Raw genomic sequence first — 71,071 nt, 5'->3', positions numbered from 1 at the left:
AGTGGTAACAGTAGTAATTGCTGTAATGATGGTCTCAAGTAGTAACTGTGGCAGTCTGCCACAAGTGGTGTCTGAACAGGGACTATCGGGGAAAAAAGAAACCTGAAGGGACCTGAAAAGGACTGCAGGGACAAATAGAGATAAGTAGAAATAAGTAAGTAGAGATAAGTAAGTTAAGTAAGTAGAGTTAAGAAAGTAAAGTAAGTAGAGTTAAGAAAGAGTTAAGTAAGTAGAGATAAGTAAGTAGAGAGATAGGTAGGGACAGACAGGGACAGATAGGGATAGATAAAGACCAGCAAAGACTTGCAATATAAAGTCAGTGCCCCAAAGAGGTACAAAAGTAGAGACTTGCAAAGACTAGCAGAGATTTGCAGGGACAGATAGGGACAGATAGGGTCTTATAGGGACTTGAACGAGTAAGGTCTGCTGGAACAGAAAAAATTAAAGAACAGAAAAAACTAAAACCAATCAGATAAACCAGAAATCCTATTACAAGTCTGCCAGCAGCAACGTAAGGTCATTGCTCTAAAAAGGTACTAGTCACTACCCTAGAGGTACAAAGAATGGGAAGTTTTTTAATCAGGGTAACATGAGGAAGAATTTGATTATTTCTTTTCTCTTTTTTGTTTGGAGTTTGGTACATACCATCTTCTTGCCATTATTTCAGGGTTTAAGATAATTGTTTTGCCCCACCTATAGCACCTATGGAAAGTAGTGAACGGGAGAGGGAGAATGAAAATTGGCTTGTACCATCTTTTATGGCTACAGAAAGGCTAACTTTAGCTTTGGCTTTCATGGATTGTAAACATGTGCTGGCACCTGTGAGGTGTGCAGAGGACTTGGGAGGTTTTCTCCGAGCTTGTCAAGAGGTGGGAACTGAGCTTCATTGCTCTGCAGTATTGACTCAGGAAATGGCTACTTTGGTAACTGACAGATCTAAAAGAAGCCAAGGGTCAAGCCCTAAAGTGGGAAAGTGTTATAAGTATAGAAAAATTGGACACTTCAGAAAGAAGGCTGCCAGACATCTGGGAAAAAGGGATTTTGTAACAGTCTCCATCTTAACAGAAAAAACGCCAGGACTTTGCCCTCCTTGTAATAATGGAAATCATTGGGCTAATCAATGCCACTCAAAATTTCATCAAAGTGTCATCCTCCTGTTGGGAAACGAGAAGGGGGCCTGGACCCAGGTACCTCAAACTATGAAGGCATTCCCTGTCCAGGCCACAACTCCATCTCAGGGTGGGTTTCCGGAGGCACATTGATTCCCTCTCCCCGGGAACACCTGGAAACACAGGATTAGCTCTCCTAGTTAGAGAACAAATTATGTTAATTAGAGGAAACAAACTCACAAAGATTCCCATTGGCATTTGGGGATCTTTTCCAACAAGATACATGGGATTGATTTTGGTAAAAGCTGTCTTAACTTACAGGCCCAGGAGTTGTTGATTTTGATTGTGAAGGAGAAATTCAGGTAGTGGTAATGTTACAAGATCTTTGGGTTTTTGAAACGGGAGAGTGTATTGCTCAGTTGTTGCTTATTCCCTGTAAATTGTATCCTTCTCTACCCAAGAAGAAGGGAGGAGGTCAGGGATTTGGAAGCACACCTAAGAGATTTATCTATCACAACCCACAGCATCTCATAGACCCACTTGTGCAGTGTAGATTGAAGAAAAGTTTTGTGGGGTTATGGATACGGGAGCAAGAGACTGGTCTCTCTTGGTAATAGATCTTGAGGATTGTTTACGAGAAGGATAAGTCTTCATTTGCTTTTTCTGTGTCTTCTGTTAATCAGAAAGATCCTGTCTCTTCTGTGGAAAGTTTTACCTCATGGTAATTAACCAAAGAGGCAGAAGCTGAATTACAGCTTGTAGAACAAATGCTCAGCAACGGCATGCCTCCTGGCTACAGCCACAGGAACCTTTGCCTTTGTTTCAGTGGATTTACTAAGTGGGGATGAGGGTATGCTTGTGTCTTTACAGAAGATGAACAAACCATGTGGGTGCCCTCAAGGTGTGTATGACCATGGAACGGGAGACTAGAAGGACCCATGGATCCCAACCATGGACCGGTTCCCACGGTATGAGCCATGAACCAGTTGAATTTGAATGTGAAGATGGAACGAGGACCAACCGGAGTCACACTGACTTCAACCCCCATAACATGGGGACAGATCAGGAAAACCACACAGGAAGCTGAGAAACTGCTGGAGCGCCACGGTTTCACCTTTTGCTGGAACTCAGAGGTACGATCGGTGCTTAATGGACCAATGCTTTGTGACTGAGCTCCTCTCTACCCTGAATACAAGAGACCCTAATAGGCAGGAATATAATCACCTCTATTCAGCATGAAGAAGTTGCAGAAGATGGACCTTCATCCTTCTGCAACCCTTAGGATTAAGGGTCCTCTTGTAAAAGGGAAGGGGGAGATATATAAGAAGCATTCAAACCAGAGCAACTCTATTTTGAATAAGGGCTAAGAAAAATGAAGCTGGATCACCAACTGGCAATTAAGGGTTACACAGCCTGCAATTGCCTTGCTCAATTAATTTAAAAACAAAAAGGAGATATTGGAGGCCGCACAAATGTTTCTTATGATTAGGCATAATTGAAGCCTGTCAGTAACAATATGAACCTGTGATCAGTTAAGCAGCCAACAAATCATTACCTCCTCCTCCTTGCTCTTGTTACCCAATCAATACAAAGGGCTGTAGAAACTCAGGGGCTGCCTTTGCGCACTAGAAGCAGGGAGCTCTCTTCTTCCCCGGTTCCCCTTTCTTTAAGATCGTTTCTTTTGTTTTTTATTATTTCTGTGTTTGTCCCTTTGTTCAGTTGTAATGATGGTCAAGTCGTAACTGTAGTAACTGCTGTAGCTTTGGTCTCAAGCAGTAACAGTAGTAACTCCTGTAGTGATGGTCTCAAGTAGTAACTGTGGCAGTCACAGGTTCATATTGTTACTGACAGGCTTCAATTATGCCTAATCATAAGAAACATTTGTGTGGCCTCCAATATCTTCTTTTTGTTTTAAATTAATTGAGCAAGGCAATTAACACAAACCTCTCTTCACCACAGTCACCCATACACCCTCTCCAGCCTCTGGTATCTATTATTCTGCCCTCTACATCGACAAGGTGAACTTTCCGAGCTCCCATATAGGAGTGAGAATATGCCCTTTCTTTCTGTGCCTGGCTCATTTGATGTTACACTGTGACCTCCAGTTCTATCCATGTTGCTGCAAATGAAAGGATTTTGTTCCTTTGTATGGCCAAATAGTATTCCATGGTGTATATATGCCACATTTTTTTGTTCATTTCCTGGCTGATGGACACTTAGGTTGATTTGATGTTTCTGCAATTGTGGATAGTGCTGCATTAAACATAGGGGTGCAGGTATCCCTCTGATATCTGGATTTCCTTTGCTTCGGATAAATACCCAGCTGTGGGATTGCTGGATTCAATGGTAGCTCTAACTTTAGTTATCAGAGTGGGCAGGGGTTTGTTTGTTTTGTTTTGAGAAATCTCCATGCTATTTTTCATGATGGCTGTACTTATTTACCTTCCCACCAATGGTGTCTAAGTCTTCCCTTTTGTCTATCTCGTTGCCAGGATTGGTTATTTTTTCTTCTGTTTAATGATAGTCATCCTAATTGGGGTAAGATGACAGCTTATCATGGTTTCAATTTGCATTTCCCTGATAATTGGTGATGTTGAGCATTTTTTTCATACACGTATTGGTTGGCCATTCCTATGTGTTCTTTGCCCACTTGTTTTCCAGTTTCATCCATGTCCCTACAAAGGACACGAACTCATCATTTTTTATGGCTGCATAGTATTCCATGGGGTATATGTGCCACATTTTCTTAATCCAGTCTATCGTTGTTGGACATTTGGGTTGGTTCCAACTCTTTGCTATTGTGAATAGTGCCGCAATAAACATACGTGTGCATGTGTCTTTATAGCAGCATGATTTATAGTCCTTTGGGTATAGACCCAGTAATGGGATGACTGGGTCAAATGGTATTTCTAGTTCGAGATCCCTGAGGAATCGCCACACTGACTTCCACAATGGTTGAACTAGTTTACAGTCCCACCAACAGTGTAAAAGTGTTCCTATTTCTCCACATCCTCTCCAGCACCTGTTGTTTCCTGATTTTTTAATGATGGCCATTCTAACTGGTGTGAGATGGTATCTCACTGTGGTTTTGATTTGCATTTCTCTGATGGCCAGTGATGATGAGCATTTCTTCATGTGTTTTCTGGCTGCATAAATGTCTTCTTTTGAGAAGTGTCTGTTCATGTCCTCTGCCCACTTTTTGATGGGGTTGTTTGTTTTTTTCTTGTAAATTTGTTTGAGTTCATTATAGATTCTGGATATTAGCCCTTTGTCAGATGAGTAGGTTGCAAAAATTTTCTCCCATTCTGTAGGTTGCCTGTTCATTCTGATGATAGTTTCTTTTGCTGTGCAGAAGCTCTTTAGTTTAATGAGATCCCATTTGTTGATTTTGGCTTTTGTTGCCATTGCTTTTGGTGTTTTAGACATGAAGTCCTTGCCCACGCCTATGTCCTGAATGGTATTGCCTAGGTTTTCTTGTAGGATTTTAATGGTTTTAGGTCTAACATATAAGTCTTTAATCCATCTTGAATTAATTTTTGTATAAGGTGTAAGGAAGGGATCCAGTTGCAGCTTTCTACATATGGCTAGCCAGTTTTCCCAGCACCATTTATTAAATAGGAATCCTTTCCCCATTTCTTGTTTTTGTCAGGTTTGTTAATGGGTTTAGATGGTATTTGTATGTGGTGGTGGTCAGCTGTGTGTGTGTGTGTGTGGTGTGTGTGTGTGTGGTGTGTGTGTGTGTGGTGTGTGTGTTCGTGTTCCTGGGCTTGCTCACTGTTGATATGTTTGAGTTTCTTGTGTATTCTGGATGTGAAAATGAATCTTGAGAGTTCTGGCTAGTTAGACCAACCTGGCAATGGAGGTTGAAGTGTGGAGAGAGAGGATCCATTGAGGAAAACTGCACAGTCAAACTGACCAGGAGTGTGTGTGATGGGGGGGTGGGCATTAGGATAGACTTCTAGCTGACATTTGTTTTTCACGCAAAGAACAACAAGAACAACACACACACTAACAATGGATGTATGTATGCAGACAGAGACACTTATAGAGAATTGGCCAGGACTTTGTCACAGCAATTCTTCTGCCAATGGAACCTTTGTGAATGAAAGGCTACTTTTCTCTCTGCTGAGGGCATCTTTGTCTACTGGTTTGGCCACCTGTCAGAGTCTGTGATTTCTGAGGATAACACTTATGCCATCAAGTGCTCTGGCTGTTTCACTGGGTCCAGATCCTGAGCTGTGTGTATAAAAAGTTGAGGTTGTGTACTCTCATTTATGTTTTGAAAATTTCATTTAATTTACATATATTTATAGTGAAATGGGAAATCTTACTCATTTTTGGCATGTTGATTTATTAGTCTTTAATCAGATATTTCTGCAAATGAGAAATCTTACATACTCATTTTGGGGTCATTGATGATGTATTAGTCTTTAATCAGATATTTCTGCAAGCATTCAGTGTGTCTTATCATTTGAAGCTTGGTGGACAGCCTGTGGATAAAGTGAAGGTAAATGCTGTCTAAAATGAGGAGAGGACACACAGAAACAAACTGAAAAGAAGTTCATCTGAAGGTGTAGACAGAGACTCAAGTCATGTTGCCAAAGACCAAGGAATGTCAAGGATATCTGGGAGTCAGCAGAAGGTAGGAGGAGGCAAAGAAAGATTCTTCCCTAGTGGAAGCATGGGAAGCCTTTAGTGGGAGCATGGTCCTGCTGACATCTTGATTTCACACTTTTAATTTCCAGATCTGTGATAGAACAAATTTCTGTCATTTTATGCCACCCAGTTTGTGGTAATTTGTTGCAGCCATCCTGGGAAACTAATAATACTTGCAAACTCATCTAGATTGTGTCTTTAACATCCCATTATATATCCTTTATCACATGTCCATCCATCTATGCAAACTTCTAATTTGTGATATTTTTTAGCCTTTGGTATTATTTTAAATATTTGGTAGTGCAGCATTGCTGAAGGTCTGAGAAAATGGTCACTATTATCGTTTTTTGTTTTTTTTTTGAATGTGAAATTATAGTACTGTTACTGGCAAGTGCGGGAATCCTAGGTTCTTCTTAACTTGGAAGAAGGAATTCAGCCAAGAGACGCATAGCAAGGGTTAAGTAGCAGAGTTTATTGAAAAAAAGACAAAGTACATTCCTAGAGAGGAGTAGAAAACAGTTCCAAGCTGGCCTGGCTGAAAAAATAGTAGTAGTAGTGTCTATTTAAGTAGACATTACACTCTGAAAGATGAGTCAGAGTGAGTTGCTCAAAAGAATAAGCCAGCAGCCGGTAGTGCTGGGTGACTCTCTCTATGAGAATCTTATATGATTATTCATGGAAGGGCTTGAGGGGGTGTCACTTGCAAGTATGTTTTGGGAGGTCCCTTTGGGCATGCATGCTCTGTGGTTGTACATGCTGGTATACATGTTGCAGGTCTAATTAGCATTTAAAATCTCTAGGGGTGTGTTTTTACTGTTAAAATGAGCAAACGTATAGTCTAGGACAAGTTTTTGGAGGATTGTGTTTGCCAGTGGGGAAAATCCCTAGCATGGTTATCTCTAGCTAGGGCCTGTTAAGTCCCCTTCAGGGCTGGAGGAGCCTAACCACAAGGCCAGATGTAGCCAATTTAGCCATTTTCTTTTTGTTGACTGTCAGTGGGCAGCACTGACTACAGTGGGCAGCATCTCCAGGACTTCTTTTTCCAGGGGGCTCCCTTGCCTGCTCATTTCTGGCTGTCTACCTAATCTAACACTACAAAGTTTTGAAATAAAAATTTGGAAGAATGCGTCTACATCTTAAATGTTTATTCTTTTTTTTTTTTTTTTTTTGAGACGGAGTCTCACTCTGTCACCCGGGCTGGAGTGCAGTGGTGCAGTCTCGGCTCACTGCAAGCTCTGCCTCCCAGGGTCACGCCATTCTCCTGCCTCAGCCTCTCCAAGTAGCTGGGACTACAGGCGCCCGCCACCACGCCCAGCTAATTTTTTGTATTTTTAGTAGAGACGGGGTTTCACCGTGGTCTCGATCTCCTGACCTCGTGATCCACCCACCTCGGCCTCCCAAAGAAATGTTTATTCTTAACCCTAACAATTCCACTCTATATATTTATCTTACTCAAATATTTGCACCCATTGGCAAAGTTGTATCTTCATTGCTTCATTATCTCTAATACAGAAAATTAGAAAATATGCCACATATTTATAGTTAAGAGCCTGTTTATGAGCTACATAACACTATGTGGCAGTTTAAAAGTATAAGGGAGGAGTAGGTAAGTACATATGTCAGTTATACTTTTGTGGTGGTCAACCTCTAAAATAGCCTCTAATTATCCCACCTTCTTATATTCACACCCCCTGCGGATTGCTCCCACATCATATCACAATTTGTCTTCGTAAAAATAGAATATGGCAAAAATGAAGGTACATCCCTTCTAATATTAGGTTGTAAAAGCCTATGGCTTCATCTTAGGCTCCCTGTCCCTCTTTCTCTGTCTCTCTCAAAATCCACTTTTCACAGAAGCGAAATATCATTTTGTGAGGACACACAGGTATTTCGAAGAAGCCAGTAGACATTTTTTAGGACATACAGGCAGCCTATGGAGAGGCCCACATGTGGAAGAGCTAAGGCTACCTAAGTGGGCAACCACCAGAATGAGCTTGGAATGGCATGCTCCAGCCTCAGTTGAAACTTCAAATAATGGCAGCCCCAGCCAACAGCTTGACTGTAACCTCATGAGGACCCTGTGCCAGAACCATGAGGCTAAGCTGCTCCTGGATTCCTGACCCACAGAAACTGTTGACATAATAAATATTTGTTAGCTTAAATTGGTAAGTTTTGCAGCAAGTTATTATGCAGTCATAGATAACTAATATAAGTAGTTCATTAGAAAAGTAAATGGTATCAAAGTATAATCATATAGGTGATAATAAATCGTGTGTATGTATTTTTCACATAACCCCCTGAAATTCATGACATGATAATATGATGAGTAGGGATTTATGTCATTTGTCTTTCTGTATTAAATATTTTTACAATTAGCTTCATTTCACAGCTTTATTGACATGTAATCGACATACAATAAAATGTACATATGTTGATGTTCTATCTCCTAGTACCTGCAAGTGTGAGCTTATTTACAAATGAGACTTCTGCTTTCTACATAGTTAGTTAAGATTAGGTCATACTGGAGTAGAGTGGGCCCCTATCTAATATGACTTGTGTCCTAATTTAAAAAGTGAAATTTGGATAGAAAGACAGACATATAGACAAGGAGAACAGCATGAGAAGTTGGAGCTCTGCTGCCATATGCTAAGGAACTACCATAACATAGGAAAGTGGCCTGGAACAGATCTTTCCCTAGTGCCTTCACCCTACTGACACCTTGACCTTGGACTTTTGGCCTCCAGAACTGTAAGACAATAAATTTCTGTTTTTTAAGCCACCTAGTTTTTGGTACTTTGTTATGGCAGCTCTAGAAAACTAATACATTGGGTTAAATAAAATATGTTGTTAAAATTAATTTTAAAAATGTAAAATTGAATTTCTTATATTTCTATTGGTATATTTTAGAGGTGTATTCTAGAGGTATATTTAGCAACAAATTTATCCTGTCAGGTTTAACAGGAAGTGATTTCTTCTCCAAGTGCTTTATGTGGGGATGCCTATCTACTTCACATCCCCAGTTAATATAGAAGTCAATCTATAATCAGCAAACAGCAACTGGTATTGCTTTGGTGTTTACCTAGACACTCTTCCACTGATCTGTAATCCAAATCTCAAACTCTCAGGTCTCTTTTTTTTTGAGACGGAGTCTTGCTCTGTCGCCCAGGCTGGAGTGCAGTGGCGCGATCTCGGCTCACCACAAGCTCCGCCTCCCGGGTTCACGACTCTCTGGTATTCTTGATAATGTATTTGGAAAAATTATCAGATGTCTTTGACATCTGATACTCTCTCCTGAAGACAATTCTTTGTTTGAACTTAAAATCCATGCACCTTCAGCTATAGGAATTTAAAAAATATTTTTAGAAAGCTATGATTTTTAAAATTTATTTTAAATTTTTTTCATGGATATTTTTGCTATCAACATACCAATAACCATCCATCATCCATGACCCCATAGAACCATATCAATTGGGCTGACCTGCTTGATTTTGATACTAGGGGTGGAGAAATAAACACAAGCTATATTGTTCAAAAAGCAGTCAATTAATGGGAACGTAAACATTGTTCTATGAGCCATGGTGAGCATTTTAGTACCAGTTGCTTTGACAGTTTTCTAGGCAAATATCATGTTGACTGTATGCAATGGTATTAAACTTCAGGGACAAATTGTTGACTTATTTATAAGTTGATGAAGATTCTGTGTGCTCTTTGAAGTTCTGGCCCGCAAGAACTTTCTCATCCTATCTTCCAATGAAACAATATAGAAAACTAAACTTTGGGGGAATATTTACCCCCAAAAATCACTTTAGAGAAGCTGATATTAGATAGATAAGCTGATATTACATAGAAAAATCAGTAATTATAATAAAGTCAGATGCTCAACAAATGTGAGTATTCTTGTCTTCCTGTGCCCATTTACCCAATTCAGCAAAAATAAGTGTAATGAATCTATTAGAATTTCTGCCCTAGAGAAACTTTCATTCTGAAGATCTTACTCTTGAATTATGGAAAAACTAACAACAGAGACAATTAGATACATGGACATGATAAAATATGTCTTGAGTAGGCAGTGCAAATAACTGAATGGAGACAATGAGGTAGAGTGGCATGGGAGAGGTCTGCCTTGGGTCAACTCACAATTCTTGTTTGAGCTGTGGTTTCCTTATTTGTAAAATGAAGGGGTTGGATTTCAATGTTCTATTCCTGTGATTTATAAATAAACCTTCTGCCCTTAAATTCTGATGTCAGCAGCTGGAATTAGCTGTCATCAGATGTCCTCCTCCACATTTTTCTCTTTCTTTCCTTTTTTTTTTTGGCAATGCATAAATCTATTGTAAAATTTATCATAAATTCAAAATTTTGAGACAAGATGCAGCACTTCAGTACTCTTGCATCCAGGGAGAATAAACATTCCTATGCTTATTTAGGTAATGTTAACTTGAACCCCTAGGAGCCAAACTGTATCAGAAACAATTATGGTAAGGGATAACTATAGCTGTTAAGAGGGATTTTGGTAACATTAAGCTAACAATTGAGGTTATGCTAATGAAATAATAAAAAAATCGATTACAAAGAAAGTTGGGATGAAGAGATTTTAAGAGGGTGTTGAGCACCCCCTTGTACATGTGAAAGTTACCAGGTTACAGCAAAATAGAGGAATTTTGTTTGCAAACCTCTACTTACAAAAAACCTGGGGGCAGGGGCAAAGGCATTCAAGCTTAGAACTGTCAGAAGCCTGAGGGTTCTAGGATTTCTAACTCTCAAGAGAAATGATGAAACTCTGACCATATGGGGAAGGAGTGCAATGATTCTAAGAAGAAGGGTTCAGAGGGATCTCACACATGAGTTTCCAGATGTCTTCAGCCCCATCAAGGGTATAACAGCAGCTCTGTCCAATACATATATCACATAAATCACATATGTAGTTTAACATTTTCTAGTAGCCACATTAAAGAGTAAAAAGAACCAAGATAGTAATTTTATTAATATTTTATATAACCAACATATTCAAAATATCATTTAACATGTAATTAGTATGAAATATTAATGAGATATCTAATATTCATTTTTTCATACTGTTTTCAAAAGTCACTGTGTATTTTATGCTTATAGCACATTTCAGTTTGGACTAACAACATTTTAATATCCATATGTGGCTGATGACTCCCATCATATTGGACAGCAAAGGTCTGGAGGAAGACTGTATAAAATTACTAATTCCCCAAAGAGGTCAAGATTGGTCCCTGTTCCCTGGGACCAAGACCTTAGATTACCCAGGACTTCTACCCTAACCCACTTTATCAGGGTCAAGAAAGGCCATATATGTGGAGTAATGCGTGGCTTCTCTAGGCAATCTCAACTCCATCAGCTGGGGTCAGCACACTCAGAATGAACTCAGGACTTACAACCAGTCTTTTGTTAACAGGCGTCAAGAGAGAGCCCCAGATTACCACTGTCCTCTACATGCCAACACTCATAGCTTCACTGGCATTACTCATTTTGAATATATCATGATATCCTTTATCCATGTTTATGCCAGTCAACACAAGAAGCATTATTCTCCCAGGTCATCTCCTGCATTCAAATCTGCATAAAACTCTACCACTGACTGCAGTAGCATAAAAGACCCCAAACAAAAATGCCCATCTGAGCCCAGTCAACCCACAGAACAAGCATAAGAGATAAGAAATTGGTTGTTTTAAGCCATTAAGTTTTGGGGTGGTTTTTTATGGTGCAATAAACAACTGAGACATTTAGGTTAAAAATCTTGGACTCATCTCCTTCCCACGTCTAGTCTATCAGGAAATTCTGGTGGTTTTATCTTCATTTTATTTTTTTATTTTCATTTTATTTTTGAGACAGAGTCTTGCTCTGTTACTCAGGATGGAGTGCAGGGGTGTGATCACAGCTCACTGCAGGCTTGATACCCCGGGCTCAAGCGATCCTCCGACCTCAGCCTCCTGAGTAGCTGGGACTACAGGCGTAGTCCCACCATAGGTGGCTAATTCTTTTGATTTTTTATATTGATGAGGTCTTGCTATATTGCCCAGGCTGGTCTCAAACTCCTGGGCTCAAGTGATGCTCCTGCCTTGGCTTTCCAAAGTGCTGGGATTACAGGTGTGAGCCACTGTGTCTGGTTGTTCTGTCTTAAAATATGTATAGAATGTAGACTTCCTACTACCTGTATACTACTACCCTAGTACTAGCCTCCATCTTTTCATGCCTGGCTTGCTGCAACAGCGTCCTACTTGTCTCACTGCTTCTGCCTTTGCCCTGCTACAATCTTTTCTTAAGACAGCAATCAGAATGGTCTTTCAAAAACATTTCAGATCATACCACTCCTATGCTCAAAATCTCCCAAAAGTTCCCCATTTCATTTGTGTCAAAGTGAACAATCTCATGAGGTCTTGTGTGATCTGGTCTCTCATTTCCTCTCTGACCTCATTTCCTGCCGCTCGCTCCCTTCCTCAGTTCCATTCCAAACAACTCCTGGAACATTCCAGGCTTAAAGCAGTTTCAGTTCCTCTCCTGATTGTTTTGTCTGCCAGAAATGTTCTTTCACTAGATAGCCATGAGCTCAGTTCCTTCATCTTTCAAATCTTTGCTCAACTGTCACCTTCTCACTCTACTTAAAATTGCAATCCACTTCCACTTCTAATCCCCTTTTCCTGCTCTTTTTCCTCCCATACTTTGTATCATTTCATATAATATTATATACTTATTTAATATGTTTATTGTTTACTTTATGTCTCTCTCCAATAGAATGGAAGCTCTCTGAATGCAGGGATTTTTGTCTGCTTTATTTACAAATGTATCTGAGGCGTCTAGAACAGTCTAGTACCTGGTAAGCACCCAATAAATACTTGCCGAATGAATGAAAATCTGTTGTCTGGGTGCTCTGAGGCTGTTTCCCAGGCAATTCTCACAGTTATACCTGAGGACACCCCTCCGAGGCTCTGTTTGCACTTTGTTATTCTAATGGGTCAGAGGCATATCTAATCACAGGAAAAATAACAATGCCCGATATAATGATGAAAGAAGATATTATTTTCCAATGGCAGTTGTGCTCAGACACATTTTGACTCTCCTGCCTCAGGGAGAGTTTCCTATATATGAACCTCTTCCAGAGAAAGGGGAAGACTTTGTATCTTTGTTTTTGTGGGCCATACTGTTTCTATTCCTGATCTTGTTCACAGGTTATCATAATCCTTAAACTCTTGTAGGTCTTTTGCACTAAGTTTGAAATCCTCTTCAACACCACAGGAATGCTGCTCCTGAGATCTGGATGCTGAATAGAATTTCTATAAGTTCTGGAAAACGTGTTGGGGTAGGTGGTTAGGAAATCTTACAGCAGGATTGTTAAAAATCCAAGCCTGGTAGGATTTCCTCCTACAAAGGAACTGCTACAGTTTTGACCACTAACCTGAAATAACAGAACAAGTCACCAGGAGATATGTGTACACAAGGGCCCTGAATCTTCTTGGAGTGAACTCCTCTTCTCCTGCCTATCATACATTTAAATATTAAATCCAAGTACATATTTCTTCTCTCAAGAACTGTTCCTTTACAAAGCCTGTCTATAAAGCCTGCAAAAACAACTAATATTCTTAAGTTCTTTGTAAATTCTATTGCCTGCCTTTCTCAATATCAAAAACAGACAAAAAAACAAAAATAAAACCTTGGGCCCTCCTAGAATATGGGATGACTCATGGTACTCTGCTAGGTCACATTTACACACACACACACACACACACACACAGAGATACATACACACACAAACACATACAGATACATACACATACACACACACACATGCACACATATACACATAAACACACACACACATTTTTCTCTAGAAAAATATACCCTTTCCTAATTTTCCCTAGAAGGGGAAAAGTATCCATCTATTGGCTTTTGATATGTCATTTAAATCTTTAGTAGGTTCCCTTTTATGTTTCTTCCTCAAAAATGCCTTTTTCTTCTATTCTTGTAGTCTGAATTCCAATTTCTGTTTGGTCTCTACTTGCAGTGTGGTAAGACTATAGTGCACGCTCAGCACATTTTGAGTAGTAACAAGTCAAAAACCAGGGGTCATGTCCAGGTTCAGATGCTCATGTGGGAGAGGTAAAATATTCATATATAGAGGCAAAAGTGGAGTAAGGGGGAAGGCAAAGGCTGGAGCTGAAGTTTTGAAAGAAACATACCTTATTTAATGCTACTGACTGCTCAGAAGTCCTAGCATGTTTAATTTGCCAGAACTTCTTAATATCAAATTGCTCTTGTGTCTGAAATCCTGGTTCTCTTGAATTCTATTTTTTTTTTTTTTTTTTTTTTTTTTTTTGAGACAGTCTCACTCTGTTGTGTTGCTCAGGCTGGAGTGCAGTGGCACAATCTCTGCTCACTGCAAGCTCCGCCTCCTGGGTTCACGCCATTCTCCTGCCTCAGCCTCCCGAGTAGCTGGGACTACAGGCACCCGCCACCACGCCTGGCTAATGTTTTTGTATTTTTAGTAGTGGCGGGGTTTCACCATATTAGCCAGGATGGTCTCGATCTCCTGACCTCGTGATCCGCCGGCCTCGACCTCCCAAAGTGCTGGGATTACAGTCTTGAGCCACCGCGCCTGGCCAGTTCTCTTGAATTCTTTGTTGTGTAGTAATGAATAGTTTTCTATCTTCTTTAGTATTAAGAAATGGCTTTTCTGATCTTCTGAGAAACTAAAACGGTATTATTTCTAATTTTAGATTTCCCCTCACTTCTCAAGGCCTCAAACACAATATCCTCTAATGACATTGTCTTTGGGGTGACCCAAAATTATCAAATATTTCTTACTTATGAGCAGAGAGTTTGCAGCTTTTACTTGCCTTGTCTCTTTTAATACCTACAGCCACCCCCGGGGGCAGAGGAGGGAGTGTGTATAAAGTATCACATTTCCACAGTTTGCCATTTATTTCCACTTAAGCTGATTACAGGTTGTGTTTACTTTTCGTTATTCCACAGCATCTCTTTAGCTCTGTTTCAATGGTAAATCCCTCCACCGTGCCAGTCTTTCTCCCTCAACTGGATTCAATCTGAAAAGTAACTTACTAAAATCCTAATTGTAGACTCCCTCTCCCTTGGGGTCAAACTAGAACCCCACTGAGGAAGGAACTCCTACAAACAAAAAAGCAGGAGTAGCCCTTCTTGAGCTGGCTTGACATTATTGATTCTGTGTGGGTGCCGACATCCCAGTCATCTCAAAGAGGAGATTTTGTTAATGAAACAACATGAAGAGGTGAACAGTCTTTTGAGAACATAAGCCAGAGGTAGATGTCCTGGGAATGTGAGTGCTATGGCATTGGGTAGGTGAAAGGAGATGCCTACTTCCACACTCAAACAGAACACTGCACCTCATGCTTTGCTGTGCAGTGGGAGTGGGTGGTTGACCTAGAGGCTTTGACTCAGACCCACATCACAATTTCCCTCTAGAATCTTCTTATTTCATAACTGCTGACCCTGCCATAATAGGTCTCTAGGGGATACACCAATCCTCTTTCAGTGTTCTGGCCAAAGAGTGGACAAAAATCCCTTCCCTTGATTTCCCAAGACTTGGGACTCTCAAGAGATTTTACTAAATGACAATGAAAAACAAATAAATTTAAAAAATTATAAAAAATAAAATCCATTGCAGAGGGTACAATAGTTACTTAGGAATGAGGAACACAAATTATTATGAAAAGTCTGAAGAATTGACAAATCTTTGTGGCTGGTTTCTAGGAAATTTCTCCTTGCTGGGAATAGCTTTATCTGGCTACCCAGAAGGTTTAAGTCCCTTCCACACAGTTAGTTCCTAGGAGTCACTCAGGATGTGGTCTTGGTGATTGGGCAGAATATATTGCTATAAAGTCTCAGAAAAGGTTTAGGAAAAGTGCTGGGCTCAGTAACTCATGCCTGTAATCCCAGCTGTTAAGGAGGCAGAGGTGAGAGGATAGCTTGAGTCCAGGAGTTCAAGACCTGCCTGGGCAATATAGTGAGACCTCATTCTCAAAAAAAAAAAAATTTTTTTGGGGGGAAAAGTTTAAACATATTTGTGTTTTTTAAAGGCTACCTTAGATGCAAAATCATTGTCCTGAAATTTTACAGTTGGACTGGGGTGGGGTATAGTATATCTCATGGGTAAGCAGACTATAGATGGCCTGAGAACAATTTATTGCTCCTTCCTTTGCCACCTGCATATGTGAGGATAACATTCTTTTGCCTGTATAGAAATGAAGTGTGCATTTAATTTTCAGTGTATGGGTATTCCCCTAGGAATCTCTCTAGTCCTAGCCATGATCACAATGTCTGAATCTACCATAACCAGCCCCCTCTCAGACCCATATACTCTGTCACATTCTCTGTAAGATACTCTCCACAGAATATGTCTCTAGCTCTGCTGGCACCTCCCTGGGGGTCTTTACTAGCTTACTCCCAACTTGCCACTTCATGGAGCATACGTTGCTATACTTCCCACCCTGGACTGCATCCTGTATGCCTTGACTCTCAGGAGGTCCAGACTATGTGCATGATAACTAGCAACCACTATGGCGAGCAAGATTCCCACTGCACCAGCAGTGGCTCTCCACCTGCTCTGGGAAACATACTTCCTTAGGCACTGGGAATGAGCACCCTTTTCAGGTAAAATACCACCCACTAAATACAGGAGTGTCACTATCTTCTCACAGGCCCATCCATAAAAGAGTAGCATAAAGATAGTAATTAAATTATTTAACATTTTCTGATATTTTTGTTATTATTCTAAGTACTTTATACAATTAATTTACCTGACATTATTTAACCTTCAAAACAACTCTATAAGGCAGTTACTTTTATTTTATTAAATTTATAAAAATAAATTTTATTTATTTAATAAAATCCCCCATTTTATTTACTTTTTAATTAATTTTATAGAGATGAGATTTCACTCTGTTGCCCAGGATGGTCTTGAACTGTCACTATTATCTTCTAATCTTGACTTTTTTCCTTATATGCTACAATACTGCAATGAATATTCTTGTTGATTTTTTTTTCACACCTAAGTGTTTCTATTGGACGTATTTTTTGAAATGGAATTTTTAGGTGATAAGGCTTACAAATTTCAAATGTTTAATAGATAGTCCCTAAATCCTCTTCAAAAATGTTTGCAAATTTATAACCCCATTATTTGTGTTCCATTTTTGAAAGATATAAATATGTGTGTAAATCAACTGCTCCGCATGGGCAGTTCCTTACAATTTCTGTAATGGAAAACATAGAGGGAAAACTACTTGCAGTTTCAGTGGGAGAAAAGGTTCCCGTTTCAAGAAAAGAAAATTTCAGTAGGAGAAAATATTGTGAAAAACAAGGTAATTTTCTACTTTAAGTTTCTGTCCTGTGGGTATAAAAAATAGCTGGACATTATCTTCTTCCCAGGCTCTGTTCCCCTCTTCTCTGTCAGGCTGCATTGCTGGTCATTTTTGGCTCCTGTTGGAAGCAAACTACTCTAATGCCTTTGGATAAGATTTTGACCAGGAATCATCTTTTTTTTTTTTTTTTTTGAGACGGAGTCTCGCTCTTTCGCCCAGGCTGGAGTACAGTGGCGCCATCTGGGCTCACTGCAAGCTCCGCCTCCCGGGTTCACGCCATTCTCCTGCCTCAGCCTCCCGAGTAGCTGGGACTCCCTGCCACCGCGTCTGGCTAAATTTTTTTTGTATTATTAGTAGAGACGGGGTTTCACCGTGTTAGCCAGGATGGTCTCGATCTCCTGACCTCGTGATCCACCCGCCTTGGCCTCCCAAAGTGTTGGGATTACAGGCGTGAGCCACCGCACCCGGCCGACCAGGAATTATCTTCAACAGAAAAAGAATACTCTAAGGAGGGGTATACCGGCCAGCACAACGATAACCCCTCCCCCGGGTTTTCACAAGGACACAAGCTGGTGTGTAATAGACTTATCTGTAAAGCAGACTCAACTCCTAACTGGAATTGTTCCTGATTGGTTAGCAGAAACAGAATTGAGGACTGATGACAGCTGCACAAGAAGATGAAACCATTTCCTTCCTCTTTTCTAAGCTTGTCTCTTAAACCCCACTGGACGTTGGCACAGTGCTGGGATGACAATGGAGACCCTAATGTCTCAGAATGTACGTCCCTGCAACCTGTGGCTGCTTCAACCATTGACAGTTTTGCTGCTGCTGGGTGAGTGAGGGTCATTCTGAAATAGGGCAATTTCAGACATTCCTACTGCCTGGACTCCAGCCACTGGTGTGGTAAGGAGCAGGCCTGGGCCCTGGAAGCAGGGGATAGATTGAAAGAGGAGAGAGGACCCTGAATTCTTAAGTGTTCCAGTGGTTCCTAAGGTCAGAATTCAGAGGTAATTTCGTAGTCCCTGGAAAGTCTATTCTGCACCAAACATTCATGTGTACTTTGTAGTCATGAGGAGGAACAGGAAATGAGATAAAGGGGACATATGAAGTGAATACTCTTATAAAAGATCAACTGGAAACAGGATCTTGAGATGGGTCCTGGAGAAGGAAGAGCCCAAGCTCACCTCCCCTGCCCCTTTCACATACGCAGCTAAATTTGAAGCCGTCTTCTCCTGCTTGACGTTGATCCACTCTCTTCTCTTTTACAGCTTCTGCAGACAGTCAAGCTGGTGAGTAGGCCCTTTGCTTCCTTGTATTGACAGTGTTGTATCCTCATAATATGATGCTGTGTTTGCTGAGGGGGGGATATGTCTATTCCACTGAAAATCAAGCTTGGGTTCAGCATGGGCAGTTCCCCCATTTTAGTGGGGTCTGGGGTTTGCTTCTTGGATCCACTGAAGACCCAAGGGAATGAGGCTGCTGCAAGTACAGATCTTGAACTACATCTACAATAGGACTCTTTGGTGCCTGACCTCCCTTGGGAGCTCTTTTGGCATCCACAGTCCCTTCAGGGTTATTTATTCCACACCCCTTTCCACTCTCTGCCCCTCAGCAGCTCCCCCAAAGGCTGTGCTGAAACTCGAGCCCCCGTGGATCAACGTGCTCCGGGAGGACTCTGTGACTCTGACATGCCGGGGGGCTCACAGCCCTGAGAGCGACTCCACTCAGTGGTTCCACAATGGGAATCTCATCCCCACCTACACACAGCCCAGCTACAGGTTCAAGGCCAACAACAATGACAGCGGGGAGTACAGGTGCCAGACTGGCCAGACCAGCCTCAGCGATGCTGTGCATCTTACTGTGCTTTCCGGTCAGTGGAGGAAGGCCCCGGGGTGGACCTGGGAGGGCCAGGACGGATGAAATCTGTTTACAGGCAGAGGTTTGCAGGAAAGAGTGGGGGTGGACTGCTTACTGGGAAGCACTGTTGTGAATTGCTCATTCATTCTCCACTTCACCCGCCCCTTTTGCTTAGCATGCGTGGTGGGGGAAGGGGGAATTTCTAATAATTTTCTCAGCATGTGTTAGGTTGTTTTTGCCTCAGTCTTGATTGAGCAAGGGGGTTACGAGGCCACAAACAGCTGAGTGTGAGAGAAGCAGAAGGAAATCCCTACTTTAAAAAACTACCCTCCTCCTGTGGCAACGTGGTAAAGCAGAGAGGTTGGAGGAAATAGACCTCTAAAGGCTCTAAGGTGGGAGGCTGCCAGACAGGTGTGAGCAGGTGGGAGTGCAGAATCCAGTCTGGAAGATGAGGTCAGAGGTGAGGGGAGGGTGAAGGGTAGATCAGGCAGAGGCTGATAGGCTGTTGCAACTATTTTGACTTTTATTCCTGAGTGAGTTGAGATGGCTTTAATTAAAGGAGTCACATGATCTGATTTAGGTTTATGTAAACACCTGACAGTGTTCAGTTTAATAGAGTCTGTAGAGAAAATGCTTCTAGATAGTATTTCTTTTTTTCCCCCCAAGTAGCTGGGACTCCAGGTGCACACCACCATGCCAAGTGACTTATTTTTATTTCTTTTTATAGAGACAGGGTCTCAGTATGGTGCCCAGGCTGGTCTTCAGCTCCTGGCCTCAAGTGATCTTCCCTCCTCAGCCTCTCAAAGTGTTGGGATTATAGGCATGAGCCACCACGCCTGGCTTAGATACTGTTTCTACCTGCTTCCAATGTCTGAAAATATAAGCACATTTCTGTTGTTGTTTACTTGAGCTTCACTCTTGGTGCATAAACCCTGGAGATGGTCACAGGTAAACATTCAGTGTTTTAGATTCTCCTGTTCAACACTGAGAGGGTGATTTGTTTTTGTGGTCCTTTAAGGCTGCTGCTGTACCAGAGAGATCCTGGTGGTGGAGTCGCTTTCTGTTGATGGTGCTCTACTGAAGGGGAATAAATAAATATTGAGTTGACCTCAAAAGCTGCCTAATGACATCATAGCTCCTCTCTGTATTGGCTTCCCAGAGACAGCTGATAGTAATTCTGACTCTTCTTATGAAAATGTAAAAATATAGATAATAAAAATTGAGGGCTGGGTGTGGTGGCTCATACCTGTAATCCCAGCACTTTGGGAGGCTGAGGCAGGAGGATCACCTGAGGTTGGGAGTTCGAGACCAGCCTGACCAACATGGAGAAACCCTGTTTCTACTAAAAATACAAAATTAGCCGGGCATGGTGGTGCATGCCTGTAATCCCAGCTACTCGGGAGACTGAGGCAGGAGAATCGCTTGAACCTGGGAGGTGGAGGTTGCAGTGAGCCAAGATCACACCACTGCACTCCAGCCTGGGCAACAAGAGCGAAACTCCGTCTCAAAAAAAAAAAAAAAAAAAAAAATTGAGATCTGAAGGGTTATTAGAGAGAAACTACCTAGTCCCACCCATCCATTGTACAAAGAAATGCAACTGATTAGACCCAAGAGCTCAGCAGTTAATGGCACAGCCAAAATCCCAATCCTGACTTTAGTTTCTGTTTTATGCCATCTCAGTAATGGTACCTGGCCTTTCATATACAGAATACTTTTCTTTTGGCCAGGCACAGTGGCTCACGCCTGTAATCCCAGCACTTTGGGAGGCTGAGGTGGATGGATCACTTGAGGTCGGGAGTTTGAGACCAGCCTGGCCAACATGGAAAAACCCCATCTCTACTAAAAATACAAAATTAGCCGGGCGTGATGGCGCATGCCTGTAATCCAGCTACTCAGGAGGCTGAGGGAGGGGAATTGCTTGAACTTGGGAGGCAGAGTTTGCAGTGAGCCGAGATCGCGCCATTCCACTCCAGCCTGGGCAATAAGAGCGAAACTCCATCTCAAAAAAAAAAAAAGAAAAAGAAAACTGTTTTTTAAATGAATTTTTATTTAAATAAGATAGAATAAATTATATTTATTCCTATGATATAGCAATTTGATTTTCATCTTTATTAAATTTATTGAAACTTTGTTAATAGATTTGTCCTCCGAGGTAGCTGAATTTTGGAATCTGATTACTCTGCCATCAGTGAAGGGAAGGAATTGTTGGGAGGGAGGATGTTTGTAGGCAAAAAGGAAAAAGTGATTTTAAGTTTAAAATTTTTCTTGAATGCCCCTTTTATTCAGAGTCACAAATGAATACTGAATTCACCTGTGTGAATTCAAAAGTCATACCTTTTTATTTCTTATGTGGATGGAAGATTTCATGCAGGGTATAGTATGGTCTGAATGTTTCTGTGCCCCCAAAATTCATATGATATGAATTAATCAAATAGCAACCCCCAGGGTGATGGTATTAGGAGGTGGGGTCTTTGGGTAGGTGATTAGGTCATGAGGGCAGAGCCCTTACAAAAGAGGGCCAAGGGACCTCAAAGGCCTCTTCCGCCATGTGAGGACACAGCAAGAAGCCTCAGTTCTGTTCTGTGAACCAAGAAGTAGGCTCTTATCAAAGAAGCTGTAAGCACCTTGATCTTGGACTTTCCAGCCTCCAGAACAAGGAGAAATAAATTTCTGTTGTTTATAAACCACCCAGTTTATAGTATTTTGTTATAGCAGCCAGAACAGACTAAGACAGGGTGGATGAGGGTTGATTAAGGCTCTATTTTTTCTTTAAACCAGCAACAGCGTGTGGAAAAAAGGGGGGAAAAAGGCTCTACTTCTTTGCTAATACAGTTCGTGGCTGCCCACCCTCACTTCCCAAAGCTTGTACAAAATTTACCATTAAATTAGTAATCCCCAGACCACAAAAACTGATGGCTTCAGGCCCTGTCGAGTAGCCTCTACAGTTACTGAAATGCGCTCATTTCTCTACTCAAACATAGTATTTTAAATTCCTCAGCATTGTTTTAAATATCTGCTCTGCATCTTTGAAACTTCTGAAAACTTCTGTTTTTTAGAAGTCCCATAGATACAATACCATATATTGCCTATGAGAGAATGCTCACATCTGTCATGAAGCATCTTCATTTCTCTCTGCCAGACATTGTTTCAAGTTCTGTGAGTAATGTACCTCTGAGACTGAAAAACCCTTGGAATCTATCCTTACAACTTCTTCTTATCATATTTGTGCCTTTCAGAATGGCTGGTGCTCCAGACCCCTCACCTGGAGTTCCAGGAGGGAGAAACCATCATGCTGAGATGCCACAGCTGGAAGGACAGGCCTCTGGTCAAGGTCACATTCTTCCAGAATGGAAAATCCAAGAAATTTTCCCGTTTGGATCCCAACTTCTCCATCCCACAAGCAAACCATAGTCACAGTGGTGATTACCACTGCACAGGAAACATAGGCTACGTGCTGTACTCATCCAAGCCTGTGACCATCACTGTCCAAGGTATGGGGAGTCTGCCAAGATGTAGGGAGGGGAGAAGAGGGGATGGACAAGGGCTGAGGTCACATGGGCCTACATGGAGGTCTGAGAAAGGCCATAGCAGCAAAATTGGGCACTGGAGCAAAGAGGAGTGGTGTGGAGGCCTGGCTAAGTATGGACCAACAAGTAGGGGCCAGAGCTTAGAGCCCTCACCTCCCAGGTAATAGGTAGTCAGGCTGTTGTTTCACTTTGAAATGCAGGCCCCAGACCAAAGATGGCAGCAAAGCCGAGCTCCCTCATTGATGCAGAGGTTCCCTAAGCTCCTGGGCATTCCTAAGAGCTGAGGTCTGCCTCGTTTCCTCTCATGGCTTATGTTATAGCCATTCACTCCAGAAGGTCTGGCATGTCATGGACTGTTCAAGGCTGTGCTCCATAGAGTAATGATGCCTCCAGCTATGTGAGGCTTTGGGCCCACCCTCCGTACTGCCCCCAAGGGCTAAGGGGAGCCCTTCCCTCTGCTCCTGCATGCTCACCAGTGTGCTTTCATTCATTTGGTGGAGAAACCTGGGTAGGGAGGAGGCACAAGTCCAGCCACAGAAACCCTGTGCCGGTGAGGCTGGGGATGTGGTGAGTCTTGCACTGGTGAGTGACTCAGACACAGAAGAGCTTCAGGTGACAAGCACTGGGACATAGCATTGGAGGTGGGAGGTGGGACAGGGAGAATACAAACGTTGTCATTAAAATAGTAATCCCCATCCTGCCCTAACGTCTGTCTTCCCTAGCGCCCAGCGTGGGCAGCTCTTCACCGATGGGGATCATTGTGGCTGTGGTCACTGTGACTGCTGTAGTAGCCATTGTTGCTGCTGTAGTGGCCTTGATCTACTGCAGGAAAAAGCGGATTTCAGGTTTGTAGCTCCTCCCGGTCCCTTTTGTTATCAGTTTCCATTTGGCCCAGGCCCTAACCCCAGACATTGCCAGAATCTCGCTCTTAGGGCTAGATACGCATTCCGATCTAGGCCCACCTTTTATTTATTAGTTCATTTATTAGTTCATCCTCAACAAGAGCACTAATAGGACTCACCTCACAGGGTTGCCATGGGGATGAAAGAGGCTGATGCTCTTACACCAGTGCCTGGTAGGCAGTAACAGCACACAAACAGGGCTGTTGCCATCCTGGAGGAGGTGGTATGTGAGGGCAGCGCTTAGCTAGGGAAGGAGGACTCTCCAGGCACTGGGCCAAGGCAGGGACTGAGGCTGGGTGGGGCTCATATGAGGGGGGAGTAGAGAGGGCACTGCAAGCCACCGAGAAAGAGAAATAATCCCACTAACATCTCACAAAGCACTTTGCAATTGGTTCATACCCAGGACCTCAGTTACTGATGATAAGTAAATACAGAGAAAAAGAGAGAGAGAGACTGAGACACAGGGGTGTTTTTAAAAGGCAGAGCAAGCCTCAGACAGATGCCATGGAGTGGCCTTTCTGACACTCCTGGCATCCCCATGGGTGAGCTGAATTCTGCCCCTGGACCAGCCCTTTTCCAGGCAGGAGCAGCCCCTGAGCAGGGGAACTAGGGGTGGGAGGACAGGAAGCATCTGCCAGAGGGAAGGCCTGAGCTGGTCCCATCCAACCCTGGCCCTGGTCCTTGGTCCTGAGGACTCAGGCTCCACCGCCTAATCCTACTAACCTCTGTGTGCCCCTCCCAGCTCTCTCAGGATACCCTGAGTGCAGGGAAATGGGAGAGACCCTCCCTGAGAAACCAGGTGAGTACAGGGTTGTCTCAGGGATTCAGTGATGGCTCACCAGGGCTGCCGGTTGGCCTGGAGCCAGCGAGAAGGGGCTTGTGCGAGTTCAGCTGGGAGCCAGGGAGGGAGCAGCGATGGGGAGATGGCCAGCGCTCAAATCGCTTGGTCAGCTCTGAGTCTAATTTCTGGGCCTAAAGAGGACCTCGCTGGAGATGAGAAGAGAAACACCAGTCCCAGATACAGAGGAGAGGGCTGTGTTCAAATTTCTAGGACCAGGAATCTGGTGATATTTCCAGAGCAGGAAATCAGAGATACTTTGGTTTTTCTGTGGAGCTTTGGCAGAGCTGGCAAAGGATAGGGCTACGGGCTGTAAGACTGAGGCCAATCGGATGCGGGAGGCAGGAGTCTAAGGGGAAAGGAGGAGGAGGCCTGGAAACCCCTCGATTTGCTGAGGAATCTGCCTCTGTGGAGGGATGGGGTGGAGTGGCCAGGCTCAGCTGTCTGTGGAACACTAAGAGGAGGTTTGGGCTTGAGAAAATTCTGGGGGACTAGGGGCACTAGTGGGCTCTACTCTGTGGGCAAAGCTCGGTTCCGATGCCCAGGCACTCAAGGTTGACTGAATTTTGGCCTGGTTCTGCCCCCATCACACGGTATAGCCTTGAACATGTCAGTCTCCCTGATGGGGTTCAGTCTCCTCACTGAGGAAATGAGTGGGTGGCCGGGGTGACCTCTCAGGCCTTCTAGGTCTGACATTCAGGTGGGAGTATGTAAATGAACTTCCAGGAGGATGCCAGGCAACTTCCAGACTGTAGTTAAAGTCAGAGCACAAAGGAAACCAGGGCTTTCTCTGGGGGCTTCCATGACAGTACGAACAGGCAGGAAAAAGAGGCTGTCAAAGACCCCACCTCAGATGGCTGGAGTGTGATTCAGAGCAGAGCCAACAGATTTAAGAGCTTGAGCAAAACATCACTTGTTCAGCTGTGCTTGCAGCAAGGTTGCATGTCCGCTGGCCAGGCCCAGTGGTGATAGGGGCCTGTGTTCACACCAGGGCCAAAGCAGATCTGGAAAAAACAAAGTCCAAGCAACTGGATTATCCGTCTTGTTGTGTGGTTCTGTCTACACTGGCATAAGCACATTTCACAAGGCATTTTTGCAGCCAGGCTTTGGGGTTTTTAAAAAAAGGTTTTTTAAAAATCCTTTTCCAAAAGGCAAAGCTGGGTTGCTGGAATAGTTGGGGAATGTATTAGAATGGGAATTCAGAATGTGGTTTGCTGCAGAATTTGGAGCATGGCAGTAAAGACTCTCTTTGTTCAGGGGGTGAGAGAAGAGACTAGATGCGTTGTCTCAGACGCCTCCTAACTTCCTGAGAAATGCTGCTTTGCAGATACTGAGGCTGCTTTTCCCACTGGCAAAGTCAGTTTATGACAAAAACATGAGGCAATTACGTGTGTTTTGGACACTAACCAGAGAAAGTCCTTCCTTCCCTCCCTTCCTCACTCCCTCCCTCCCTTCCTTCCCCCCTCCCTCCTTCCCTCCCTTCCTTCCTTCCCCCCTCCCTCCCTGCCTCTCTTTTTCTCTCTCCTGTTACTTTCTCCCTCCCTGCCTCTCTTTTTCTCTCTCCTGTTACTTTCTTACTCTGTCTTCCTTTTTAATGCCATGGAGTACTATATTCTTCAAAGTTCCAACAAAGATGCACTACATTTGACAATGTGGAACTGGCCCTCAGCCTTCTCTCCCTGATGTGGTCAGCAAAAATCTGGACTTTACTTCACTCTGATGCTGAACACCCCGCCCCACCTCTTCCCCAGTATCTCAGATCCCCAAGCTGTCTGGTTCGCTTCTAGGAAAGCTCAGCAATTCCCTGAAAAGAGTGTGGCCCAGGTGACTGCTTCCCTCCACCAGTATGGCCCGTGGGGAAGGCTGTGGCTGGGTGACCCCAAGGGTGGGTACATGAGGCCATATTGACTTAGCCCTTGGCCTTACAGGACTGTGTCAAGGGGTCAGCAGTCCTTGCCTTGAGTCTGGTTATGGTTTTGCAGCCTCAGCATCAGCATGGGCAGGCCCTTTTCAACAGCAGTGCCCTGGCTAATCTTTTTCTTTTTCCCCACAGCCAATTCCACTGATTCTGTGAAGGCTGCCCAATTTGAGGTGAGTAATCCCAGCCATCTCCTTTTCCTCCTGCCTTGTCCCTTGTCTCCTGTTTCCTCTCTTTTTGCCTTTGTTAATGCAAAATTAAAATGGAGACTGGGCCTGAAAGCTCCTGAGCAAACAAAGCCACCCAGGCCTTAGAAATAGCCTTATCATTGCTTAAACTGCAAACATAAGTGAAACTCAAGTTGGATTGTAACTAAACATAGGTAATACTTAACCTGGATCATTTCTGGTAAATGTTTATATTAGACAGAAATAAGATTTAACCCTAGCCAATCGTAAGCAGCCAACTAACATAATTATGTGACTAAGAACACTTCAATAAGGTACCTCACCCAAAAGACAATTATGTAACTGCAAACCTATCAAATTTCTTTATTTTATTTCCACATTTTCCCAATTAATACTTGTCTCTGACTTTCTGTCATTAAAACATTAGACCTCTTTTGGTTGGGTGTCACCCAAATCATGAATTGCTTCTTACTCAAATGAACTCTTTAAAATTGAATTGTGCCTTAGATTTTTCTTTAACAGTTTGGTGTCAGAAGTAGGATATAAAGTAGAACCTCCCCCAAAGATCCCTAACAGCAATGGGTAACCAGGCATAGGACCCACTGAGCCCATTGTGTTCACCGGTTTCTTCCTACATTTGTGAGTCACTAGGTAAGTCCTTCTCAGGTATCAGGCTTGCAGCTTGTGTCCTGAGCTCTCTGAGTTTATTTGAGTAATTTTATTTCTCATTTGATTCAGCGGTTAATCTAGGTGTTTGACAAGTTCATCTGTTTCCAACAGGAACTATACTAGGTCCAGTATAGTGTATTAGTTTCCAGACAAGGTCTGATTTCTGGATTGGGATCCAGAGGTCAAATTGGGTATTTGACAGATTGAACTAGGTGTTCAACAGAAACTGAACTGGGGGTCCAGTTGGAGTCCTCAGGTAGGTAAATTTCAGAAGGGCAAGATATTATGGCTTTGTCAGAATGTACAGAGTCTGGGACTCCTCCATCTGAAACAGTGATTTTTATGTTCAGATAATATGGGCCCAGAACCTGTGACTTTCTAGAGAAATAGGTGTGCCTTACCAGAGATGACTTAAAGTTGCAATGGTCACAGTGAGGATGTTTAAATCTAGAAAAAATTGTTCATTTAAGGGATGCACTGGGAAAAAATGAGATCCCAAATGTCTCAGAGACAATGATAAATAATTTTGATTGGTATGTAAAGGTTTCTAAAAGAATGATTTAAAAAAATAGTCTCTCTAAGTAAATCTTTACAATGTGTTAATAAGAAAGTATTCTAAACCTATTAACCTCTTTGATTGCTTGCTTTTTCCATCTGAACCTACTCAATGCTCACCTCCTTAAAAAATTAGATTCTCAAATGAGCCAGGAGTATCTACAACAACTAAATTTAACTCTTGTTATTGCACACATGAACTATTATAAAAGCAACCACTAAGGCTAAAAATAATAAAAACTAATTGGAAATAGGCCAGATAAACTAGATGTCTCCTTAGTCACTCATTTAAAATGTAATCCACAGTCTCAATAAGATTGACTCCTAATAATAGGTGAAAATGCCCCAAAACTCCTTCTTGGAGAAAGCTTCCTACCCTTTCTCTGGGCCTTTGAGTTGTGTAAATGTTTTTAAAACACAAGCTTCAGCGAAATGACTCATCAAAAAGAAAAAAGGAGGAATTTTTTAGAAACAAACGGGCAAATGAAAAATCTTCATAGTCCTCTCCACAAATATCAATAAAAAGTGTCTGCCATCTGAACAGCTAACTTTAACCAGAGGCTGGATCCAACTAATTACTTTTATATTATTATACCTGGCACATGGCTAAAATTTCAGAACAAAAGCCATGAATTTCTGTTTGCATCTTTCTGTATGTTTACATATATCTACACATGTGTATGCTATTTGTACATAATATTATTCTACCTCCAGATGGTATTTATTAGAAACAGTATTAAAGGAGCTCAATTGGCCTAGAGGAAAATAAGCACATATATGAATTACGTATTTTCTCAGAAAAAAAGAACTTTGCCAAAATGCTTTTCAAGTTCATATGACCTGAGTAATCTTTAATAAATAAGAATATTGGCATTAATGAAAGTGAATATTCTACCTAGTTTTATCCAAATAAGCTCATGTTGTCCCCTATACAATTTGTCAAAAAAATACCTTGAGATGACAGGTAGTTGGTTTTGTTTAATATTATGTTTGCCACTTTAACTATGTTAAATGAAATGACAGGTATTCATTAAATATCTATACAAACTACTAAAACAAAAATTAAAAAGTGTTCCACTTATCTTTTTCTCTCTACCTGATTGTTTCAGAATTTGGAAACTCTTAAGTATTTTTCTTTTCTTTTTTTTTTTTTTTGAGACGGAGTCTCGCTCTGTCGCCCAGGCTGGAGTGCAGTGGCACAATCTCGGCTCACTGCAAGCTCCGCCTCCCGGGTTCACGCCATTCTCCTGCCTCAGCCTCTCCGAGTAGCTGGGACTACAGGCGCCCACCACTACGCCCGGCTAATTTTTTTGTATTTTTAGTAGAGACGGGGTTTTCACCGTGGTCTCGATCTCCTGACCTCGTGATCCGCCCGCCTCGGCCTTCCAAAGTGCTGGGATTACAAGCGTGAGCCACCGCGCCCGGCCAAGTATTTTTATTTTCAATCTGGGTATTTGCATAGGTTCAATAAGAATCTATTCTCCTTGTAACAGGACATAATTGGGTAAGTCCTTGGCTTGACTTCTTAGCCTAGAGAGGCTTTTAAAGGTCTAATCTGAGATTTCTCAATTACTAGATAGTTTTTAAAAACTAAAGTTGACTGATACAAAGTCAGTAAAGTCTCTTGGATATCACCAAAGCTCTGGCTAAAATATATTTTAGAATTACTGTTTTTATTATACCTATATAAATAATCAGGTCAAATTTAATGAAACTAGATTTACTTTTGCAAAAAAAGTTAACTTTGATTTTTGGTAAAAATGGAAAATAAAAATATTTTTCTCCAGAATAAAAAAGATTATATTTTCGTAGAAGACTATTGTGCATCCATTGTCAAATTCTAGGCCTGTTCATTTTCTCTGAAGTTTTATTATCTCCCTATAAACCAGATTGACTCCTGAATTTTTTTTTTTTTTTTAGTTCCACTAAAAACTAAACCTGCCCTTTTCCAAAGCTCTGCAAACTGAAACTGGTGACTTTAAGCTTCAGAAAAATCACTACAACAGAGCACGTATGCCTTAATGCCAATCTTAATGCCTGCTGCTATCTGGGTCACTCAGAGAGTTTACCAGAATATTTATTGAAATAACCAGAGACATTCAAATTGCAAACCAGTAAAGCACATCACATCGCAACTGCTATCTTCAGTCTACCATTTAAACTTGCCTCAAACTCACATCTAGAAATTGTTTCACCTAGCTGTCCTCTAAACTCAAAAACTAAGATCATAATTTGCTCCAAATATTAACTTTGTTTTTTTAATAGAAGAATACTCTGAATTCCTTTCAAGCAATACAATCTAAAATGAGCAAGTTAGCCTCAATACCACCCCAAAATAGAAGTTCTTGATATCTTAACAGCTTAACAAGGAGGAGCTTGTGTTCCTACTGATGTCAAAAGAAATGCTTAAAGATCTCAGTTGGCTTTATGGTGATTGTAGAACTGGGCAATACTTGCCTCCTTAAATTAGAATAAGGTTTCCAATGAGTTACAGCAGAGGAGATTGGCTTCATAGACAGAAAAAGGTCTGAAGAAAGCAGAAACAAAGAATTTAAGGTGGATTGGCTATTTTAAAGCTGGTTAAAGTTGCAAAAGACAGGAATAGGGAAACAGAATAATAAATAACTGGTTGGTTAACATCAGGTTACTCTTTTGTAAGGATGCCAATTGAAACTGGCCTGTTTGGGAAATTAGATTTTTAGGTTATTAGGTTATTATCTCTCTCTCCTGATTTTTCCAAAGGCCAGATAAGAATGCAGTTTCTGTTTGGTGACTTGAAACTTTATCATGGGTGATTCCATTTTGATTTTTAGTCTGTTCTGTTTGGGCCTAGTGCAGGAGCTTAGTGCAAAACAATAGCCTCCTAAAATTTAAAAGACTTTAAAGAACAAATATGAGTTTTTCATCAGATAATATTTATTTGTATTCATTAATTTATTTGATTGGTTAAGTCCCGGCTCCCGAGAATCTTTGCTCAGAGGAATTTTTCAATCCTTGGCTATTATTCTCCTTATAGTTATTGTATTTACCTCCCTGGTGTATTGAATTATCCTATGGGTTTTAAATGCTTTCCTGCAGCTACCTGGACGTCAAATGATTGCCATCAGAAAGAGACAACTTGAAGAAACCAACAATGACTATGAAATAGCTGACGGCGGCTACATGACTCTGAACCCCAGGGCACCTACTGACGATGATAAAAACATCTACCTGACTCTTCCTCCCAACGACCATGTCAACAGTAATAACTAAAGAGTAACGTTATGCCATGTGGTCACACTCTCAGCTTGCTGAGTGGATGACAAAAAGGGGGGAATTGTTAAAGGAAAATTTAAATGGAGACTGGAAAAATTCCTGAGCAAACAAAACCACCGGGCCCTTAGAAATAGCTTTAACTTTGCTTAAACTACAAACATAAGCAAAACTTCACTGGGGTCACACTACATACAAGCATAAGCAAAACTTAACTTGGATCATTTCTGGTAAATGCTTATGTTAGAAATAAGACAACCCCAGCCAATTATAGGCAGCCTACTAACATATAATTATGTGACTAGGGACTTTCTAACAAGATACCTACCCCCCAAAAACAATTATGTAATTGGAAACCAATCAATTGTCTTTATTTTGCTTCCACATTTTCCCAAAAAATACTTGCCTGTGACATTTTGCCACCGGAACACTAAACTTCCATGAATTGCGCCTCAGATTTTTCCTTTAACATCTTTTTTTTTTTGGAGACAGAGTCTCAATCTGTTACCCAGGCTGGAGTGCAGTGGTGCTATCTTGGCTCACTGCAAACCCACCTCCCGGGTTTAAGCGATTCTCATGCCTCAGCCTCCCAGTAGCTGGGATTACAGGCATGTGCCATCATGCCCAGCTAATTTTTGTATTTTTATTTTTTATTTAGTAGAGACGGGGTTTCGCAATGTTGGCCAGGCCGATCTTGAACTTCTGGCCTCAAGTGATCTGCCCACCTTGGCCTCCCAAAGTGCTGGGATGACCAGCATCAGCCCCCATGCCCGGCCTCTTTAACATCTTCTTTCCTATGCCCTCTCTGTGGATCCCTACTGCTGGTTTCTGCCTTCTCCATGCTGAGAACAAAATCACCTATTCACTGCTTATGCAGTCGGAAGCTCCAGAAGAACAAATAGCCCAATTATTAGAACCACATTAAGTCTCCATTGTTTTGCCTTGGGATTTGAGAAGAGAATTAGAGAGGTGAGGATCTGGTATTTCCTGAACTAAATTCCCCTTGAGGAAGACGAAGCGATGCTGCAGTTCCAAAAGAGAAGGACTCTTCCAGAGTCATCTACCTGAGTCCTGAAGCTCCCTGTCCTGAAAGCCACAGACAATATGGTCCCAAATGACTGACTGCACCTTCTGTGCCTCAGCCCTTCTTGACATCAAGAATCTTCTGTTCCACATCCACACAGCCAATACAATTAATCAAACCACTGTTATTAACAGATGTAGCAACATGAGAAATGCTTATGTTACAGGTTACATGAGAACAATCATGTAAGTCTGTATGACTTCAGAAATGTTAAAATAGACTAACCTCTAACAATAAATTAAAAGTGATTGTTTCAAGGTGATGCAATTATTGATGACCTATTTTCTTTCTTTATTTTTCTATAATGATCATATATTATCTTTGTAATAAAACATTATAACCAAAACATTCTGTTTACCTTTTCAGGGCTGTATTGATTGGGGTGTAGACTGAACTATCTGGGGTCTGTTTCTTTTCGGTGATAAAAGTCTTGAGAAGGTAGTAATGGATAAGATGTGAGGGAGAGGAGAGATGGAGACTTGGAGTGTAGGGTGAGTGCCCCTCTTCTTAAAATTGAATACTCTTCTTCTAATGAACTTGTATTCTTGTTTCCATGTCTTCTTCCCTTTTCCTCTATGGCAAATAAAACACTCACTTTGTTTTGGAACACAAGTTCTCAGAAAGGCAAACTTCAGGTGAGTCGTCAGTGGAGACTGCTGACTTCCTGCACTGCTATTTTCCCAGCGCAGTTACCAGAAGGATGTGACTTTCTCAGAGAAGTCATTCCAGGCAGATTAGAAACATGACCGACAGTCTCCTTGATGGTTTGGTGAGTGCCCTTAAAGAGGCTTCCATTTTCCTGGGACACAGCATCACTGTGCAAAATTCTTGCATTTGAAAAGTAGCAGCTTTCTCTGTTGGATAGTTTACATCGATTTTTAAGGAGGCTATGGAGCTTCCACCCACCCTTCCAGACTCTATGTATTAGTCTGTTCTCACGCTGCTATGAAGAAATACCTGAGACTGGGTTATTTATAAAGAAAAGAGGGTTAATTGACTCACAGTTCCTCAGCGCTGGGGAGGCCTCAGGAAAGTTACAATCACAGCAGAAGGCAAAAGAGAAGCAGGCACCTTCTTCACATGGTGGCAGGACAGAGTGAGTGCAAGCAGGGAAGGTGCCAGACACTTATAAAACCCTAAGCTCTTGTGAGACTCACTCACTATCATGAGAACAGCATGGGGAAACCGCCCCCATGACCCAGTTACCTCCTCCACCTGGTCCCACTTTCGACAGATGGGGATTATGGGGATGACAACTCAAGACGAGATTTTGGGTAGGACACAGCCAAACCATATCACCCTAGACAGAGGCTCCTCAAATATGTAAAACCTTGTTCAATCCTGCTTTTACATTAAAATCCACCCAGCAATCTGACTGCTTTTCAGTATTCTACTCCTACCGCCCTGGTCCAAGCCACCATTATTTCTCACTTGGATTACTGCAATAGCCTCCTGACTGGCCTCCCTGCACTCACCCTTGCCATCCTATAGTCTATTTTCACCACAACAGCTATTGTGATCTTTTAAAAATGTGTGTCATATTTGTCACTTCTTTCCCCCAAATCATATACTATCTTCCCCTTGTGCTTGAAGTAAAGGCTAGATCCTTTGCAACGTTCTACAAGATGCTACAGGATCTTGCTCTTCACTCTCTCTGACCTCATCTCCTACTGCTTTTCCTTGCTTGCTGTTGGTCACTCTTGCTCTTCCTTGAACGTGCCAATTATACTTCTGCTTAGAGCCTGTGTTATTTCCTGTTTCTGGAATGTTCTTTCTCATAAAGCCACATTATGCCTCATTATGTCCTTTAGGTCTTTACTCACAGGTCACCTTATCAGTGAGGTCTCCTTGATCATTCAGTATAACCCGTCTGCCCTCCCATACTCTTAATGTCCCTTTCCTTCTTCATTTTTCTCCATTGTGCTTATTACTACTGATGTACTATTAATATATGTTTACTGTTTTTGTGTTTGACTTCCCCACTCCTCTCATTAGAATGTGAGCTCCAGGAGAAGCCTTTGTCTGTTTTGTTCACTACCACATACTCAGAGCCCAGGTCAGTGTCTGGTGCATGGTAAAGTGCTTAATAAATATGTGCAGAATGAGTACATTCTTTGACGTTTGAAATCAGAGACTTTAAACTGGAAAGTCCTTAGAAACAATGTAGTCCAATCTCTTCATTTTAAAACGGAGGAAGCTGTGGCCCAGACAGGTGAAATTACTTGTTCAAGGACAAACAGGTAGTGGATGTCATTGACCTTTATATATATATATAGTTTGGATTATACTATAAATGTTGTTCTAACCTGTCAAAGGAGAAAATAGCCACCTATGGAGTAAGGGTTTTTAGTTTCTCTTTTTACAAATGGAAGTTTCCTTTGAATCAGGCAAGTAACGTTAAATAGAAGCCAACTTTTAAGTTTCTCTAACACACTGCTAAATTATAACACCAGAATATACCACATACTCTCCAGCTGCCAGCTATTGCAGTTGCCATCCTTGTTACTATAGTGGTGAGTATCTCTGCCTGTCATGCGTGAGAGAGGGGTTTGATTCCCCGACGGGGTGGTCACGGAAAATTGTGTGAGGATTTTGTCAACCTTCAGAAGTCTCAGAAATGTCCCGTTTTGGCTTTCAGTGGAAATCCGAACGCCAGAAGATCTGAATGGAATGTTCTGGATTGAAGAAAGTGGGAAATGGCCTCAATTCACAAAGTCACAGCCTGATAGAAACCAGTGTGACCTTACTGCCCAGTGAACCCATCTCGTCCTCCAGCCTTTAGGAGTTAGGTTGGACTGGAGCCTGCAGTAGTTTACTCTCCACCTGAGTCCTGGTCTCCGGCTCGGAGCCCACTTAGGCCATAGAGAAAAACGCACACTGTGCCACTCCACTGCGCCTCTGGAGACGAGGCTCCTCGGGGATACAAACACTGGGGAGAACATGAGGAACATCCTGACCGTACACTGCGTCCTCCTTTCCCGGGGGTTGCGTTCTCTCTTGGGCTGAGCGGCGAGGTCTCTCCCGAGTCCCAGGGCCACAGCGCGATGTCACATCTCCTTTGTGGAAACTGACTGGTAAAGGAGAGAGAACAAAACTGGAGGAACCTAAAGTCTTTGGCCACCTGGTTTAATTTATTCAAGAGTCATTAAACCTAGATGAGAGAAAGAACTGCAATGTAAGAGTCATTAAACCTAGATGAGAGAAAGAACTGCAATGTATAGGAAAAGAAACCAAACCTGCATTGGCCAGGAATCGAACCCGGGCCTCCCGCGTGGCAGGCGAGAATTCTACCACTGAACCACCAATGCTACTGCTGGCTAAAACGCTGCAGTATTATCCCTTAAAGCTCACTCTCTCCGGCCATTCATTAAGGAACCAGGCACCCTCTTAAATTGCGGTTTGGAAAATATTTTGTTCAAGATAAAATTGTTTTTATATATATCTTTATATCTGTATTCGCACGGTAACATATTTTCGGCCTTCCTGAGCCGCTGGGTTCGCAGCGGCCCTCCAAGGCAGCCCGCAGGCCCGTGTGCGCCTCAGGGATCCGACCTCCCACAGCCCCAGGAGACCTTGCCCCTGAAGTTGCTGCCTTTGCGTCCTCTGCCACAACCGCGCGTCCTCATAGCCAGCGGGGAGGAGCTAGAACCTTCCCCGCGTTTCTTTCAGCAGCCCTGAGTCAGAGGCGGGCTGGCCTGGCGTAGCCGCCCAGCCTCGCGGCCCATGGCCCCATCCGCCCGAACCTTCTCCCGGGGTCAGCGCCGGCCGCTCCGCCCGGCTGAGTCAGCCCGGGCGGGCGGTCGGAAGGCTCTCGACTGGGCGGGAAGGTGCGGGAAGGTTCGCCGCGGCGGGGGTCAGGGGAGGCGTAAAAGGATAAAAAGCCCGTGGAAGCGGAGCTGAGCAGATCCGAGCCGGGCTGGCTGGAGAGAAACCGCAGGGAGAGCCTCACTGCTGAGCGCCCCTCGACGGCGGAGCGGCAGCAGCCTCCGTGGCCTCCAGCATCCGACAAGAAGCTTCAGCCATGCAGGCCCCACGGGAGCTCGCGGTGGGCATCGACCTGGGCACCACCTACTCGTGCGTGGGCGTGTTTCAGCAGGGCCGCGTGGAGATCCTGGCCAACGACCAGGGCAACCGCACCACGCCCAGCTACGTGGCCTTCACCGACACCGAGCGGCTGGTCGGGGACGCGGCCAAGAGCCAGGCGGCCCTGAACCCGCACAACACCGTGTTCGATGCCAAGCGGCTGATCGGGCGCAAGTTCGCGGACACCACGGTGCAGTCGGACATGAAGCATTGGCCCTTCCAGGTGGTGAGCGAGGGCGGCAAGCCCAAGGTGCGCGTGTCCTACCGCGGGGAGGACAAGATGTTCTACCCCGAGGAGATCTCGTCCATGGTGCTGAGCAAGATGAAGGAGACGGCCGAGGCGTACCTGGGCCAGGCCGTGAAGCACGCAGTGATCACCGTGCCCGCCTATTTCAATGACTCGCAGCGCCAGGCCACCAAGGACGCGGGGGCCATCGCGGGGCTCAACGTGCTGCGGATCATCAATGAGCCCACGGCAGCAGCCATCGCCTATGGGCTGGACCGGCGGGGCGCGGGAGAACGCAACGTGCTCATTTTTGACCTGGGTGGGGGCACCTTCGATGTGTCGGTTCTCTCCATTGACGCCGGTGTCTTTGAGGTGAAAGCCACTGCTGGAGATACCCACCTGGGAGGAGAGGACTTCGACAACCGGCTGGTGAACCACTTCATGGAAGAATTCCGGCGGAAGCATGGGAAGGACCTGAGCGGGAACAAGCGTGCCCTGCGCAGGCTGCGCACAGCCTGTGAGCGCGCCAAGCGCACCCTGTCCTCCAGCACCCAGGCCACCCTGGAGATAGACTCCCTGTTCGAGGGCGTGGACTTCTACACGTCCATCACTCGTGCCCGCTTTGAGGAACTATGCTCAGACCTCTTCCGCAGCACCCTGGAGCCGGTGGAGAAGGCCCTGCGGGATGCCAAGCTGGACAAGGCCCAGATTCATGACGTCGTCCTGGTGGGGGGCTCCACTCGCATCCCCAAGGTGCAGAAATTGCTGCAGGACTTCTTCAACGGCAAGGAGCTGAACAAGAGCATCAACCCTGATGAGGCTGTGGCCTATGGGGCTGCTGTGCAGGCGGCCGTGTTGATGGGGGACAAGTGTGAGAAAGTGCAGGATCTCCTGCTGCTGGATGTGGCTCCCCTGTCTCTGGGGCTGGAGACAGCAGGTGGGGTGATGACCACGCTGATCCAGAGGAACGCCACTATCCCCACCAAGCAGACCCAGACTTTCACCACCTACTCGGACAACCAGCCTGGGGTCTTCATCCAGGTGTATGAGGGTGAAAGGGCCATGACCAAGGACAACAACCTGCTGGGGCGTTTTGAACTCAGTGGCATCCCTCCTGCCCGACGTGGAGTCCCCCAGATAGAGGTGACCTTTGACATTGATGCTAATGGCATCCTGAGCGTGACAGCCACTGACAGGAGCACAGGTAAGGCTAACAAGATCACCATCACCAATGACAAGGGCCGGCTGAGCAAGGAGGAGGTGGAGAGGATGGTTCGTGAAGCCGAGCAGTACAAGGCTGACGATGAGGCCCAGAGGGACAGAGTGGCTGCGAAAAACTCGCTGGAGGCCCATGTCTTTCATGTGAAAGGTTCTTTGCAAGAGGAAAGTCTTAGGGACAAGATTCCCGAAGAGGACAGGCGCAAAGTGCAAGACAAGTGTCAGGAAGTCCTTGCCTGGCTGGAGCACAACCAGCTGGCAGAGAAGGAGGAGTATGAGCATCAGAAGAGGGAGCTGGAGCAAATCTGTCGCCCCATCTTCTCCAGGCTCTATGGGGGGCCTGGTGTCCCTGGGGGCAGCAGTTGTGGCGCTCAAGCACGCCAAGGGGACCCCAGCACCGGCCCCATCATTGAGGAGGTTGATTGAATGACCCTTCGTGATAAGTCAGCTGTGACTGTCAGGGCTATGCTATGTGCCTTCTAGACTGTCTTCTATGATCCTGCCCTTCAGAGATGAAGGGCTGGGGGGTCTTCCCTCCAAAGCTGGAACTTTCTTCCCAGGATAACTGAAGTCTTTTGACTTTTTTGGGGGAGAGCGGTTCATCCTCTTCTGCTTCAAATAAAAAGTCATTAATTTATTAACACTTGTGTGGCACTTTAACATTGCTTTCACCTATATTTTGTGTATTTTGTTACTTGCATGTATGAATTTTGTTATGTAAAATATAGTTATAGACCTAAATAAACTTTTAAAACTCCTTCTTGCTTTTCAGTCCAACCAATCAAAGTACAAAAGTACACAAAGGCTTTCAGAAGCAGAAAATGTTGGGGTGGGTGCTGAGGGAGGAATGTGAAGAATATTCCTGAGACCGTGTGCGTGATTCCTATAGGGGAAGGCAGGATTTGGAAGAGAGTTTGAGGCCAACGCATTGGAACAGTACTGAAGAGTTAGGGCTGATAAAGAGGTGAGGATTGAGACTTACAATGCAGGAAGAGAGAGGGAGAGATGTGGAATTGGAAAAGCAGAGAATGAAGAGAAACTTAAGTACTGGCAAGGTTTCCATGTGTGATCCTATGATGCAAATTCTGTATTTTTGTCATAGGAACCTGGTTTAGTTTGTCAGTCTAGGTGTTTTAATAACACTAACAAATAGTTTACATGCTTATTAGCTGTTTCTAATCATGTCACTTTATCCATTGTTCTTTTAGAGAAAAGACTCTAAGTCCTGGACTCTGGATGATGGTATATGTCAGAGGAAGTAGGTCTGGTGGTATGATTAAAGTTACTATTGACTTTATCTATGTCAGAGAAATAGTATGATCCCATCTGGTTTCTGCCCATGGCATAATGAGAATGTTGGAACAAGACTGTATAGATTTTCAGCCCTGCCACTTTATATACTGTGCAAATTAAACTCTCAAAGCTTCAGTTCCCTCTTCCCTGCAGTGGGGATGATGATGATAACAGTACCAACCTCCAGATTGTTGTGAGGGTTCAATTAATTAATATATGTAAGAGGCAAAGAATAATGTCAGGCATATAATATACTATCAACAAACATTAGCAATTACTATTAATTGTTAGTTGGGTGTTAACTATGTACCAGGTACTTGACATACACAATTAAACTTAATCTTCACAGTAGCATTATGGAATACTGTCTTCTTTTTGAAGATGAGCATTATGAGGTTCAAAGAGGTTAAAGAATTTATTCAAAGACACAAAGCTATTAAGTGGGGACAGGAAGGCTGGAATGAAGAACCCTGTCCTGCCTGAGTCTAGAGTCTGAGCATGCCACCTTACAAATAGGCCATAACTCCACTTATTACCAGATCTTCTCCTAGATGTTTTGAAATTGGATATATTACTCCTTTGAAACGCAGCTGGATGCTGAGCCCCGTGAGAAAAAGTGTGCATTTTATTGTATATTTGCAGAGACAGAGTCTTGCTCTGTCGCCTAAGCTGGAGTGCAATGGTGCGATCTCAACTCACCGCAACCTCTGCCTCCCGGGTTCAACCAATTCTCCTGCCTCAGCCTCCAGAGTAGCTGGGATTACAGGTGCCCGCCATCACACCCAGCTAAGTTTTGTATTTTTAGTAGAGACTGGGTTTCACCATGTTGGTCAGGCTGGTCTCGAACTCCTGACCTCAGGTGATCCGCCTGCCTCAGCCTCCCAAAGTGCTGGGATTACAGGTGTGAGCCACCATGCCTAGCTAGTTGTGTGTTTTTTATAGCAAGTGACGGAATCTGCAAAATATCCTTAGGCAAAACTTTACTGCCAGTTGAGTCAATGACAATATAAAAGCAAGGATATTTGCCTTTGCTTTGTTGGTGTAAACAAAATAATCAAAAGGATAAACTTGTGTTAGTTCCCAATCAATCCAATCCAGAGTATATTTGCCCTATGCACATTGGGAGATTTATTTTTATCTCAGAAATTATGGGAGAGCTTGGCTAGAACAATGCTACATTATACATTATATTTCTTAGGTTGATTTTTTAAAGACAGAGAGAAGGTTACACTAACAACGCACTTGTCCCTGGCTGTCATTTCACATTTTTAACTGCCCTCTTTTCCTGGCCATGGCCTAAGTCTTACGCAACCTGGCTTCACATGGAAGGAAACTGAAAAAAAAAAAAAGAGAGAGAGAGAGAGAGAGATGGAGTAACACGTACATCCTGCATTACATTCTTCCTTTCCTGAATCTCATCTCAATTCTCAACATTGACCCCCCTCAACCTGTTTGAACTTCTCAAGAGGATTGATGGTACTCACTTTTATATAGTTTCTTAGTATTTTGATAGCATGCCTTTTCTCCTTTTAAAAAACCCAACACACGCAGAATATAAGAAGAAAGATTTTTGTCGTGTTTAGTTGTGACATCTCAGATCCTCCCATTTGAGTGCAGTCTATTTTTCCATAGAGAGATGTAAACAAACTTTATTTACTTTTAAATGTCTGTTGATCATTTTGCTTTAGTTTCTTTGGGGACTGTTTCTTGTATACTAGGTATCTAAAAATCCTTATATTGTATGTAGTCTTAGTTTGATTATTGTAATCACAACTATGTCACCCAGTTCCAAAGGGGGGGAAAAAGTTTGAACAAATTAAATCAGAACACATGCCCATTATTAAAAAAATCAATTCTTGGTACAAGCAGTTTCTTGCCCCCTTCCCAGGTCCTACTCCTCACAGGCAACCACTTTCAAGTTGTTGGTTTTTTAAAAGAATTTTTGATTTTGCAATAATTTTAGATGAACAGATGAGTTGCAAAGATACTACATAAAGTTATTACTCTATATCCTTTCTACTTCCCCTAATGTCAAAATCTTACATAACCATGTTATATTTATCAAACCTAAGAAATTGGCATTGGTATAACATTAATGACTAACTGTAGACTTTACTCAGATTTTACTTTTTTTTTTTTTTTTTTTGGACACAGGGTCTCACTCTGTACCCCAGGCTGGAGTGCAGTGGCACGATCTCGGCTCACTGCAACCTCTGCCCCCTGGGCTCAAGAGATTCGCCTCAGGCTCCCGGAGTAGCTGGGACTACAGGCGCGAACCCCGGGTACTTGGGAGGCTGAGGCACGAGAACCGCGTGAACCCGGAAGACCGAGGCTGCAGTGAGCCGAGATCGCGCCACTGTACTCCAGCCTGGGGTACAGAGTGAGACCCTGTCTCAAAAAAAAAAAAAAAAGAAAAAAGAAAAAAAAAAGCTGGGGAGCGGGGCAAGGCGGTGGAGAATCCGATCCTTACCAAAGTTTGACACTACTGCGTTAGCGTTAAAAACAAAACAAACAAACAAAAAAAACCCAGTTAAGACTGTACAGCAAATTAAAGGATCCTGAGTTGAGGGCGTTCTCTTGTTTAGTCAAAGGAGTTTGGTATCTGCCTGCCTTAGTGTGCTTGACGCACAGAAAGGGCTCAACACATTGTTGTCGAATAAAAGAATGGATAAATTGACACTGGGAAGTTGGAATAATAGTCTCAACTGCTCCCTGATTTCATAGAACAGACTCCAGCCTACAATACAGAAAAAATAGATTTAGTTCTATATGTGCAGGGAAGCACAAATAATTTTCATAAATGTAGATACCCAGGATAAAACGCAGTGTTGACCGATCGAAAAGTCTTTCTCTAGGAACTCAAACATGATTGCTGGTTGGTTCAAATCAGGAGGAAAATTAAGGACGGAAAACATACTTTGTCAGAAGTGGGATTCGAACCCACGCCTCCAGGGGAGACTGCGACCTGAACGCAGCGCCTTAGACCGCTCGGCCATCCTGACTCGCGCTTTACGTGCTTTCCTAATTTCTCCTAATTTTATCATATACTGATGGTGCACGCTATCAGGTCACATTAATGTGTCTATTTACTGTTTCAAATAAAATTCTAACTCTCTCTAGACCTTGTCGCAAAGCGGAAAAAATGAAACAGCCTCCGACAGCTCTTTTCTCTTTCCTATTTCCTCACTACCCAAACTAAACCTTAAGGCTCCATTTTCCCTGGCGACTCTTCGAGCGCCCCTCTGCTTCTCTAGAGGGGTCGAGCCATGTCAAGGTGGACCCTGTGCCGGCCCGTCTCCCTCGGGTCCTCTGCACCAATCACTGTTGCTGAATTCGACACCCGGAGGATCCAGTGCAGAGTCTCGAACAGCTGCGGAGCTGGGAGCTACGGGACGTGAGGAGAGCAGGGGGAAGAGAAGACGGGGGAGGAAAATCCCCCGGCGGTGCTCAACTCCAGCTTTCTCTCTCGGCTGTGAGCCGGCCCCGCCCTCCGGCTTCCAGAGCCAGTGGCTTCTGCGTTCACCGTCCCCCGCCGTTTGCGGGGCGGGGCCGATTCATAAGAATCGGTTCTCATCAAGTGAGGGCTTAGCGTATTTAACCTCAGCATCATAAACAAAAGACACTGCTAGAACGGTCGGGAAAAAAATCATACGCTTTGCTTATCTTATATACAAATTTCTAAAAGCTTGAGTTCGGGCTGCGTTGGTGGTATAGTGGTGAGCATAGCTGCCTTCCAAGCAGTTGACCCGGGTTCGATTCCCGGCCAACGCAAGGTTTTTGTCTTCTATGAAAAACTTTTCTGAGTCGGATCCTACAGCGCGTTGAGTATCCGTTTTACGCCTCAACGAAACTGCAGCAGTACCTCGTTTTCCGTACTCGCTTCCTGTGTTTCCCCTGGCCCCTTTCTAGACCCAGGCTCTTTTTGAAGGGATTAAATTCTGATGGTTCTTTCCTCCCTTCCTTCCTTTGTAAACTTCCAACTCTTGAGGAATCTTTGGGATCATTTGAATCCTGGGATGAGTCTTAGCTTCAGAAAGGGGCTCTTGTGTCTTCACTTGCGAGATTCATTCGATAGCCACGCACTACTGAGCACTTGAACTTGGCTAGTTTCTCTAAGAAACTGCATTTTCAAATTTAGTCTTAGTAAATAAATCAATTGAAATAAAATTAATAAGTGGAAATTTTAAAATGGATACTTAATAACTCAACCATTGGAGAAGGTTTCAGTGCATTTGAAACAACTGGGCTATTGAATCTACTTTTTCAATTGTAAATTTTATGAAATCTAAATACGGATTGTTTTTTCGAAGAAAATTTCCCTTCCGAGTTGAAATGTGCTGTCTTTAAGTGTAAAATACATAGCGATTTTTGAAGACTAGCTAAGAAAAAAAATATAGCCAATTAATATTTTTATATTGATTACTTGTAATATTTTGCATATGTTGGGTTAAAGAATAGGATTTGTTATTAAAATTATCATCACCTCTTTCTTTTTACTTTTTAATGTGACTATTAAAAATGACATGTGGGACTCGAATTATATTTCTACTGCAGTGTGCCGGTCTAGAGAGCAGAAGCATAACTTTGCCAACAGTCAGCAATTTTCCCTGAAAGCATGCTGGTAGTTTAGGAGTATCTTTCTCTAAAAGACAATTTTCGAAAAAAAAAAACCACTCACGGTCGGCCTCGTTAGCGTAGTGGTGAGTGTCCCCGCCTATTACGGGGGAGTTTGGGGTTCGATTCCCCGACGGGGAGATTAGTGTTGGTTTTTATTTTTTCTCGTCTCTTCCAGTCAAGTAAAAAACAATTTACAAGTGCTTAAAAACCAAATTAAAATAATTAACAAATTAGAAAGAAACACAAACTCCAGTCCCAGTTAGCTACAATCCCTTTTTAATAAATTCCAGTCTTCATTTTAAACCTAGTTAGCTCCTAAAACCTGTTTTCCTTATATGCCTGTGTTAATGTTTAGGCCTTGTATACTCAATGCTGTAACCCAAATTGTTTCCTCTCGCCTAAAGGCTATCAAGCTCCAAAGGTCACCACGCATAAATACGCCTTTCTTCCAAAAACCCTTCAACCTGCCCCCCGCAAAAACCTTAGCTGCTGTTCCCCACACAACACCCTTTTCCAGCAAAAAATAGCCAAAAAATTCAACATCCAATCTCCCTAACAGCAGTTAGGGTCTCCACTCCTAAGGGGGAACTGAAAGGAGATAGTTAGCTTGGTAGATAGCAAGGGAAGTGTCTCTGGAGAGCCCCTGGCCCCATGGGTCAGTGCCTCATTCCCACATAAGAAAAAAGCAGCCTGGGAAAAAGTCAAGCTTCCGGCAAACTAGCACCGGAGGTTGCGCCTGAAACCATGCCGGTGGCTGCACAAATAGGAGTGCCTCCAACTTTCTGAGATAAAAACTTGCACAAACCTCCAGCTCACTCAAATAAGGGAACAAGGCCTGAAATAGAAATGCCTTTGTTCTTTGTATAGTCAGCGGGCTCCCAGGAAAAAGTTCCTTCTCTTTTTGTAGGCATAGGCACAGTAGGCTCCAGTGGGTTCCAGTAAGCACTTTCCTTTCCTTTTTTTAAACTGCAAGTCCAGCCTCTATAAATCACAAGTTCAGCCCCTAATTGGTCCTGGGGCAAGGTCCCGGGCCAAGCTTTCACTTCAGCTCCTTAATAGATCTAGGGCCAAGCAAAGCAGCCTCTACAAATCATCACTTAAGCCCCTAATTATTCCCGGCGGAGGTCCTAGGCTAAGGTCCCGGGCCAAGCTTTCTAATTAGTCCCGGGCCAAGGTCCCAGGCCAACCTAAATCACGCATTCTCCAAAACAGCCGGCAAACTAAGCACATTCCTTCCTGTTTCCAGTCCATAAAAACCCCCAAAGTGGCCTCATAGTAAGCAACCCATTCGGGCCCCCCTCTCTGCTGGCAAAAAGCTCAGATGTACTGGAGTGAGCATTTGATTTGGAACTGAGTTACATGGGAGAGAGGCAGGGATTCAATTTGGCTGGGAATCAAACTCTTTTGATAATTTCCTAATAAACTGATAGTCATTAGATGACTTGTAGTCTCGATAAGTTGAAACTTTTTCCTAACATGCTGTTTATGATACTGAGTTCTTTGTCACTGATTGAACTAACAGCAATTGTATTCACAAATTTTCTAGCCTTTAAAATACTGTCTGAGGGTTTTATGTATCTGTTATCTTTTATTATACAAAAGTCATTTATTGGAATGACATATATAATTAGATTGACCCTAACCATTCAGGCTGGATGACGCAACACAGTGTGAAGATTAAGTGCATGGGCTCTGTTGTGCTTCCTGTGTTTGAATCTTGGCTCTCTTTGTCTCCATTTCCTCTCTGTAAAAGAGGATAATGATGACAATTTTAATTCTTAAATGGGTTAGTATATAAACATATATTACAAATGTATAAACATTGCCAGGATGGTCCATTGTTAATGACTGCAGTGGGATGATGTTTGAGATTTTAAGTCTCATTCCATAAAATTGAGGTGAAATTCAACAGGGATGGGAAGAAAGGACATCTGCACCTCAGCCACCCTTTAGCTCCAAACCTCCCTTATGCTCTCATCTGCCCCACAGCCTCCATCCTGTAACAAGAGGACTAGCTGTGCCAGTGGAGGCCACAGCATCTAGCTTATGCCTCCAATGTAACCTGTTACTGCCCACCTGCTCTCCCTGATATTCTCTGACTCTTAGTACTAAGGTCCCACGGAGGCTGCAGTGCCCACAGGCAAGAAGAACCAAGGGTAGTACTGACTGGTAGTGGCTAGCCACAGCTGTGTGGGGCCAGATTGACACTGGGCAATCGCTAAGTGGATCAGGGTTCAGGCTGCCCTGTCTTGGGAGACATATAGGGACAGGGACCTATAACCAACACCTGCCATAGGCTGGCTTCAGTTGCCCTTCAGGTTGGGATTCACTGAGTGGTTTTTCTGGAAGTAGCCACCTAGAGTTCCCTGTGGCCAGCCGAGGTATGGGGGCTGGATTTTTGGAATGTCTAGGGAAAGCCAAAAGCAAAACCCAGAAGATACTTCTTTTTGTGGAGGAGTTAACAGATCTAGCACTGACCAATCAGAATAGCCACTGGCTATACATTTCCCCATTATAATAGGATTCGTTACATTCCACAAATTTTGTTTTTTTAAATTTCCAAATATATGAAGCCTTTTAAAAGTTATTTTTTGTCATTGATTTCTGAGTTAAATTCCTTATGTTCAGAAAATGTGCTTCATATAGTACTGATTCCATGACATATGTTGAAGCTTACTGGCCTTAGCCAGGTGCGGTGGCTCAAGCCTGTAATCCCAGCACTTTGAGAGGCCGAGATGTGGGATCACTTGAGGTCAGGAGTTCAAGACCAGCCTGACCAACATGGTGAACCTGTCTCTACTAAAAATAAAAAATAAATAAATAAAAAATATTAGCCAGGTGTGGTGGCACGCGCACCTGTAATTCCAGCTACTCAGGAGGCTGAGGCAGGAGAATCACTTGCACCCAGGAGGCAGAGGTTGAAGTGAGCTGAGATAGTGCCATCATACTCCAGCCTGGGTGACAGAGCAAGACTCCATCTTAAAAAAAAGAAAAAGAAAAAAAAGAAACTTATTAGCCTCATATAAAGTCAGTTTTCATAATATCCCATGTGTGTTTGAGAAGAATGTACAACTAATAATTATTGATTGCAGTTCTATATATATGTCGGTTAAATTGAGCTTGTTAATTGCATTCATATGCTTAATAAAAGTAAATAAGAAAAAAAGACACATGCTTAATTTTTTTCTGTTTGATCTAGTAAGGGTTGAAGTATGTGGAATTCTCTCACTGTGGTGATGGATTTGTTCATTTTCCCTTGTAGGCCTAATTCTTGCTTTCATATTTTAATGCCATTTTATCAGTTACATATTCATCAGTAGTTTAATCTTTTATTATATGATGACCATCTTCATCCCTAATGATGCATTGTTTGTTAAACTTTATTTTGTCTGATATTGTATAGCTATATGCCAACTTTCTTTTTGTTAGAATATTCCTGGCATTCCCTTTTCCATTTAATCTTTCTGTTTCTTTACGTTTTAATGTCATTCTTCTAAACAGAATAAAATTGATCTTAAAAATTCACTTTATCTTTTAACTGGAAGGTTTTGTTCAGTTGCATTATTATAATTACTGTTATATGCCGGGTCATGGTGGCTCACACCTGTAATCCCAGCACTTTGGGAGGCTGAGGCGGGTGGATCACTTGAGGTCAGGAGTTCAAGACCAGCCTGGCCAACATGGTGAAACCGCAACTCTACTAAAAATTAGGTGGGTGTGGTGGCATGCACCTGTAGTCCCCAGGAGGCTGAGGTGGGAGAATCGCTTGAACTGGGAAGGTGGAGATTGCAGTGAGTGAGCCAAGATGCCACCCCTGCACTCCAGCCTGGGTGACAGAGACTCTGTCCACCCACCCTCCAAAAAAAATCGCTGATATATTTGAATTTATTTCACTACCTCGTTTTGTACTTTTGATCTCAATTATTCTTTTATTCTTTAACAATTCTTCCTTTTTACTCTCCTGCTTTTGCATTGCTGTCACATACATGTAAAATGAAGCACAGGAAATGTATGTATATGCACAATCAACTGGAAACTAATAACTTTTTATTCTGCTGTCAATCCAGCAATGGAGGTAAAGCACAGAGTGGTAGTTCCAAACTGGAACGTCACAGATGAACAAAATTTTCCCATAATGTTGGTTACTGGCCGGGCAAGGTGGCTCAAGCCTGTAATCCCAACTACTTGGGAAGCTAAGGCAGGAGGATTGCTTGAGCTTGAGAGTTGCAGGCTGCAGTGAGCTAAGATTGTGCAGCTACACTCTGACCTAGGTGATAGAGCAAGACCCTGTCTCTAATGACATCAGAAAAGTTGGTCACTAGTATAGGGTGGCCAACTTTTCATTTTGCCAAGTTACGAAATTCATAATACAAATAGCCACAAAACCATCATCTATCCTAATTTTAATTTTAAAAAAGAAAGGACATTTAAAAACAACTTATTTTGGCAAATGAAAACTTATTACTATTGGGTTTTCACCATTAAAGCTGATGAGCTTGGTCTTTGCTCCTTGCTTTTGATAGGGCCAAAAGAGAGACATTGGCTACTTTAACAACTTTAAGGTGGACTCCAGGAATATCACCAACAGCATGACCTTTTCCACCAAATCCAGCAACCAGAACTGTTGTGGGAAGTCAGGGACCCCGAATGGAGGGACCAGCTGGAGCCGAGGCAGAAGAACATAAATTGTGAAGATTTCATGGACATTTATCACTTCCCCAATCAATACTCTTATAATTTCTTATGCCTGTCTTTAATCTCTTAATCCTGTCATGTTCGTAAGCTGAGGATGTATGTCACCTCAGGACCCTGTGATGGTTGTGTTAACTGTACAAATTGTAAAACACGTGTGTTTGAACAATATGAAATCAGTGCACCCTGAAAAAGAACAGAATAACAGCAATTTTCAGGGAACAAGGAAAGATAACCGTAAGGTCTGACTGCCTGCGGGGTCGGGCAGAATAGTGTCATATTTTTCTTCTTGCAGAGAGCCTATAGATGGACGTGTGAGTAGGAGAAATATTGCTGAATTCTTTTCCCCACAAGGAATATTAATAATTGATAGTCCCAGGGAAGGAATGCATTCCTGGGGGTAGGTCTATAGATGGCCACTCTGGGAGTCTCAGTATTATGTGGTTGAGATAAGGACTGAAATACGCCCTGGTCTCCTGCAGTACCCTCAGGCTTACTAGGATTGGGAAATTCCAGCCTGGTAAATTCTAGTCAGACCAGTTGTCTGCTCTCAAACCCTGTTTCCTGTTAAGATGTTTAACAAGACAATGCATGCACAGTGGGACAGAGGCCCTCATCAGTAATTCTAATTTTGCCTTGCCTTGTGATCTTTTATTGCCCTTTGAAGCAAGTGATCTTTGTGACTTACTCCCTGTTTGTACACCCCCTCCCCTTTTAGAATCCCTAATAAAAACTTGCTGGTTTTGTGGCTCAGGTGGGCATCATGGAACCTGCCAATATGTGATGTCACCCCTGGCAGCCCAGCAGTAAAATTCTTCTCTTTGTACTCTTTCTCTTCATTTCTCAGACCAGCTGACACTTAGGGAAAATAGAAAAGAACCTACATTGAAATATTGGGGGCTGGTTCCCCCGATACAGAACTTCATCATTTTTTTCAATAAAATTCAAGCAATCATCATCAGGTACAAAGGCTGTGATTTTCTTGCTGTTCTCTCATCTGCCTCACAGCCTCCATCCTGTAACAAGAGGACCAGCTGTGCCAGTGGAGACCACAGCATCTAGCTTATGCTGGATGATCAGCTTGGCCCTGGCATACTTCTCAGTGGCAGAGATGGGCTATTTGGATCCAATCCCTACTTTTTCCAGCCCAATTCCCTTTGCATGAGAAGCACCTCCAAAAGGGCTGGTCTTCAGGACTGTGCCCGAATGGGCTTTCTTGTACCATTTACCATGCCACTTCTGATCCTGTCGGTGACTATGGAGCTTCCTGGTGGTAGACAGTCCATGACACTTGCCCATATTGCCGGCTCCACAGGTCTGAGCAAAAGAACAAAAACAAAAATTTAAAGTATGAAAGAAATGACTCTAGGCCTGGCACGGTGGCTTATGCCTGTAATCCCAGCACTTTGGGAGGCTGAGGTGGGAGGATCACCTGAGGTCAGGAGTTTGAGACCAGCCTGGCCAACATGGCGAAAGCCCATCTCTACTAAAAATACAAAAAACTTAGCCAGGCGAGGTGGCGGGCGCCTGTAGTCCCAGCTACTCGGGAGGCTGAGGCAGGAGAATGGCGTGAACCCCGGGGGGCGGAGTCTGCAGTGAGCCGAGATCGCGCCACTGCACTCCAACCTGGGCGACAGCAAGACTCCATCTCAAAAAAAAAAAAAAAACCACAAAAATTAGCCAGGCATTGTGGGCCATGCCTGTAATCTCAGCTACTCAGGAGGCTGAGGCAGGAGAATTGCTTGAACATGGGTGGTGGAGGTTGCAGTGAGCCGAGATCGTGCCACTGCACTCCAGTCTGGGCAACAGAGCAAGACTCCATCTCAAAAAAAAAATTAATAAAAAAAAATAAATGACTCTAGTTTAAAGATCATTTGGCAAATTTATTTATTTACTTATTTATTATACATATACACATATATGTATTTTACATAAGATATAAGATATGTGTACACATAAACATATATGCATATATAATTTCTGCATATGCATATCTATGTTTGTGTGTCTTCTCATTTCACTGAACATCATTGAAAACTTCCACCTGTACCTAAACTGGAGCCCACTGATGACAGAGGATGGCAGGGCAGAAAGAAAGGAGATTCTGTGTGGAGGCTATGGAGAGGCCCAGGGTCTTGGGCAATATAGAAAATGGCTTTTGTCCAAGTGTTCTTATTGTTCAATTCCCACCTATGAGTGAGAACATGCCATGTTTGATTTTCTGTCCTTGTGATAGTTTGTTCAGAATGATGGTTTCCAGCTTCATCCATGTCCCTACAAAGGACATGAACTCATCCTTTTTTATGGCTGCATAGTATTCCATAGTGTATATGTGCCACATTTTCTTAATCCAGTCTATCATTGATGGACATTTGGGTTGGTTCCAAGTCTTTGCTATTGTGAATAGTGCTGCAATAAACATACATGTGCATGGGTGGGGAACATCACACACCGGGACCTGTCGTGGGTGGGGGGAGTGAGGAGGGATAACATTAGGAGAAACACCTAATGTAAATGACGAGTTAACGGGTGCAGCACACCAACATGGCGCATGTATACATATGTAACAAACCTGCACCTTGCGCACATGTAGCCTAGAACTTAAAGTGTGTGTGTATATATATATATATATATATGAATTAAAGAAAAAAAGCCTTTTTAGACCCAGCACTGACGAGGTTCCCTAGATCGATGGTGGTGAAATTAGGGGTCTCTGTCCTCAGATATTTGGATCTGGATATGTCAGCATGAAAGTCCTTAAGTTGCAGACATTTTTTAAAAAATATTTTTTTTTTTCCAAGCTGAATAACATTAATTGGAATGTAACAGGCTTTTTAAGCTCCGTGTTCTGTCTGCATGTCTAATACGCCGGTAGAAACCTTTCAAAACAGCGTGGGTTGAAGACTAATTTTGTAATACAAAACTCACTTAGATATCACATTTTGCTGGACGTGATTGGACCTGTAAGAAAATATTTTTAATGCTCACGATAATAAGCTTATTATGAGTCAGCACTCGACATGTGCACATGCATACATAAATTGTCTACATCAGCAAAAAAAGCTTATTGTCGTACTTCTCTGACCAAAATCAACGGAACCCCCGAACCCACAGAGAGCATCCATTTTGGATTCCCCGAAGACCCTTCGTTCCTGCATCCTCTTCTGCTCTCCTTTTCTCAGCCTCTTCTGGTGGAAGCTGAGTCCTGCTCCAGATCTACGTAAGTGCTAGCGCTGAAAAAAGACCTGCCCCGCTCAGGGCTATGAGCCGCGCCCTGAAGCACAAAAAGCTAATTGTGTCACAGGTTTCAAATCAACCTCAATTTTTTTGGAGACGTAGAGTACTGAGCATTTTTTCTTCAGTGAAGTGACTTGGCAGCCAATTTCGTTAACGCCCGTCTCTGTGGCGCAATCGGTTAGCGCGTTCGGCTGTTAACCGAAAGGTTGGTGGTTCGATCCCACCCAGGGACGGAAGTCGCATTTTGTGAACCTCGGGTTTTTGAAACTTCGACTGAAAAAACCACTGCAATTACGTTATGGAAACTGACACTTTAAGGAAATTTACTGACCAAAGGAAGTAAGTACTAATAATCCCAAAACGAATTGTTTGTCTTTCCACCAAACCTGTACCTGCCTTGCCTTTCTATTTCCTAACTCAGAAAACGGGCACTATGTGTGGAACCTGGTCCTTAGTCACGCCGTGTACTGCTGGCTGCCAATTCTTGGAGAGTTGGCCTCCTAAACACCTTGTTGATTAAGCACCTTCCTCTCCAGCCTCACCGCCAGTTACTTCCTCATTGCTCCCTTTGGGTTACTGCGTCCTGCCTTGCTGCCCTATCTGGCTTCTGGTCTTCAACTCTCCTGTCCCATCCATCCATCAAGTAGTTGCCAGAGAATCCTTCTAAAATACTATACGGTACAAACCTGGTCTGCTTAAACTCTCTGAATGTATTGCAGGGTCTGATACGATCTCCTTAGTTTGGAAGGTAATGCCCTTCATGATCTGGCCCTGAAACTCTTTCCTCTCCCTCACCGACACAGAACCAAACTGCTTTCTTGAACTCACACTCTGGGTTTTGAATCTTTGCCTATGAACCTCGGGCTTTTTTTCTCTTCTTTGCCTGGCAAACTCCTACTCATCCTTCATGACCACATCCCTCAAATCAAGCCTCTTTTCTGCAGCCCTTTCTTCATTCTCTTCCTATTTAACTGTTTTTCTCACTAGAATTAAAGCTTCTCCAGGGAATGACCCTGTGTTGTTCATTTGATATCTTCAGCACCTGAACTCAAGCTTGCACATTGTAGGTAGTAAATAAATGTGAATTGAATGTCCAAGGTTTCCAAATGCACTTGTGTCATGTCTGAATCTTATGTAATATTTATGTATGTAATCTAGCTTGAATCGTCTTGGTATATAGTTCATAATTCATACAATCAGGCTGACCCTCTACCTCTGCCCAGGCCCCTACCTCCTGCGTAGCTGTGCCTTCTCCTATCTGCCCCAATGCTCTAAAACTATCTCTAATGCTTATTCACCCTCCTATCCCATACTTCCCATAAGAATCCCTCTTAGCCCAATTGTCTCAGCAAGATTTGGAAAGCAAGCTGGCTAATTCATATGAGTTGTGGTGAGATGGTTGCTGGGAGGAGGGGTTGTTTCTCACCAATCCAAACCCATCTCTGTTACAGTGTTGGACAAAGGGAAGAAGAAAGAATTTTATCATTCATATTTTATTACCATGGTTTTCCCATCTTCTATCTAAGAGTAGCATGCAAGATCTTATAAAATGCTTTATTGGAACCAAGAAATGTTGCACTTAAAGCTTACAAAACAGAGACAGCTAAAGCTTTCTTTCATAAGCAACAGTTGTCTTCTCCATCCCCACCTCATTCATTGGAACTGACATGATGCAGGATTTGAAAGTTTCATAATTTAACTCAGCGAAGCTCGGTAGTACATTTAGTATTGGTTATACATCATTTGTTTAATAAATGCAATGAACAAAGCTACACAGGAATTAGATATTGAAGCAGAAAAGGTGGTTTTACAGTCCCTGCCCTTAACCTCTAATTCTTACTGCCCCGGCCAAGAAAGCATTTTCACCTCCTGCGCTTTCCTTCCTGTGTGCTTGTGGTTGGTTCTTTCTTCTCAGGCTTTCTCATTCTGAAGCTGAGATAGTTCTGTTCACTTAGCTTAACTTGGGACAGTGACACACGGTTTGTTCTATACTTTCTTTTCCACCCCACCCCCACCCCAATCCTCAGTCCCCTTCCTAGGACCATTTTCTACTCCTAGCATTAAGAGGGCTCATCGTTATATACTTGGAGATGGTCCAGTTCTGACAGACTCCCCTGGAAGACTCAATTCTACTTCACCCTCATGATTTCCTGTTAATTCCACTACGGCTAATGTTCTAGGAAGACAGCCTTATCTCTGGGCTCAGATGGGGACAACTTCCTTAGTCTATCCTGGACTACCCTGCTATTTCTCAGCCATGCTTTCATTGGTCCCACTGAATTCCCTAGATCCCCAGCAGTTCCCACACTCTGTATGGCCCTGCCTCAACCATTAATTCTACTTATCCATTTATTTAGGAATAATTATTTTCTTTTTTTCCCTCTAAACTTGGTAATTTATAATACGAGCAATTTTTGTATGTTTAAAGGATTACCATCCCTAGCCTGTATTGTTGCTTTGCTGTGAGGGAATGGTTGGGACAGAAAAAGTGTTTGTGTAGCTCTGAAACTTCAATTCCTAGGAATGCAGCTACTCACTGGGGCTTCCCTGCTTGAAGATTATGGGCTTTTCCCTTCCACTGGAGACCAAGGAAAAATCGAGAGTTGTGTAACGGATCTGGCTCTGAGTTCTATGTTTCCTGCTGCTTGTAGAGAGGCCTGAGGATGATGGGGTTGCAAATCCAGAGAAATGTTCAGAGATGCTGCTGCCACTGCTCTTATTACCTGCATGGGATGGGGGTCATTTGTCTTGAGGGTCCTTTCTCCATTTAAATTTATGGTCCTTCCAGTCTCTTGTTGAGCTTCGAATGTTTCTCTTCACAGAGAAATATAGTCCTGTGTCCACTGCAAAAAGGAATACCATCACCAAGCAGAAAGAGATTTGGTACCCAGGTGGAAAGAATGATGAGATGGTGGTCACTGCCAAACCTATTAGGAGAAGTGGAGAGATGAAAAAAAATGACAGTCACTAAGGCAGATATTTGGAACGAACAGTGAGGTCACCAGTAGAGAGTCTTTGACAACTGCCAACAGACAAGTGGTAGGAATGGTGGGGAAGTCTGGGGGAAAGTATTGCTTCCTCCCATTGGTTCCTGATCTTAGTGCTATCTGAGCAGAGGACAGCTCACCAAACACTTAGCAAAGGCACCTGCTTGTTTGACAGAGATGTGACAGGGAGCGTTAGCAAGTTAGGTTGTAAGCTGGATTTTGTGTGACAGTTAAGAAATTGTCAGACAATGCTATGGTCTAGAAACTGGGGCAAATTTGTTGATTTTGCATTTCAATTTTTTAAACTCTTGATTTTGATATATTTCCAAACTTAAAAAAAATGACCAGAATAGTATAAAGAAATCTCGTATACCCTTTACCCAGATCCACTCATTGTTTACATGTTACCCCATTTGCTTTATTTGCTCTCTTTCCCTAACCACTTGGGAGTATTTACTTTCAGTTTAAAGTGTCATGAAATTATTTTTGTACAAATTATGGCATTGTAGTGTCAAAATCTCAAAAGGTGTTTTGCTGCCTTTCTACATGCAAATTGTTTACAGTTTATGTCTTGGGCTAGTTACAGATAGAAGTTCTGTGAAACTGGAAAGTCCAGGCACACCACTCTAGAGCTCTGATTCTGGAGGCTGGTGCTATAGAACCTAGAGATGTTTTGTGGGTGACTTAATGGGATCATAGGATATTAGTGCTTGTTCAAATCTTTTACTTAATGGTTAAATATACAGGCTTTGAAGTCTTTGATGTGACCTTAGGGACAACTTATTTATTTATTTTTGCACCTCAGTTACTTCATCTGTAAAATGGAATATTACCTATCTCATGTTGTGAAGGTCTACTGTGATAGTCAAACCAGGTGCATGTAAAGAATTGTTTAGCACAGAGTCTAGCACACTGAAAGGTGCCCAATAAATGCCAGCTTATTTTTGTTATGGAAGAATAAATTGGGGTTCAGAGAGACTAAGTGGCTCACCTCTGGTCAGATGGTTAATTAGCTGCAGGGCCAGAACCCAGGTTCTGGGCTCTTTCTGTGAGGGGATGAGGGGCTCCTGCCAGTTTGGATCGTGGCTAAAAGGCTTGGATAAGAAGGAGGCCAGCATGATAGGAACATATGACATCGTGGGTGTGATTAGGGTAAGGAAAGACAGAGGTATTTATTGGGGAGGAGATGTGGCTTCTGCTCCTGCCATCATGCTGCAGAGTGAATGACACCTCTTAGCTACCCTAAAAGAATGGACTGAAACAGAGCTGCAAACCTACCCTGCAATCAGGGACTTTCGGGGACCTCCTGGTGATCACCAGGAGGGAACCACATATGAAGAAGTGGTGTAAGAATCAGGAATCTCCTCCCAACTCAACTTCCCAGTGTGAGTGCAGGCTCCACACACAGGCATCCCTGGACATTCCAGGGTGGCACATGTCTCACCTTGAGTGATGGTGATGTTCACAGTCTCTGAAGACACATTTTTACTCCCAATAAGCCCCCTGCAGAAGTAGGAGCCGCTGTCTTCGAGTTTGGCATTTGGAATGTAGAAGTCAGAATTATGATGAAAGTACTTCCTGCCTTTGCCATTCTGTAAATATGTGACCTTATGCAGAGCAGTGTTCTTCCAGCTGTGACACCTCAGGTGAATAGGGTCTTCCTCCTTGAACACCAACCGAGGGGCCTGGAGCAACAGCCAGCCTGAAAGACACAGAGACACCCCAGGCCCGGGAGGCCTCAGCTGTCAGTGCAGAGCTTTGTGAAGGGGCCACGTACCACCCAGATCCTGAGACATAAGGGAAAGCCAGATCAGGAGTCAACCCTGCATAGCTCCCTTTGGGGAAGAGCTGATGGGGCCCTGCGAGAGAACTGAAGTCATACCAAGACCTTTGTCTAATGGGGAAGAGGGACACACACACATGTGATCAACACACAGGGTTAGAGCAGAGGGACTAAGCAATGAGGTAAGTGAGAAGCAACGATGGGCATATCTGCAGGATCCTTAAGTGCTAGACTTAGATTTGCTGTGGCAGGTGACAAGGAGTCACAGTAAGTTCTAGATCAGAGTAAAAATTGTATTTGAAAATGATGATTTGCCCTATTAGAGGAAAAGGTAGATTTTAGAAGGAATAGGCAATCAAAGGAATATTGAAAGGCTCTTGTGGCATTCAGGAATAAGGTGACGATGGCCACGGAGTGGCTACAAAAATTGTGAAGGAGAACTCAATGTAAACATCAGGGAAGGGAAGGGCGTGACTGGTAGTGCTCAGTGTGGCAATTCGTGGTTTCTGAGGTGTCACAGGGCCTCGGTGAGACCAACTTTATTACTGAGCATGGCCTTCAAGAGAGGAAATTCTTATATCGCCAGAGCTGATTCTCACAATCGCGTCACCAAGTAATCAGACTTCACAAAGAGAGAACATGAAGTCATGGTCGGGAAAGGGCCTGAATAATTAAAAAATAATGATATTATAGATAAGTATTATAATGGCATAAGAAAATATTCATGAGACAATGTTAAGTTAAAAAAGCATAATACTTCAAATATTTTAAAAAGTATTATGCACAGAAAAAAGAAGGATATGCACTTACATATTAACAGGGGTTTTCTCTGAAGGAGTGGGACCGAAGGACATTTTAAATTTCTCCTGTTTACTTTTATATATTTTTTAAATTGACCCCAAATGACTTTTGTAATAAGAACAAAACAAAATTTACTATAATTTTATTTTTTAAATCTACATTCTCAGGTTGAATTACTATAATTTTAAAAATCTACTACCTGATGCTAAACAAAATTGGTAGGACGTGTGTTGGTCATGATTCTCTACCACAAAGATTTGCCAAACAGAAAGTAATCTTTATTACCTATTAAGATATATCATTTATCAAAAGAAGCCATGTGCCTATCTATCCACTTACTTTTTCAGCAGAGAGATGAATCATTATTAGCATAAAGTCATGGTTAGTATACAGTCTGGTGGCCTTTGGAGGAACATTCTTGTTCCAATCTGTCCTGTCATGGACTCACTGAATGTCCATATGTATATTCCTTCAAGTGATATTTCATCAAGCACTCACTACGCATGACACACTGTGGACTGGAGATACCCAGATGACTGGACATATAGTTCTCAGCCTCAAAGAATCTACAGTCTAGACATGGAGACATAAATATTCAGAAATAATCACAGTACAATATGACGAGTGCTACAACAGGCTAAGAATAAAGGACTGCCGGGCCGACTAGATTGGAATAAAGAAATTCTGCCTGAAAGAAGTAAAAAATGCAGGCTGGGCATGGTGGCTCACGTCTGTAATCCTAGTACTTTGGGAGGCTGAGGTAGGCAGATCATGAGGTCAGGAGATCAAGACCATCCTGGCTAATACCGTGAAACCCCGTCTCTACTAAAAATACAAAAAATTAGCTGGGCGTGGTGGCATGCACCTGTAGTCCCAGCTACTTGGGAGGCTGAGGCAGGAGAATTGCTTGAACTCGGGAGGTGGAGGTTGCAGTGAGCCGAGATTGCGCCACTGTACTCCAGCCTGGGTGACAGAGACAGACTTTGTCTCAAAAACAAAAACAAAAACAAAACAAAACAAAAAAGAAGTAAAAAATGCTTCTCAGAGGAGGACATAAGTGAAATGGGTCCTGAAGGATTAAAGGATGCTCAGAAGTTTACCTGGTGAAGCTAATTCTCATGGTCACAGTTTAATATAGCCTTGATTGGCTAGACTTCTAAAGCCAGTTTCTAGAGCCAAGTTCAAGGCAAACTAGTAACTCCTAGACTTGATTTTTCTATTGCTTTCTCTTGGTAATTCCCCATTTTATTTGGTTGTAGGTGGACATCTCTTACCTAGCTAGAAATGGACGTATCTTCTTGTAGCTCTGGAGAATGAAGACCATGGCAGTTGATTGGTACTGTCAGAGGCCAAAGAGCCACAAAAATCAGTTTCAGAGGCCCAATTCCATGGAGCTCTCTTGCAGATCCACCTCTTTATGCCCTTCTTCCCCCAAAGCTTGTTCCACCCATAAACATTGTATGAATGGAACAGCTGTGGAAGTAGAGTTAGGTTTGCAGGGTGACCCTGCAGGGACCAGGCTATGTGGTAAGATTGTAGGGACACCAGGAAAGACCCCTGCCTTCAAAATATTTCTCCTACCTGCGCCTGATGTCTATATTCTGTTAATAGTACACAAGGACTTTCATCTCATGATTAATGTGCAGGCTGAACATGTTTCTGCTTCTATTGGAAGAGATATCACATTACCAAATTTATGTTTAATTATAGTTTTGAGTACAGCATTGATGAGGAGAGAGAAAGATATGATGCTAGGCCACTAGGATTGCTTTGGGAGGTGGCTTAGGGCATTACACGTCTGAGAGTGAGAAGGAGATTGAGGTCCTAACACCAAATTCATTAATTTATTCAATAAATATTATTGGCCAGGTGTGGTGGCTCACGCCTGTAGTCCCAGCACTTTGGGAAGCCAAGGCAGGTGAATCACCTGAGGTCAGGAGTTTGAGACCAGACTGACCAACATGGTGAAACCCTGTCTCCACTAAAAATACAAAAATTAGCTGGGTGTGGTGGCGGGCACCTGTAATCTCAGCTACCCGGGAGGCTGAGGCAGGAGAATCATAGAACCCGGGAGGCAGAAGTTGCAGTGAGCTGAGATCGCCCCATTGCACTCCAGCCTGGGTGACAGAGTAATACTCTGTCTCAAAAAATAAAATTAAAAAAAAAAAAACTATTATTGAGCATCTATGCCATGGCCTAACCTTCACATGACACATTCACATTGTATGCATTCCATATGGGGATTCCTGGAATTGTGCAATGCAGCAGTTCTATATCTATTGTCTGACGGGCTTTGACTTTTTGCTCAAGACCTACTTAGAGCTAGGACTACAACTCTGATACCATTCAGTGGGACCACAGATCATCTCATCTTAGCTTTTATCTCTAAGAATATCATCTCTGGCTCTTCCCAAGTATTTCAGGACCCTTTGTTTCACCCTTTATTGGTGATTTTCCTCTTCCCCTTCAACTCACCGATATGGACTTCTAGCTGCACCGGGTCACTGGGTGCGGAGAGGTTTGTCCGGCACCTGTACTCTCCACTGTCATGGATTCTGGCAGTGGCAATGAAGTAGCTTGAGGCCTGGCTTGAGATGAGGCTCCCATTGTGAAACCACTGTGTGGAATTGTCCTCAGGGGAGTAGGCTCCCTGGCACTTCAGAGTCACATTGTCCTTCTCGAGCACCCTGTGCCATTGAGGCTCCAGGAACACCACAGCCTTTGGGGAATCTTCTGAGGAGCAAAGAGAATGTGGGGTGAGGACAGGGAGAGGAGCAGGCTGTACACTGCCATTCCCAGGGAGCCTCAAAGCCAGAATGAGCTCATTGCAAACCCATGCTTGGTGGCTCAGTCTTAGGGCATCTTAGCCCCATTTTTGGCCTGTTCAATATCTTGAGGAAAACTGGCCAGAGAAGCATAGGGCCAAGTTCTGCTGTGTTGGAGGAACTATCCCTGCTAACTCCACATCAGTATTTTCCCATTCAACAAGCATTTCCCAATATCTTATGGCCATTGTCCCCATATGTGCCCCACTGGGTCAATCCAAGACCATGAAGCTGACTCACCAGTCCGCGTGCCAGTTTCCGCTGAAACTGCAAGAAAAAAGAGTAAATTAAATATTGAGTAGGGACAGAGATCAGAGTGATTAGAACATAGAGTGAGTTTAAAACTCCCCTGCCCTCCTCTGCCCCAGGAGCCCAATTTTCCCAAGAATCAGGATGTTTCTGGTGGAAACCTTCTTGCTACCTGCTCTCTGGTCTCCAGTGTTCATGCCTCTTGTGCCACTGTCAACCCAAAACCCTATTTTCAACACTGGTCCCTTACCCCTTGCTCCCTGTGCAAACTCACAAATTAAGGGTACAGGTTGAATTTCCCTGAACCAAGCCACAGAAACAGCCTCTACCCATATCCCCATAAGAAAGGGTAGAAATTAAAAATCATAGAGGAGAACCCCAGAATGTCAAACTGAAAGAGACAGACCCTAGGGACCATCTAGTCGAAGCTCTTCGGTTCCACACAGTGATTCTGAGACCCAGAGGGGTGAAGTGACTGGCCTCACTCATGAGTATGCCCCAGTTGGAACCAGCATTCTCCTCATTTCTAGCCCCATCTTGGCTTGTCCTAGGAGCTCAATCCACAGCTATAGATGTGGTGAGGGGTCCCATCCCTTCATGGGAGTCTCATCCCTAGCCTGAAAATGGGTCTCTGCTGAACCCAAGGCATCTCAAACTTCTCCCTCAACCAGGGAGATCCTGACTTACCTAGAAGTAGCAGAGCAGTTGGGAGGAGCAGCTGCCACATGATGCCCCGCTGGAGTGGACAAGTCACCACAGATATCCAGAGCCCTAAAGGGACCAAGCCTACTAGACAGGAGGAAGTAAACAGCCTTTCCCCAGCCCATCCACCCATCTCTGTCACCCACCAGTTTCCTTTTCTTGAAACTTCATCTGACTTCTCAATCTGAAGTCTGGAAGGGAGCCCCACCATAGAACAGGAACAGGAAGGAAAGAGCCTGGAGGCAAGGTGGGTGGGTCTGCCCCCTTTATTCCCCCAAAGGTCTGCGGCTGAGCATCTGAGGGCACACACAGAATCTGCCGGAGTGTGCCCTCAGCCATCCCAGGATGCTTGCCCCCATCTGCTGGGTTTGGATCCACCCAGCACCAAGAATGGGACAGCAAGACCCTGGGGGGATGAGATTCAAGGTGGAAGGAGCATTCTCTGAGGGCTTCCTTCATTTCACCTCAGAACTTCTCACTATCCTGCCTTGCCCAGACCCATCTGTCTCCAGCCGAGGCCCTTCCTGCACACAGAAAGTGGTCCTTTCAAATCTTCAGACACTAGCAGTGTCTCTGCCTCAATATTACCTCCACTCAGAGTTTCTTTCAAAATTCAAAATTCAAAATCTATATGCTAATGGGATATGTAATCCACAGGAGCTACTGACTTTTTAGTGTGATTTGATCATTAGATTTCCAGGTTAGAAGAAACCCACATAGGGGAGAGAAATGGGCCCTGGAAGAACAAGTCACCAGTGAAAGGCTGAAAAGATCACAGAAAAGGTGGGGGTGGGGAGGGGCGAGGACAGGAACTCTTTACCTTCCTCGTGTTACCAGGGTCCTGCAGATTTAGCTCAGGGCCCTCCAGGCCACTGGATCTGAGCTGGTCTGTCAGCCTAGTAGCAGGGGCTCCAGGGCTCCTTACCAGAAAAGGTGGAGGGGGGTGGCCAGGAAGTGGGAGGGTTGTTAACCTCTTCTCTTCTCTCCAGATTCTCCCCCGTAACCCCACGTTGTTTACTCTCACAATGGTCCAGGTCCCAGACAGAAAATCGGATGACTCTGCTTGATAGTGCCACTCCCCCAGTGGATTCTTGGGCATCTGGGACAGGTCTCGCCTGGCTTAGAAAAGCCCAGGAGGCGAGCAGCAGGCCCGTGTGGGCACCTGATACTTGTTAGGGGTGGAGTGGAGGCAGGGGCTGACACAGGTGCCCGCCGACCTTTGCTATAAATGAATGCTCTTTCTACTCCAGAATGACATAAAAACCACTACTCAGGTTTTGTTTTTTATTTATGTGTTTCATTTGGCTCCTGGGTGGAGTTAATTGATCCTCCCATTGCCATCCACGTACCCACCCCTCCCCCCCCCCACACCGAGTCTTGCAGCAGCCCCTCCTCCACAGGCCCTTGGATTGGACAACGGAAATGAACCCAGGCAGCCATTCCAGTTCTCCTTCTCAAGTGACTCATCTACGCCTTGCAAAATCCAGACAAGTTTCTGGAAACTTAAAGTTCCTTTCTGTAGCACTTCAGATGCTTATCTGGGAAACCTAAATCAGAAACAAAACCTTCAGGGCTAAGGATGGTCTCTGAGGCAAAAAGCGGATATCCCTCAATTCTTTCTTCTCTTCAGATATCCAAGTAGCTTTCTGCCACGTGACTTCTGATGCAAGGTCTTCACTTTGTTTTCCTTCTTTGAGGTCTTATTTTCTTATTTGACTCCTCTTTGGTCTGTGGCTCTCCAATGGAGGGAGGAATTCTTAGCTGCCAAAAGGGTGGGCTAGATAGGAAGAAGAGGAGAGAGCACAGGAGGAGAGAAAGGGACCTTTCAGGGGGTTTTCATTAAGTGGTTGTTGAACAATTCTCAAATTGAGCGTTGTTGGATTTGTAAGGGTTAATTTTACGGTAGTGGATAAAATGCAAAATTTCAGCCTATGGTGGCTTATTGTAATCCTAGCACTTTGGAAGGCCAACGTGAGGTGGAAGAATTGCTTGAGGCCAGGAATTTGAGACCAGCCTAGGCAACATAGCAAGACCCCATCTCTACTAATATAGTAATAATAATAATAGCCAGATGTGGTGGTGCATGCCTGTAGTCCCAGCTACTCAGGAGGCTGAGGCAGGAGGATTGCTTGAGCCCCGGAGTTAGAGGCTACAGTGAGTTATGTATGGCACTGCACTCCAGCCTGGATGACAGAGTGAGACCCTGACTCTTGGGAAAAACAAAAAAAAAAAGCAAAATTTTTCCAAAAGGGCAGATGGTCTTGGGATATCATATACTAAAGTGTTTATCTTCATGTTTTCTTTTCTTTCTTCTCCTTCCCTTTTTCTTCCCTCCCCTCTTCTTCTCTCCTTTTCTCATTGGAAGGCCAGGCACAGCAGAAGTTTCTGACTACGGAGGTCAGTTGATTGTCACCCTCTAGGACTTACAGTTTCTTAGGGGGAGAACGTCAGATAAGTATTTGAAGTGCTAGAGGGACTGTGACAGTATTTATGAAACGCTGTGCATGCACAAAGAAGACAGTGGCTAATTTATCTGAGGGAGGAGTGTACATGGAAGAGAGGACACTTTAATTAGATCGCAAAAGATTCAGCAGGAAGATTTTTGAGGGAAATAGGCATTCCAGGCAAGAGGAGCAGCATGAGCAAAGACTTGGGGTGAAATAGACTGTCATGTTTGCAGAGCTGGTTGTAGTTCCACAAGTGTAGCTGGGTGTAGTTCCACAAGTGTAGTGAGTACTACAAAGGAGAAGCACAGGTTCCAAAAGGATTAAGATGTCTGGGTCTCACATGAGTCTGGGTGAAATCCCAACTCCACCACCTATTTAACCTTCTAGCCCTCAGTTTCCTTATCTGTAAAGTGAGGGTAACAATAATGGCACTCATGGCTTAAATGAGATAATGCAGATAAAATTGTTGGTTCCATATTTGGTACCACACCTGCTGATTACTATTGTAAGTGCAAGATGGGAGATTGACACCTTCCTTAATTTTCTAAATTAGGTTGTGAACCCCACCCCCACCGCCACCCCAACTCCTTTAGGAGCTTGTGCTTCTCCTTTGTAAACTCATTGCATTTGTGGACTGAAAGGTCTTGGAGAGCAGGGAACCTGTTCACCTTGTTTACCCTTGTACCCTCAAAATTTAGCACAAGGGCAGGCACATACTAGGCACTCAATTAGTATTTATCATGAAGAGTTTTGTGTGTCAGGATGAACAGTACATATTTCATTCTAAAAGCTAATGGGAACTAATAAAATGGTTTTAGACCGGGGAATCACAAGATCTGTTTTATATTTTATGAAAACTACTCTGATAGCAGTCCAAGGAATTAGTTAGAAGGGAGAGAGATGGAAGGTGGAAGGAAAAGTTGGAAGATTATTTCAACAATCTAGTTGAGACAAGAGCCACTCTGTTTAAAAAGTGGATATGAAATGGAAACATCTAGGAGAGAACTTAGGAAGGAAGGATGGACAAGATTTGGTGAGTGATTGGCTGAGGGGTGATGAAGAGGGAGAGGTCTGGGTGATGCTCGGATTTCTAATTTGGGTGATAAGGAGGATGGCAGTACCTTTCATGGACAAAAGAAAAATGAGAAGATGAGCAGGCTTTGGGAGGGAGAGACAATAATTTCGGCTTTTGATGTTACTGAGTTTGAGGTAGCTGTGAAGTTTTCAGGTGAAGATTTCCAGTAGGCAGTGAGACACATGGCCCTGGACCTCAAAAGACAGGTCTTGACAAAAGACACAATTTAGGAGGCACCAACACAGTTGAGGTTTCAAACCTCTGATAAAAACCTTTGGGGCCTCTCCCAAGAAAGGATGCAAATATAGACATTATGTTTCCTTTAATTTAAGAAGCTCTATTTGAATCCATCCAGAGATCCTAGGTTAAGATAAAGTAAGGATAAGATCTCTCAAACTGTAAGAGTATTGAGAGAGAATTAAAGGGAAACAGTGAGGGAAAGGAAGGAGGGATTGAGAGGGAGAGGAGAAGAGGAGAGAGTCAATGACAGAAACTTGACATGCAAACATTTTTGAAGCGTGCATAGGAAAAATAGCTGACAAAGTAGTTTGTATAGGAGGGGCTGAAGAGGAGGGAACAAGGAAGTTTAGTGGGAACAGATCTTCAAGGAGGGAGTAGTCAACAGTAACAGTATTAATGTTGTAGAAAAGAATTCAAACAAGAGTTTGATTGAAATATGGCAATCAAGGAACTATTAAAGACCTTTGCCTGAGCAATTTCAGGGGCTAGGGCTGAGAAATAGGAGTTTGACAGCTTTTGGTTGAAGATGGAGTAGGAATGAAAAAGTGTTTAGTGAAGTGCTTCTCCTCTTCAGAATCTCCATTATGAAGGAATACTGCACATATCATCTGGCTGTCCAGTATCACCTCTTCCTCCCCTTCTTATTAGCATATCATTCTCCCTGGAGAAGCCCTGCTGTGAGTACTTAATAGAAAGCAGTGATTGCTTTCTACTATGGAAACCCGAGGGTCCAGATCTTCCTTTTCCCCACTTTGGAGCACTATTAAGGTCTAAATTGTGTCTCTCCCAGTTCATATGTTGAAGTCCACATGTGGAACCCCCTATACCTCAGGTTGTGACTATATGTGGATATAGAGCCTTTAAAGAGGTATTTAAGTTAAAATAAAATCATTAGGTAGGCTCTAGTCCAATATGACTGGTGTCCTTATTAGTTGGGACACAGACACATACAGGGAGAAGATGGACACCTACAAGCCAAGGAGAGAGGCCTCAGAAGAAACCAACCCTATGGACTCAAAGGGGGAACAACAGACACACTGGGGCCTGCTTGAGGGTGGAGGGTAGGAAGAGGGAGAGGATCAGAAAAAATAACTATTGAGTAATTAGGCTTAGTACATGGGTGATGAAATAATGTGTACAACAAACCCCCGTGATAGGAGTTTACCTATGTAGCAAACCTGCACATTTACCCCTAAATCTAAAATAAAAGTTTTTTAAAAAAATTAAAAGAAACCAACCCTGTTAACACCTTGATCTTGGACTTCCAGCCTCAAGAACTGTAAGAAAATACATTTTTGTTGTTTAAGCCACCCAGTCTGTGGTACTTTGCTATAAAAGTGCTAACTAACTGATACAGGCAGATAGAGGACAGGCATATGACCGAGGTTTGGCCCATTAGAGTCTCTTCTGAGATGAATCCTGAATAAGTGACACTTGTTTACTTATAAGGGAGATTCACTTCTAGGAGAGGGAGATGGTTGGGTCCCAGTCATCACAGCAGTGGGATGGGCTGACCTCCTCTAGTTTCCATCCAATAAATTTCTTTCCTCTACTTAAAAGATCTGGATTCTGATAAAGTTGGTTATAACCCAGGGCCCTAAGTGACACAATAAGAAAGAAGTGGAGGATGGTAACTAGACAGAGCCAATTCATCAAGACAGGGGAATTGCAATAGAGAAAGAGTAATTCATGCAGAGCTGGCTGAGCCAGAGACTGGAGTTTTATTATTACTCAAATCAGTCTCCCAGAGCATTTGGGGAGCAGAGTTTTTAAGGACAACTTGGTTGGTGGAGGGGAAGCCAGTGATCCAGGAGTGTTGATTGGTCAGGGATGAAATCACAAGGAGCTGAAGCTGTCTTCTTGTTCTGAGTCAGTTCCTGGGTGGGGACCACAAGATCAGATGAGCCAGTTTATTGATCTGGGTGTTGCCAGGTGATCCATCAAGTGCAGGGTCTGCAAAATATCTCAAGCACTGATCTTGGATCAGTGCTTAGGGAGGGTCAGAATCTTGTAGCCTCCACCTGCATGATTCCTAAACCATAATTTCCAATCTTGTGGCTAATGTTAGTCCTACAAAGACAATCTAGTCTTCAGAAAAAAATGAGGTCTGCCCTGGGAAAGGGCTGTTATCATGTTTGCTTTAAACCACAAACTATAAACTAAGTTTCTCCCGAAGTTAGTTCAGCCTATGCCCAAGAATGAGGAAAGACAGCTTGGAGGTTAGAAGCAAGATGGAGTCAATTAAGTTAGATCTCTGTTACTGTTTCAGACACAATTCTGCAAAGGTAGTTTCAAGAGAATGGGAGTTTTTGTTTTTTTTAAATGAAAGATTTGAGCTTGGTTTTAGGTCTTTGGGAAGAAGTCAGCAGGGTGGGAGAAGTTGGATGCCTAATAGGGATGGAATACCTAGAGAAGCAAGTGTGGGTCCTGAGGAGATGAGAATGGGACATGGACAGGGAGTTGGCTGTAAACTGGATACTGATTACCTCTCGCTCTGAGCTGAAGGCAGGAGCTGAGGGGGTACATATGAAAATCCATTTTCAGATGTTGAGTGACCATCCACATCAGCCGGTCCTGATTTTCTTGGTTAAGGAGGAGTCAAAGACACCTGTGGAGAAAGAGTGGGTAACAGTTTTGGTGGGGGTTTGAGAACACCAGAGTTGAGAATGGCCATTGTGGTGCATGGGAGAAGGAGCCGACTGTTTGTATGTACAAGAATTACCAAGAATTCCAAACAATTATAAGGATTGCCAAGCAATGCCAAGGGTCCAGCTGAGGTGGGTTGCTATGGATTTGTAACTGGATCAGTCTTCAGTGCTGGTAACATTTCTCCAATTGTACTCAGTGCCAACTGCTGTCTGATTAGCCTGCTGAAAACAGTCCTGAGCAGGAGTGGAGGGAGGTCCTACAACCTGTATTACCTCCAAAGCAGCTCAACCAGATTGAGGAAATGCTAGAATGAAGGTATGTGGGCTTTCAGTGAGCTCATCCAAGACAGGTAGTCAGGAAGGCTGTGAGAAAGGTAGGCTGGCCTGGCAGTCTTTGGTATAGTCCAGCAATTGAATTCCAGTTACCTATTGCTGTAACTGTAGAAAAAACAAACTCAGTTCCTCCCGCTATGCTCTCACAACACATTTCTGACAAAGATATGTTGGGATTTCTCTCCACTGGCAAGCAAGGAAGCAAGCAAGCAATTCAGCAGTGGGCACCGACTGGGTGTCTTCTAATCCAGTGGTCCCCAGCATTTTTGGCACCAGGGATTGGCTTCATGGAAGACAATTTTTCCTCGGACAGGGGTAGGGGGGTGGGGGATGGTTTCAGGATGATTCAAGTGCATTACATTTATTGTGCACTTCATTTCTATTATTATTACAGTGTAATATTTAATGAAGTAATTATACAACTCACCATAATGTAGAATCAGGGGGAGCCCCGAGCTTGCTTTCTTGCAACTAGACAGTCCCATCTAGGGTGACGGGAGACAATGCCAGATCATCAGGCATTAGATTCTCATAAGTAGAACGCAACCTAGATCCCTTGCCTGCGTAGTTCACAATAGGGTTCATGCTCCTGTGATAATTTAATGCCACAGCTGATCTGACAGGAGGAGGAGCTCAGGCGGTGACGTGAGCCATGGGGATCTACTATAAATACAGATAAAGCTTTGCTCCTCAACTGCCACTCACCTCCTGCTGTGCAGCCCAGTTCCTAAGAGGTCACTGACAACTACAGGTCTGGGGATTGGGACTTCTGCTCGAATTCAATTGAATTCCAACACTATCTAACTGGAAATAGCATCAGATCACACAAGTGAAGGGCTCAGTCTCACAAGACACTTCTGATACTCCAGGGTGAAGCCCCAGGTTGTTTTACCTGTGCTTTTGACCAACCAGTTATAAATGGGGGTTCCCACCACCCGCATCTTGGGTTCAATTAATTTGCTAGAGTGGCTCTCCGTACTCAGGGAAACATTTACGTTTATCAGTTTGTGATAAAGAATATTACAAAGGACACAGGTAAAGAGTACATAGGGCAAGACCTGTGGGAAGGGGCTTGGAGCTTCCATGCCCTCTGGTGCACTACCCTTCAAGAACCTCCCTGTGTTCGGCTCTCCGGAAGATCTCCAAACCCTGTCCTTTTGGATTTTTATGGGAGCTTTATTACTTAGGAATTATTAATGAAATCATTGGCTACTGGTGATCAATTCAACCTTCAGCCCCTCTCCACTTCCCAGAGGGAGTTTGGAGGGTGGAGCTGAAAGCCCCAATCCTCTGACCTTGCCATGATCTTTCTTGTGCCCAGCCCCTGTTATGAAGCTACCTAAGAGCTGCCAGCCATCAGTTACCTCATTAGCACACCAAAAGACATCACTTTGGAGATTCTAAGGATTTTAGGAGTTGTATGCCAGGAAAAACGATGAAGATTGTATAAAGGACCCTTGACATAACTAACTCCATCTTAGAAAAAGACTCCATTTTATATTTCATAGGGCTTTTGGCCAACAAGATAAAATGTTCTAAGAAACAAATTAAAAATGATAAAAACTGCACGCGATCAAATAAGGCCACAAACAAGCACACTCTTCCAACTTTCAGTTCTTATCACCGGACTCAGTGACTAAAAGAGAAGGCCTTCAACAGCTTGAAATGGCTATCTTAGCTGACACTGTCTTGCAGTCACTCATGATAATAATTTGGCATCTGCCACTGAAGGCTCTGCCACCTCAGACTCTTCTTTGCAAGACCAATGGGTAGCCAGGCCCAGACCAGGACTCCTTTGGTCTTCTTAGATCCTCATCAACTGGTTTGTTAACCCTTTCTCCTGTCTCTTTTTCCTCTTGATATTAAATAGTACTTAGTTTGTTGTGGAATGTTTAACCTACAACATTTATGTAAATGTTATAGGTAAAGGAGAGTGCCATATTTGGGAGAGAGGGTCACTCTCTCTCTCTCCCACTGGACGTGAACAAGGGCTCATTTTATCCTAAGGTCTTGCTGGCAGCTATTGTTAAGACTTTATAACATTTAGGAAGCTATACAGCTTCTCTTTCTGCTGTATTCTAATCACCAGAAGTTATAAGCCCACCCAGATTCAAGGGTAGAGGATGTAGGCCTCATCTCTTGATGGAGAGAGTGTCAAAGAATTTGCAGCCATGTTTTAATGCTGCCACAACTAGCTACTCTAATACACTTCAAAGATTTCTTGATTCTTTGCTGGTGTGATTAGAGTAAAATCCTTAAAAATAGAAAGGACTGGGGGAAGGGGTGACTGTAAGATCTAGGGAAGGGAAGATTTTTTATCCTATTCTAAGAACAATCACAGGAAGAAGGGAGGTAGTTGGTACTAACTAGAAAGAAGCAAGCCAGACAGACATTATCCATTCATCCCCTCCCAGGTCCAAGAGTTTGCTTACGATTATAAACAGCAAGAAGACTGTATTTCGTGATGCTATCTTAGCTCAGGGCTGCAGAGCAATGCTGTTGTATGTAGGAAAGAATGATTTCTTGAACTTGAATCCATAGTAGGTTCTGAATTTTTTCCAACTCAACAATTGCTATGACTCAGTTAACTCAACAGATAGAATATGATGTACTAGCCTGATATCCATCCCTCTCCCTCCCTTCTAATATAACCTTGATTCTATTCAGGAATCTCCCTCATATGCAGAGGTGGATCTTGACTGATCTAAGCTACTCAGGGTGTAGCATTCCCCTGGCTTTTATTGGTTAAGTGGGAGAAGATGGTACTTTGTCCTAAATAGGGCCAATCTGGTAGAGGGGAGTGCCATGTTTGGGAGAGATGATCTCTCTCTCCCACTGGACATGAACAAGGGCTCATTTTGTCCTAGGTTCTGCTGGCAAAACCTAAGATTTTGAAGGCAGCCAGTCCGAGGTCAATGCCAAAAAGCCAAGGACAGAGTGGAGGGATAGAACATGGTCTTGGTGACATCAGTGAACTTCTAAGGCAACCAACCCAAATTTCTTACAATTTCAAGTAAATTTCCCTGCTGTTTAAGCCAATTTAAGTCAGGGCTTGTTACCTTCATCCAAAGGCATCCTAATGAATACCTTGGTATTTACTGAGTACCTACTAAAAGGATAAGAAACTCTCTTTCTGGAAAGAGCTAATAATGAACAGGGGAGGAAACTTGACATTTAATGAAGAAGAAAGAAATGCTGACCTGGAGGCCAGGAGCTCTAGACCTAGCTATCTCACCCAGGGTGACCACCGATTAAATTGTCTAGATCTCAGTCTCTACAATCATGAAATGAGAAAGTGCACTGTGGATTGTATGTTTGCTAAGATCTCCTCTGGCTAAACTACTGTATGTCTTAATGTTAGCTAGAGGAAATATGACGCCCCCACTTCTTTTTATTTTTTGGTAAGCATCAGTGGTCCACAAAGAAATTAACAATTGGTACCAACAGAGAGGCAAAAAATAACTTGTTTGTTTTTTTTGTTTTTTTTGTTTGTTTGTTTGTTTGTTTGTTTTTAGACAAAGCCTCACTGTGTCACCAAGGCTGGAGTGCAGTGGCATGATCTCGGCTCACTGCAATCTCTGCCTCCCGGGTACAAGCAATTCTCCTGTCTCAGCCTCCCAAGTAGCTGGGATTACAGGCATATGCCCCCATGCCCAGCTAATTTTTGTATTTTTAGTAGAGACGGGTTTTTGCCATGTTG

At 43.3% G+C, this 71,071-nt stretch overlaps 3 protein-coding genes, 1 long non-coding RNA gene and 4 other non-coding genes across 8 annotated transcripts; 4 read left to right on the top strand and 4 right to left on the bottom strand.

Moving 5' to 3' along the window:
- Positions 1-17,819: 17,819 nt before the first annotated feature.
- On the top strand, positions 17,820-32,261 carry FCGR2A (Fc fragment of IgG receptor IIa). Its single transcript, XM_012511332.1, has 7 exons — positions 17,820-17,957; positions 18,394-18,414; positions 18,741-18,995; positions 22,219-22,473; positions 23,232-23,354; positions 26,303-26,340; positions 30,658-32,261. Exons 1-7 carry the CDS (start codon positions 17,873-17,875, stop codon positions 30,829-30,831), a joined length of 951 nt encoding a protein of 316 aa, XP_012366786.1. The 5' UTR covers positions 17,820-17,872; the 3' UTR covers positions 30,832-32,261.
- A 2,769-nt stretch (positions 32,262-35,030) lies between these two features.
- LOC115837614 lies at positions 35,031-35,178 on the bottom strand. The gene is made up of 2 exons (XR_004032621.1): positions 35,107-35,178; positions 35,031-35,066 (listed from the first exon to the last, which is right to left on the bottom strand). It is a non-coding gene; the product is annotated as an uncharacterized LOC115837614 (long non-coding RNA).
- On the bottom strand, positions 35,153-35,223 carry TRNAG-GCC. The gene has a single exon. It is a non-coding gene; the product is annotated as a tRNA-Gly (tRNA).
- A 324-nt stretch (positions 35,224-35,547) lies between these two features.
- HSPA6 (heat shock protein family A (Hsp70) member 6) lies at positions 35,548-38,117 on the top strand. The gene has a single exon (XM_003258764.4). It carries the CDS (start codon positions 35,937-35,939, stop codon positions 37,866-37,868), a length of 1,932 nt encoding a protein of 643 aa, XP_003258812.1. The 5' UTR covers positions 35,548-35,936; the 3' UTR covers positions 37,869-38,117.
- A 3,537-nt stretch (positions 38,118-41,654) lies between these two features.
- TRNAL-CAG lies at positions 41,655-41,737 on the bottom strand. The gene has a single exon. It is a non-coding gene; the product is annotated as a tRNA-Leu (tRNA).
- Positions 41,738-42,434: 697 nt separating this feature from the next.
- On the top strand, positions 42,435-42,506 carry TRNAG-UCC. Its single transcript has one exon. It is a non-coding gene; the product is annotated as a tRNA-Gly (tRNA).
- An 8,934-nt stretch (positions 42,507-51,440) lies between these two features.
- On the top strand, positions 51,441-51,514 carry TRNAN-GUU. Its single transcript has one exon. It is a non-coding gene; the product is annotated as a tRNA-Asn (tRNA).
- A 2,458-nt stretch (positions 51,515-53,972) lies between these two features.
- LOC101176357 (low affinity immunoglobulin gamma Fc region receptor III-A) lies at positions 53,973-60,967 on the bottom strand. Its single transcript, XM_012511329.2, is given in 6 exon segments — positions 53,973-54,208; positions 55,713-55,970; positions 59,328-59,585; positions 59,918-59,944; positions 60,614-60,823; positions 60,826-60,967. Coding segments are annotated over 6 exon segments (1,083 nt in total). The 3' UTR covers positions 53,973-54,020.
- Between the last annotated feature and the right edge of the window lie 10,104 nt (positions 60,968-71,071).

Source organism: Nomascus leucogenys, chromosome 12 (assembly GCF_006542625.1).
Source record: "Nomascus leucogenys isolate Asia chromosome 12, Asia_NLE_v1, whole genome shotgun sequence".
NCBI lineage: Eukaryota > Metazoa > Chordata > Mammalia > Primates > Hylobatidae > Nomascus > Nomascus leucogenys.
Note: the sequence above shows the minus strand (reverse complement) of the source record. Positions and strands in the feature narration are given on the sequence as shown.

Coding starts and splice junctions, on each gene's coding strand:
- FCGR2A (XM_012511332.1), top strand. CDS start 17,873: ATGACAATGGAGACCCTAATGTCTCAGAATGTACGTCCCTGCAACCTG. Junction 18,415..18,740: donor TTCTGCAGACAGTCAAGCTG/GTGAGTAGGCCC, acceptor GCCCCTCAGCAG/CTCCCCCAAAGGCTGTGCTG. Junction 22,474..23,231: donor TGTGACCATCACTGTCCAAG/GTATGGGGAGTC, acceptor TGTCTTCCCTAG/CGCCCAGCGTGGGCAGCTCT.
- HSPA6 (XM_003258764.4), top strand. CDS start 35,937: ATGCAGGCCCCACGGGAGCTCGCGGTGGGCATCGACCTGGGCACCACC.